General features: G+C 32.0%; 8 protein-coding genes across 16 annotated transcripts; 3 read left to right on the top strand and 5 right to left on the bottom strand.

Moving 5' to 3' along the window:
• Positions 1-4,522: 4,522 nt before the first annotated feature.
• On the top strand, positions 4,523-12,255 carry LOC123221279 (serine/threonine-protein phosphatase PP1 isozyme 3-like). Its single transcript, XM_044644078.1, has 4 exons — positions 4,523-4,986; positions 6,718-7,277; positions 7,677-7,943; positions 11,905-12,255. Exons 1-4 carry the CDS (start codon positions 4,812-4,814, stop codon positions 11,926-11,928), a joined length of 1,026 nt encoding a protein of 341 aa, XP_044500013.1. The 5' UTR covers positions 4,523-4,811; the 3' UTR covers positions 11,929-12,255.
• A 6,736-nt stretch (positions 12,256-18,991) lies between these two features.
• LOC123220409 (phosphoenolpyruvate carboxylase kinase 1-like) lies at positions 18,992-20,599 on the bottom strand. Its single transcript, XM_044642629.1, has 2 exons — positions 19,773-20,599; positions 18,992-19,532 (listed from the first exon to the last, which is right to left on the bottom strand). The coding sequence occupies exons 1-2, from the start codon at positions 20,548-20,550 to the stop codon at positions 19,486-19,488; spliced, it is 825 nt and encodes a 274-aa protein (XP_044498564.1). The 5' UTR covers positions 20,551-20,599; the 3' UTR covers positions 18,992-19,485.
• A 10,932-nt stretch (positions 20,600-31,531) lies between these two features.
• Positions 31,532-37,319, top strand: LOC123220871 (cell division cycle 5-like protein). The gene is made up of 4 exons (XM_044643459.1): positions 31,532-31,984; positions 32,317-34,038; positions 35,637-35,918; positions 36,233-37,319. Exons 1-4 carry the CDS (start codon positions 31,808-31,810, stop codon positions 36,974-36,976), a joined length of 2,925 nt encoding a protein of 974 aa, XP_044499394.1. The 5' UTR covers positions 31,532-31,807; the 3' UTR covers positions 36,977-37,319.
• Positions 37,320-37,953: 634 nt separating this feature from the next.
• LOC123221517 (probable leucine-rich repeat receptor-like protein kinase At1g35710) lies at positions 37,954-38,489 on the bottom strand. Its single transcript, XM_044644352.1, has 2 exons — positions 38,318-38,489; positions 37,954-38,228 (listed from the first exon to the last, which is right to left on the bottom strand). The coding sequence occupies exons 1-2, from the start codon at positions 38,487-38,489 to the stop codon at positions 37,954-37,956; spliced, it is 447 nt and encodes a 148-aa protein (XP_044500287.1).
• A 581-nt stretch (positions 38,490-39,070) lies between these two features.
• On the bottom strand, positions 39,071-41,444 carry LOC123221516 (probable leucine-rich repeat receptor-like protein kinase At1g35710). The gene is made up of 2 exons (XM_044644351.1): positions 41,048-41,444; positions 39,071-39,513 (listed from the first exon to the last, which is right to left on the bottom strand). The coding sequence occupies exons 1-2, from the start codon at positions 41,442-41,444 to the stop codon at positions 39,071-39,073; spliced, it is 840 nt and encodes a 279-aa protein (XP_044500286.1).
• A 908-nt stretch (positions 41,445-42,352) lies between these two features.
• LOC123220579 (polygalacturonase-like) lies at positions 42,353-44,047 on the bottom strand. Its single transcript, XM_044642842.1, has 4 exons — positions 43,523-44,047; positions 43,156-43,445; positions 42,845-43,073; positions 42,353-42,766 (listed from the first exon to the last, which is right to left on the bottom strand). Exons 1-4 carry the CDS (start codon positions 43,964-43,966, stop codon positions 42,542-42,544), a joined length of 1,188 nt encoding a protein of 395 aa, XP_044498777.1. The 5' UTR covers positions 43,967-44,047; the 3' UTR covers positions 42,353-42,541.
• Positions 44,048-49,384: 5,337 nt separating this feature from the next.
• Positions 49,385-54,921, top strand: LOC123220380 (probable low-specificity L-threonine aldolase 1). Of its 8 annotated transcripts, none has more exons than XM_044642585.1 (11): positions 49,385-49,598; positions 50,886-50,968; positions 51,501-51,954; positions 52,252-52,363; positions 53,129-53,179; positions 53,311-53,382; positions 53,478-53,610; positions 53,758-53,816; positions 54,109-54,209; positions 54,608-54,674; positions 54,764-54,921. In XM_044642585.1, exons 3-11 carry the CDS (start codon positions 51,512-51,514, stop codon positions 54,800-54,802), a joined length of 1,077 nt encoding a protein of 358 aa, XP_044498520.1. In that variant the 5' UTR covers positions 49,385-49,598; positions 50,886-50,968; positions 51,501-51,511; the 3' UTR covers positions 54,803-54,921. The 8 variants fall into 8 exon arrangements, with proteins under 8 accessions (XP_044498520.1, XP_044498521.1, XP_044498525.1 ...); XM_044642586.1 differs by having other exon boundaries at positions 50,886-51,022; XM_044642588.1 differs by lacking the exon at positions 49,385-49,598 and adding an exon at positions 50,422-50,555.
• An 8,364-nt stretch (positions 54,922-63,285) lies between these two features.
• On the bottom strand, positions 63,286-64,678 carry LOC123220473 (protein LIGHT-DEPENDENT SHORT HYPOCOTYLS 1-like). Of its 2 annotated transcripts, none has more exons than XM_044642700.1 (2): positions 64,512-64,678; positions 63,286-64,355 (listed from the first exon to the last, which is right to left on the bottom strand). In XM_044642700.1, the coding sequence occupies exon 2, from the start codon at positions 64,060-64,062 to the stop codon at positions 63,466-63,468; it is 597 nt and encodes a 198-aa protein (XP_044498635.1). In that variant the 5' UTR covers positions 64,063-64,355; positions 64,512-64,678; the 3' UTR covers positions 63,286-63,465. The 2 variants fall into 2 exon arrangements, with proteins under 2 accessions (XP_044498635.1, XP_044498636.1); XM_044642701.1 differs by having other exon boundaries at positions 64,530-64,678.
• Positions 64,679-71,214: the final 6,536 nt, after the last annotated feature.

The raw sequence follows: 71,214 nt of genomic DNA, 5'->3' as shown, positions 1-71,214 counted from the left end.
CATATTCTATTATAGAATCCTGACAACTATATAAATTATTCATATCTATTGTGTGATTTATAAAGTATTTCAAACAATAAACAATAACAACAAACTTTAGGTCATCACTCATAAAGACTTAAATGCTCCTTAACTAACCTAACCCATGGTCTAAATTTTGCTCCATTTCAACTGCTTCTTTAATGCGAGAGGAGACTTGGCCTGTTCTCTTATTTTCTCCTACAGCAAGACAATCCACAGTACCATCTCTATTTTCTTTGCTCTGGGCCTCATCTATTTCATCTTCAATAGATAAATTTTCTTCAATCTGGGTCTTGGAATAATTGGCTGCAAACTTTTGGGCTTTCACTGATCCCCAACAATTTTTGCCTTCATGTCATTTCCCTTCCCATCAAAATATTCCCCCGTCTTCAAGGTTCAGTCCATTATACAGACGACGAAATGCCTTAATAGTTCTCCCAAGCTTAGTCTTCTGGTTGACTATCCATCGATTGCACCAAAATCTGTTTCACCGGTCGACCATGCTTTAAAACGATTCATGAAGCTAGAGTTACAAGAGGGTGTAACATAGGTATGTTGTCAAGGCTGCTATGGGTATCCATATTTTCCTATCACCGTATCACTCTTTGTAGGCGGTTCCTCATCATCGGTTCCCAGGAGAAGCATAAACTTACACATTTGTGATTCTCATTGCAATTGTAGCATAAACCCTTTCAAGCTAGCGTTTGATTGGAAGAGGAAGCTTAGCCACTGGAGCTTTGGATCTTTGACACGCCAGGGGCAAATGCAACTTTCCATTAGAAGGACCACCCCCAATTTGTGGCTGATAATCACCCAAGGGAGCAATTGCTTTATGTAAATTCCAAGTCGAAAACGCCCTAATATCTTCATAACGCTCCTCATAAACCTCGCCTTACCGATAGCATACGCCAACCCAGTCGGTGGCACAATGAGTAACTCGCATCGAATTTTCGGTTTAAGTCCCCCAAACGAAAAAACTCAAGAGAAGTGGCTATGGAACCCTTGTAATTTAGTTCATTAATCTTTCAAATGTGACCTGGTAGTGTGCTACAGAGCTATGTCGTGTCAACTTGGCAATGAGGCCAACTGGATCATCCCACAAGGAACCAACAAATTAGATACGCAACTCTTCTTTAAAATGTTTCCAACCGTGCAACAAACTATTATGATCCATCTATTGGAACCATTCTGCAGCTTCACTATCCATATGGAAGGCAAACAGTCTGGTGTAGAATGGAAATTAAAGAACTTCTTAACACAATATATCCAATTACCTGGATTCGAGCCATCAAACCGAGGAACTTCCAAGCGTAGAAACTTCAAAACTGCGGTTGGATCCATGACCAGTAGGAAGTAGTTGTGTACTTAAATAAACAGAGGGTAAAATAGAAAATAATCTTATAGGTAGCAGGGAGTTAAACTGTTAAAGTTGTCTTTATTGCTAATTTATGATTGAATTCGAATCAAATTAAATTTGAATTTAACTAATTTGAGAAGAGTCAAACTCAAGTTCAAGTTCAGCTCAATACTAAAATAATATCATTTTAATACATAATGATCAAAATGACGTAATTTTTATCAATTTGTATTGATTTTTGTTAAATTCATAAGTTTTATAAGTCGAACACTCTTAATGTTCGAACTCAAAAATATTGAATTTTCATATTTGAGCTTGAGCTTATTTAAATAAAATTTATTTTAAACTCGTTTGAACTAAATTCAAATAAATTCAATTTGAATAAAACTTTATTAATTATATCTTGCTTGTAATTTCATCAACCAAAAACTTGACGGCATTTTATTCATTTAAATGATTTTATAATATTAAACAGATCATTACAGAAAAAGAAATTAAATTAATTTCTAGAAATGTCTAAACAAGTTAGTCAAATGCAGTGGATTCAAAAATGTTGAAATGAATAAAAGGGGGGCAAGGGAGGCTGAAGAAATGAATGTTTAAAATGGGCAATAAGTTGAAGATAAGGATACAAATATTGCATTGACAAATTGTACTTGACGCTCTTTTTACGAAAATTCTAGAAGGATATGGAGTACAGTAAAAGCAGCCGTGGCCCCGTGGCCACTTGAAGCTTTGATGGTCCACTACTTTTAATTTCAATTTCAATTTCAATTTTATTTAAAAGAGTAAATTAAATTTGCCCACCCAAGATTTGGTCTTAAGACCTTTTTTACCCTTAGTTTACATAAATAATTTTTTTCAGTAATTTTAATATCTATTAATTTTAAAATATAAAACAAAAAATTTATAATAGATTCAAATATTTTAAATATAATAATTTAATCTTTAAAAAATATTATTGTATTTTTTTGATTCTTTAGGGGTGTAATACTTTTTTATACTACTAAAGGGCAAAATGATATTTTAAAATTTTTAAAAAACTCCAAACTCTTTTAAAATTTTCAATAACCCTTAAAAAATTTCATAAAAACATATGACATTTTAAAAAATTATAATTTATCTCCTAATATACAATTATACAACAAAGACACTCATATTTATAAAAAAAATAAAAAATAATATATTAAAAGAAAAAATGATTTCTTATATAATTTAAATTTTTAAAACGTTAATTTTAATTTTTGTTAATTTGAAATTATATGATAATTTAAAAAAATAAAATAGTTAAAATAAAATAATAATTTCACTTTTTAATACTATTAATTTATTAACAGAATTTAGTTTTGGATTGAACGTTATTATTTATGCTTATTATCAGATAAAAATGTTATTTATATTAAGTAAGGGTGGAAAAGTGTTCTGAAACTAAACCTTTGATGGGAACATGTGATTTACTCATTTAAAAATTAAAAAATCTGGTTTGCCCACCAACCCGACTCAAAATCAAATCAAATCAAATCAAATCTTATCTTTCATTCAAAATGTGTTAGAGGGCTTTTTCATTTTACATTCTTGTTTCAAATGCTTTCACATGGGAACAACCATCAACATTATCATCATCATCATCACCAACTTTCTTAACATATTTTTATTGTATTTTTTTTCCTGCCATTTGACTTTTTTAATTGAACAAATCTTCACAAGTTTATGAAAAAAAATATATATTAAATATATTTATTCTATATGTTTTTTACTTAAACTTTTGGGTTTAATATTCATTCATCTGTTGATTTTCTTAAATATAATTTCTATTAAAAATTCTCATTATTTGATTAAAATTTGTTTAAGAAGTATTAAAAATTTTGAATTATACAAAAATGAACATTTTTTATTCAATATTAAGGTTTTGCATAATTTGGTTCGAACCATATAATCAGACCGAACTGTTTGAAAATTGTGATGTGGTTTAGTTTGATTTGTAAAATTGATTGGTTTGGTTTAAAAAAAATTTTAACCCTTTTTTTTTTCAGTTTGAGTTACTGGTTTTTAAACTAAACTAAACCCTAAACCATATTTTTTAATACATATATATAACTATATTTAATAAAATTTTTTAATAAATAATTAAGTTTATAACTTTTTTTTTTATATTTATTTGGTGATATTTATCTATATATTTCATAATTTTATTTTATATATTTATATTATCTTCTAGAAGCATATGATTTAATTAATTTTATTAAATAATATATATTTAGAAGTGGATGACTTTAATTGGTTCAAACCATAATTCAAATTATATTTTTTAAAATTGGTTTGTAAAATAATTTAATTTTGTTTGAAAATTGTTTATATCATTTTTTTAGTTTAGATTATAATTTAAGTGGTTTTCAAACCAAACTAAATTGTAAATCGTATTTTTAATATATATATATATTTGACGAAAACCTTTATTAAGCAATTAGGCTTATAACCTTTTTTTTAATATATTTATTTTGTCTTTTTTTCGCATATATATTTTGTGTGTGTGTATATATATATATATATATATATATATATTATAAAGTGAATAATTTTAATTTATTCAAACCATAATCTAAACCAGATCAAATCGTATTTTTTCAGTTTGGTTTAGTTTGAAAACCAATTTGGTTTATAAATTTTTCAAATTATTTTTTTAGTTTAGTTTGAAAAAACTCTCAAATTACATCAAATTAGACCATGCACACTCCTATTTAATACATTTTTTAACAAAAACTCAAATTAATAAAACTATTTACATAAATAATGTGTATAATTTTATACACAAATAATAATATATCATAATATGGTTATATATTTATTTTATTTTTAATTTAAAAATATTCATTCACATAATAATATATCATTATTTATGTATAAAATTATTATATTATTTATACAAAATAAAATAATATTATATATTTAAATAAATTATATAAATTTGTTCATACAATTTAAAAGTGATAGATCTGTTTGGGTGAGAAAAAATAAATAATCTCATCCTTTTTTAAATTCAAATAAAGGCTTAAATTGATTCTTCTATGGTGGTTATCGCATATATTCCATCCTTTTCAAATAAAAAAAGAATTTCCTCTTTTATAAAAAGATTCCAGGAAAATTTTTCATCAGTCTCTTTCATCCGTTGTTTGTTTATAGGTTACTCTGCAACCCCAATATTCTTCTTAGAATTTTCTGCTTTTTTCTCTTTACAACTCTCTAAACGGCACCCTTCTTTTCATAAAACGACACCCCTCCACTCCCTTCTCCTCCTTCTCAATCCATGTTATTAGCATTCTCTCTCACTTTAACTCCTCCGCGTCCTTCATCTTCTTCTGTTTATCGACCTTTCAGTTGTACCCGTTGACTTTATTATTGTTTGGTCTGTTTTTGTAAAAGCTAAAGAAAGAAAATGGAACAAGGAGTTATTGATGATATAATCAATCGGTTATTAGAGGTTCGGGGCCGACCCGGAAAGCAGGTCCAGTTATCGGAGTCCGAGATCCGCCAACTTTGTGTTCTGTCTAGAGATATTTTTCTGAAACAGCCTAATTTGTTAGAACTTGAAGCTCCCATCAAGATTTGTGGTACATTTAATTCTTTGCTTGATTTTTTTTTCAGTAGTTTGTGTATTTGCTTTGGCTGTATTTTCAGACGCATTTGATGTTTTTCAGTAATTTATAATTTTTTTCCTGCAAAACCCTATTTTAATGTTGTTTCGTTGCTTTGAATTAGTGTTTCTAGTGACCCCAGCTCCTTTGCTGTCTTCATTTTTTCAATTTTGTGTCTATTGTTATAGTGTCAGTTGAGATATTTTCCGTGATTAATACGATAATCTCCAGATATGTGGTGTTAGTGGCATCTTTGTGATTGATAATTTACATATTGGATGACCGCTGCGCAGTTATAGTTGCTTTTTGTTTTGAGATTAATTTGGGGTTTGGTTGCGGTTGTACTTCTTTGAGTACTATAAGCCATGGCTGTGTGTACTTTTGATGAACTCACCTGAATTTGTTTTGTGCTTATGGTAGAAATTTTTAAATTTCTTTGTTGGGGGTTGGGTGTGGGGAATCAGAGTGGTTATTTGTTAATTTTGAATTATCTTAACACAACCACAAAAATGCAAGTTTTTACTGGATGAACCAGTGAATATTGTAGTGATTTTTTGTGATGGATTTTGTGCTTTGCTTAACTACTATAGTTTTATTGTTTCTTATCTAGCTACACTTTTCCTCTGCGTTTATTTGCCATGGAGGGTTGAGTTTCCATCTTGTTTTCCCATCTGAAGTGTTCATTTATGAACCCTTTGTATATTGAATAAAGTTGTGATGAGTGTAGGTGTAATATTGTAGTAAAGGTTGTGTTTGCTTTAGGATCCATTTTTTGTTTATGAGTGAACTGTCTCATGTGGCTGTCATAGATTGGCTTCTCTTGCAATACGTTATGATAATTTCTTTTGTCATTATGATATAGTTTTATTCGAATTATTCCTTCGTTTTTTCATTTTCACTTTTTGGTGATGTCTTGTCTTGCATTTGCTAGTTTTGATGAATTTATGACATGGGTTCTAGTTTGTTTAATTCTGTCGCATAGTTGATTTTTGTGTTACGGCATCGGGTGCTGTGTTTACATCACATTTTGTTTTTGATGGATTTCTTAGACTTAAGGATTGAAATGCTTAATTTGGTTGGGTCTTGGTCTAAGTTGGGACTTGAGAGTTGAGTAGTTGTTGATAGTGACACCATTCATTCTTTGAATAGGTTGGAACAATTTGCTTTAAATGTTTCATTCCTTATCCCTCCTTTGTCCTCCTCCAAGACCAGCTTTTTCCTCTCTTTAGTCGTTTTCTTGTGTGTTCATGTGTGTGCATGCTTGTGTTGTTTCAAGGGATCTCATTTGTGGAATAAACATTCATTTCTAGTTTCTATTTTATTTCAAAGTTTTTAGTAATGAGAAATTTGGTTGTGTGGCTTGACCTAGTAACTTCTATGTGATTCTGGATAATAGTTTGATTTTCATAATTTTAATGATTGTATCATAAATGCATTTGACTATTACTTTTATGAGTTAATGGGTTCCATTGATTGGACTTTTCTTTAGTCTGTTATATTTTTATTTCTGGCAGATGATATGTAGTCTTATAGTTTGTGACTTAGATGAATGTTTTGACCATTGATGTGCTTCTGTTCCTGGTTAAGGGATACGTGTTCTCATGCTGAGCTGATAAGTAATGGCATTTACAAGACGCCCATTTGAGAACCTGTTAAAGAAAATTGTATCCATCTGTTCTGATGATGAATTCTGTTTATGAAATGCAGGTGACATCCATGGTCAATATTCTGATCTCTTAAGGCTTTTTGAGTATGGTGGTTTGCCGCCACGAGCCAATTACTTATTTTTGGGCGATTATGTGGACCGTGGCAAGCAAAGTCTGGAGACAATATGTCTTCTTCTTGCATATAAAATAAAATATCCTGAAAATTTTTTCCTGTTGAGAGGGAACCATGAATGTGCGTCTATAAACCGCATCTATGGTTTTTATGATGAGTGTAAGAGAAGATTCAATGTTAGGTTATGGAAGACATTTACAGACTGTTTCAACTGTCTACCAGTGGCTGCTTTAATTGATGAGAAGATTCTCTGCATGCATGGGGGCCTTTCTCCAGACCTACATAATTTGTATCAAATTAGAAGTATAGCACGTCCAACTGATGTACCGGATACAGGTTTGCTTTGCGATCTTCTCTGGTCAGATCCCAGCAAAGATATTCAAGGTTGGGGAATGAATGATAGAGGAGTTTCATATACTTTTGGTCCTGACAAAGTGACGGAGTTTCTTCAGAAGCATGATCTTGATCTCATTTGTCGTGCTCACCAGGTTTTGCCTTTCATAGCTGTTCCATTTATTTGAGACAATTTTCAAGTTTGGTTTCTTGAGCATTACTCGTTAAGGGCTGTAGAAATGTAACATCAGGAGCCATGAGCATTTTATATTGGAATATTTACTTATTTCTTGAGCAGTATTGTAATTTTATTGCAATAGGTCATTGTTTTTATTTTTGTCTACAATAAGCATTGTATCACGGGCATTCACTCCTTAACAATTCCCAACCTGATAAGCTCGTGTACTGTATAACAGTGTTTGGATCTGGCTGATTTTGATTCGTGTTGATTTTTTTGTACAGTGCTTTGGTTTAACTTTAGCAGATGCACTTCGTTTTTTGTTTTTGTGTATTCTTGATTGTATTTATTATCTTTTTAATTATATTATTTGCAGGTCGTGGAGGATGGATATGAGTTCTTTGCCAGTCGACAACTTGTAACCATATTTTCAGCTCCTAATTATTGTGGAGAGTTTGACAATGCTGGTGCCATGATGAGTGTTGATGATACATTGATGTGCTCTTTCCAAATACTAAAACCTTCAGATAAAAGGTCAAAGTTTGGTTTTGGAAGCACTACAGCAAAGCTTGGAAACCCTTCAGCAGGTGGTTTTGGGAGCACAACTACTACTAAGCCGGGAAATACACCAGCAGGAGTCAAGGTAAAGACAATTTTATTTTCAAGACATGAATTAATGGTGAAGGATGGAAGTTTAGTAGAACACATCACTGATAATTTTTAGTTTGCATGTGGATCTTGTGTTTCAGCATCCATGATTGTTTTTAGCTTGCTAGATGTGTTATATGTTGCATCTTTGTCTTGATAATAAAAGTGCATCATGTGACAATAATTTGATTTAGGTAGAAAGGATGAAGGGAAAAAATTACAGAATGTCTTTATTTTCCATGTTTGTAAATGTGAAGCAGATTTTAGCTTTTCTAGGGTTTCAACCCAATCGTTACACCCCCCCCCCCCCCCCCCCCCCCACCCTCTTCGAAGTGCGCTTATAGATCATCGTATTTTCTAAGGGTTTGCAAATACGTGTAAAATTATCTCCATGTCTGGAAGGCTTTAGATTGGAAATGTTGAAGTTGTAGTTAAAGGGTCAAGCTTTAGAATGGGTGTGTGGAAGTTGTTGTTCAATGGTTAGGCTGCTTGTATTGTATGGAAATTTCCCTTGAATATATGATTAGGATGTGGTAATTCGTATACTGTTTTGCACTTAGAAAAGATAATATGGTTATCCCTAACCTTTGAAGTCAAAGGTTCCCTAATCCGTTCTTTTTTCTTTTTTTATTCTTGGTTGGTGGGATTAGTAAGTTTATGTATATCAATAAATTTCCTTACACCCATTTAGTAGTTTGGAAATGGTAATGCAATATTGATGTTGAAGAAAGCATATATGAACGGGAATAGAATTTTGCATCTGCAAAGGTGAGGATTTGTCTATTGGTTGAGCCATTATGTTGGTGTAGAGTATGGAGTAATTGTTGGTTAATGTATGTATGGATTTGAAAAGGCACTTTGAAGTTGTTGTTATAGATTGGCTAGTCTTGTTTGTATTGATGGAACATGTCCAACGTCCTGTTGATTGTGGCAATGTCTAGGGGCCTAGTGTCATTGGTTGTGGCCTAATTTTATTCAGATCCCTTTTTATGTAGCAACTTTTGCCATGGACAAAAGTCCCTAATTGTAGAAATTTTTAGTGGTGGGCAATCAAGCTTGTATTAGATATCTGAACCTAATTGATAACATGAACAATGTGACGATTTGACACTCTGCGGTTTTGGTTGAGTGTCAACGTTGTTTCCCTCATTTGTCTGTCATAAGTGTTGTTAACGTTAAAGTATCTTTTAAGAAAATTCAGATCATTCTTAATTGTTTATATTCTAATAATTTGTTGAATATGTATATAGTACAAAACCTGGTTTCACATCAACTTAGTTTTAAAGAATATTATAATTTTCCAGCTTCTATCCTCCTTGCTTTTTCCTCTACTTTTATGTTCCACGACCACCCTTAATTCTTCTCCAGGTATGACACTTGTTCTCTCCCATCTTTGTGATACTGCCGTATGTGAAATTGCCATCTATTGTGGTCCTGTCTCTTGTAAAATGGTGGGTGTTGATTGGTGGGTTGGTGTACTTTTAGTCTAAAGCCTTGCAAGTTTTCAAGATAGTATAGATCAATTCTCTAGCACATCTAATTTTCTTCCTGAAGACTAGGTCTTGAAAAACACAATGAGTGGTAACAAAAAGTTATTTAGCAATAGAGTTCTTTGGAAATTTTTGGAATGGAAATTAGATTAGTGGACAATTTTTGAATATGTATGACATTCATAATAGAAATTGAGGGGGTTAAGACAGACTTCCCTGGTTGACAATATCAACAGGAGATCAATATGCCACTTTAAAATTTTTGTTACCGAGAATGGGCTTATTAGTGTCAAGAATATCGACATTATATGTCATTTGTTCAGTTGCAGCTAAATCAACTACCCATGAACTCAAATGAGAATTACTTGAAGCTTTAGAAGATTCAGTTAAGCAATACATACTGATTTGGGTGAGAGAACAAGAACCTGAAGGTTTTTCAACTTATTCCAGCAAACTCAGTTTTTCCGTCTGTTTGTTGAATTTTTGACTTCTTCCTTATTTTAAGTGGATGGATTTGAATCTGCCTCCTTTTTGTTGGTTAAATTAGCTTTTCCTTGTGTGTAGCCCTTAAAGCTCCTGGTTCTAGCCAAAACTTAAGCCTTACCATGCAGCGGAAACAGTTTTCCCGGGTTGTCTTGTTTATTGCAGTAAGTACTATATAGTCCATCTTTGTTTGATTGCTTTTTCAAGTTATTACCTAGTTGACTCCCTTGTTCCCACTGTCTCCAGCCTTCTGAGACACCATTGCAGCAGCCTGAGATATGTGTGGTTCTAAATTAATACCTCATCGAATTTCTTCAGCACGTACTGTTGGGACTGGGTCCTTACTGAGAATCTGCATTTTGATCTGCTCGTATCTTGCATATAGTCCTACCAATAATTTGAATAATCTGTCATGCCTCATGACCTCCTAGTGGTTCTGAATGTCCTCACTGTATTTCATCTTCAGGTCTTGGTTGTGGCCAATTTCGAGCCATAGGCCTGCCATCCAATTGTAGTAATCAGTGATAGTCATGCTTCCTGGTTTGGTTAAGGCCACTTGAACTTTGAAGCTATAGACTAGAGCAGTATCCTTCTTGGAATAGGTTTGTTGCAGTGTCTCTAATATGTCTTTTGTGGTTGAGAGAAACATCAAATTCCAGCTAACTTCTGGTTTCGTGGAATTCCATAGCCATGACATGATCATGGAATCTTTTTCATCCCATTTATCCAATTTCTTGAATCTCTGGTCTTTGATGCTTGTGCAATTCCAATTAGGTGGACGATCTTTCCCAGTCCCTTGAGAAGGCTTTAGACAATTTGACCCCATTGTAGTAGTTTGTTCCATCGAGACAATTAGCCAACTTTATGCTTTGAATTTTGCAAACCAACCCGGTAATAGACTGGTTATTCTTATTAGGGTGTGTTTGGTTTAGGGAATATTTATTATCAAAAAGGAAATATTATCACAAAGATAATTACTTAGAAAATTATTGGGTATAAATTATTACTATGTTTGATAAGAATTAATAAGTATAAATAATTACTGTATTCAATTAGATATAATAAAAAAATATTAAGATATTATTTTACTTAAATATAATTTAGTATAATTATTCTAAAACATTTTCATGTTACTTTATTAATTGAAAATAGGGTATTTTTCTCCTAAAAAATTAATAAAATTAATGAGTAATAATATAATTGTAATAAAGATTACTTTAATAATTTTTTGATACCTAAGGTAAATGCGATAATCAGATTACCTCTTATATTATTTGTCATATCATCATTGGTAATAGAAAATTATTAGAACATTTTATTATTTGACAAACTAAACAAGGTAATATAAATAATAAAAAATAAATGACTGGAATAATCTTTAAATTCGTAAACCAAATAATCGCATAAAGTAATTCTATGTATGCTTATAATGAATGTCAATTTAGATACTAATGATAGTGGTATACACAGAAGGTTCAAGGCTGAGGGTACAAAAGAGGATTAAATGAGGGCAAAAAGGAGTTTATGGGGCGATTAGGGCCGATTATTTAAAAAAGAGGAAGAAAGCCTAAAGTCTCTCATACCATATAGAACTTCTAGATAAAGTCCTTCATATTCATTGAGAATATGCTTATCTGACATATATTAGAAGAGATTGCCTCATCTAAATATAGGCATTACTTGTATTTTAAGAAATTTACAATATAAGGAAAAACAAATAAAAAATATAATAACGGGAAAATAAAATAAGATCAAGCCATAATTTCCTCCTAATTCCTAGTTTTTCAAGTTTAGAATAGAAGTTCTAGGAATAATTTCAGGAATCTTGACACTTGATATTCTAATTAATCAGCATTTAACTGTGTGGATGATTCATCTTTCTTGATTTGTACACAAGACATTTTAGTACTGCAATGCTGCATTTTACATGTGCATTTGCATGCTTTATGCCTGTTTCTAACTCTTTTATTTGGGGTCCTGCAGGCCTTCCTTGGTACCAAGGTATGACAGATTGGTTCGCTGGATAATTCGATCAGATAAAGGACATGCCAGGACCACCATTAAAGTAATATTCAGGCCTTTTTTAGTTAACTATAGTGTTCTGAATTGTAAAAGTTTCGGGTGGGGGAAAAAGTAATTAGTAACTAATGCAAAAAAATTATCTCTTCATATAAAGTTGGGTTTGAAGGTAGAAGGTTATCAATTCCTTGTCTTCGCCATGTACACTAAAGTGTGTTCAACCTAATATTCCTCAGGTCTCAACTCCCGGGCAACAAAATGGATATGGTTAAACTTTTAATGCTTCATTCATAAAAACCCTTGTCTATTTTGAGTTGTGTACTTGAATTGGATGATATAGGCTCTGCCCCAGGTGCATTTGGAAATGGAAAAAACTCTTGAAGCACTTCTTGCAGAAGCTCATGACGGATACTTATTTAAAAAGTGCTTCATGGTATTCAGTAAAATGCTTTTGCTTGAAAGTTATAATGTCAAAATATGATGGAACGTGAGACTTCCATCCTTAGAGATATTGTTTTAAAGAATCTATCTCAATAACCATCCAAATTCTCTGCGAAATCCTTGAGATTTTGGGTTTTCGCAATATTGATTGGTATGAAGAGCATTACAGGAGGCCTTGATGGAAAATTTATTGGTACTAAATTGTGTTAGCCATCTTCCCGGTGTGGTTGGATTCATTCAATCTAAAATCCATTAGTACATTTACTATTAATTTTTGGAGTAGTTGATTGATGATATTGATGGGTTGTTAGGATTTTGTGTTTTGCTTTCCATTAATAAAATATCAGGGTTCAAAATTTGAACTTCAGCATCAAATCAAATCAGATAATTGCACAATAACTCTTATATGTCTAAGAATGGACTGATGGGAAGGCGGCATGCTCGCTATGTATTGTTGAGCCTTCAACCCAACTCGGATGGAATTGTTGGTTATTTTTTGTCAAAGCCTGGATGGGTATAAAATCACCTGTTAAAAACCAAAAGTTTGACTTCCAGTATGTTGGGCGCCTTGAGCATTGAGTGGCTTGTTTGTTAATGACAATATTTGATGCTTTCCACTATTATAAAAAATTTTAATTGATACATCATTATGTAGTATATTTATTATATTGTATTAATTTAATTTATAATATGTATGGTTTTTTATTTGTTATATATATATATATATATATATATATATATATCGTAAAATATTGATAACTATAATTATAGTATCTTGAAATTGTTTTATAAAAGGCAGGAGAGGAGTGGAGTGGGTTCGGTCAGATGGAAGTGAAAGATTATTGGAGTAAAGTCAAGGTCCATAATGTATTTTCCTTTTAACATTTTGTTCCAAATCAATTTCTGGCTTATATTAAGAAGTTATCATAACTTCATAAGGGCAGGCAAGGCATGGACCGTGTCTACATTCCTTAAATTATTATTCACATTCAAATGATTTGTCTCTTCCATTCATTTGATTCTGAGGCGTATTGACTGGTTTTACCTTTACACTCACTAATCTCTGCTAAGAAATTAAATTTAGTTGGAATGGTGGGTTGTGGAAAGGGGACTGTTTTTCTTACTTGTATTAGTTGGTCAAAGGTCTTTATTTCACCCCATACATTGGGTTAGAAGATGATTTCAAAAATGACTTTCAAATATTTGAGACTTGGTCTACCTCTATTCTAATTTGACCCTCACTAGAATCCTCAAAAGAATACTCAAGCAAGCAACATAAATTTCAACAAACCCTTATTAATGGTAGGCTTAATTGATGATATAATAAAACTATATTTATCTATTTTGATTATATAAATAAATATATATTTAATATGTATCATTATATAATTGAATGATTTTGAATTAAAGATAAAATAACACTCAACTACGTGATGATATAATACTTATTTATGTACTCAAAATAGGTGACTATAGTATAACTCTTGATAATATATGTTATTAGAGTAACACTACATGTATATACTTTGAATAATCAAAATAGATATACAGATGATATGTGATCATATGATTAAGTGTTATTTTATTTTTAATTTAAAATCGCTTATTTATATGATGATACATTATCTGTGTATATATTTTATTAATAAAATTACATGTACCCATTTTTTATATATAATTTGTATAGAAAGATAATGTGTCATGATTGATTGATTTTGAATTAAAGATAAAGTAACATTCAATTATATAATGACATATTATCTATATATATGAATTATGTACTAAAAATAAATACATATAATATTATTCTTATTTTATATACATAAAATATAAACATATAATTTTATTAATGTCATCGATCTTTCGTAATTTTAGTTGATATTAATACATGCTTTACCCATTTAAAGGGAATTCCCACCAAATATAACTTGCCTATAAAGAAAATGTATCTTGGTATAATATCAATTTTCTAATCATATCAATCTGTCTTTATTTAACCAAAACAAAATGCTAAATATAAATGGCCAAACGACTATTTCCCACCCAAGGTATGCTGTAATGACAAGTTTCCCCCATTTAACTATGGAAATACCAAACACCCACCCATGGCCAGTTAAATTTAACAGAACCCTAACGCCTGAAAATTTTATCTCCTTTTGCCCCCCTAAAGTTTGAAAAAAAAAATTTCCCCCCAGCCTAAGTTTAAGAAAATGGCAGTTTCACCCTAGGGTTTGGTTTTGAAATCTCCGGCGACCTCTCCGGCTCCGTTGCCGACGGCTTCTCCCTCCCGAAGAATCCTCTCCTTCCGGTGATCGGTTTCCTCCCATTTGGAGGTCCGATCGTCGCCGGAAAAGCGGTGGGAGACGAAGAACTTCGTCTTCCCTGGGAAGCCGATCGTCTTCCCAGACGAAGACGACGGCTTCGTCTTCGTCTGGGAAGACGAAGAACTTCGTCTTCCCCGACGAAGTTCTTCGTCTCCCACCGCTTTTCCGGCGACGATCGGACCTCCAAATGGGAGGAAACCGATCACCGGAAGGAGAGGATTCTTCGGGAGGGAGAAGCCGTCGGCAACGGAGCCGGAGAGGTCGCCGGAGATTTCAAAACCAAACCCTAGGGTGAAACTGCCATTTTCTTAAACTTAGGCTGGGGGAAAATTTTTGTTTTCAAACTTTAGGGGGGCAAAAGGAAATTATATTTTAGTTTATTTTTTAATATTATAGAGAAAATGACAATTTTACCCTTAACCCCGTTAAATTTAACTGGCCATGGGTGGGTGTTTGGTATTTCCATAGTTAAAGGGGGGAAACTTGTCATTACAGCATACCTTGGGTGGGAAATAGTCGTTTGGCCAATATAAATCTATAATTCTTTTCAATCAAAAGAGACTTTTGATAAAAAAATTAATAATGCGTAACAGATAGGTTAAGCTCTTCACGGACAATGTCACATGATGGTGAGAATTATTTACAAATAAAATGTCATTGGATTTGAGCCTACTTTTATCAATCAATCAGATTCCTAAGGCTTATAAAATATTAAATAATGTGAAGATAAGGTATCAAAATCATGAACCAAACTGTATTTTTCAATATTAGTCTCTTGATATGCTGTCCTGCAGATGGCTGCTTTGTGAACCATTGTTCATATCCCTGTCACATAAGCATTTGTGGAATTTTGAAGAATTATTGAGTTCCAAAATATAAAAAGACAAAGTTGTTGGCCTACCATTATTCAATTAGGTTATACTTCTGGCTGTCTAGGAGAAGCATGCGTCCTTTTTTTTTTGTTTTTCTTATGGGCCAATCACATCATATGGACAATTGAGAATGGTATCCCCTTGATTTTTAAGATTAGGCTAAAGGACTATGTCCCATCAATGGTATAATGAAATCTCAAATTTTTATCTTTTAAATTTTAAAAATCCAAATATTCATCTACAACTAAATTTTTGTTAAAAATTTTAGTTAAGGTTAGAGGTAAAATCGTTATTTATTAAAAAATTAAAGTTTTATCATATTTTCCTCCCTTATATTTAAAAACATATATTTTTCCCCAACCTAAAATTTGAAAAGTGACAAAACCCTCTAGGATCTATTTTTCTTCCTCCGACGTGGATTGTTCCTTTCCCGGGTCTCGACTGTCCTCTCTTCCTCTCTTATCTCTCCTTCAGTCTCTCTCCCTTGTCTCTCCGACTATCTTCGATGGGAGACAAAGACAGACGAATGGCTTTTGTCACTTGCTACCAATAATATATAGTGTGTCTAATTATAATGCATAATTATTCAATAAAATATAAGAGCCTATTCAGTCATTATATCCCTGTTGTACATGAAAAAAAGTAAGGATAGTTGAAAAATCCAAAGAAAATTTACAGTGGGGTTGGGGAAGAAAATTATTTATTCCAAAATCTAAATGAAAGTTAGGTTGAATTCAAATTGAATTAAGTTTAAGCTCAAGTTGACTTTAGTGAAGTATAACTCAAACTCGAGTTTGCTTCAAAGATGTTTGAGCTCAGCTCATTTGAGAGGATTCGAGCTGGAGTTAGAGCTTTGAGTTTGGTTTGATATTAAACAATGTTGTTTTTAATGTGTATTGATCTAAATGATATATTTTTAGTTGATTTATATCGAATTTTATAAGCTCACAAGTTTTATGAGTCAAATGCAACTAAAACTCGAGCTAAAAAATATTGAACTTTCAAACTCAAGCTTAAGCTTGTTTGATCTTAACTCATTTCAGACTTGTTTGAACTAAGTTCGAACAAATTGGATTGAAATCCAACCGTAATGAAAGTGAAAATCTACAAAACAAATCCAAAGATTTTTACAATAGAAGGCCTAGGTTGGATCCTCTAGTCTCATTCCCAAAATGGTATTTCAACATTGTCTATTTTCTAATTTATAACTTAACTAAAAATTATATACACATATTTTTTAATATATAATAGAACAGATTAATAATATATTATCATATAACTGAGTGATAATAAAATAACAATCAATTAAATAATGATATATAATTTATATATTTAATTATATATTAAAAAATACATATATATTACTCTAATCTAATACTTATAATCAAAACTAAAAACAAAATAATTTATCTACGCAAATCATTAATCTTTTTACACAATATTAAATCTTGACTATAACCCAAAGTTCAAGTTCCAAGTTTTATTCTAGAAAGTTGCACCTTGTTATGGTTGGCATTACCACTCAATAAAAGCTCCAGAAGCAACCCTTTTTTTTTTAATTTTCTTTGTTACTTTCTCTTCAAGTTTTCATACCAAATAATTAAATAATGAGACAATGACTCACATACCATCAGTTTGCTTGTATATTTACACCAAACAGCCTTAGATTCTCTGCAAAAAGACCTTTAAACTTAAAAAGAAACAAAGAGTTCCCTGTGGGCAGGGATGGTTTCAAAATGAAAACAGTGTTCTAGAATGATCATATTTACAATAAACAATTGTGCAAGAACATGCAAATGCAAAGACTAAGAAGAAAAAATTATTTACAACTTTCAGGTGGTTAATGAAACTAAATTTAAAAAGAAACAAAGAGTTCCCTGTGGGCAGAGATGGATTCAAAATGAAAACAGTGTTCTAGAATGATCATATTTACAATAAACAATTGTGCAAGAACATGCAAATGCAGAGACTAAGAAGAAAAAATTATTTACAACTTTCAGGTGGTTAATGAAACTGGTACATTAGATAAATGATATGGGTTCATGGTTACAAAACCCTAAAAATATTATTTACCAAAAAAAAAATCCCCATTGAGCATATACTTTGTTGGCAAGTAAGCACTCCAAATTTAATGTTTGTCCATGGAAAATATGAGAAAATTGTGGAGCCCGTGGGTAGGACCTAATTTTGCAGTTGGCAAATGACGAGATTAATCAGTTCAACAACCAAGAAACTTTTTTCAACAAACCCACGTGTTTGATCAGACTTAAACAACTTCAACGTCAAACTTAATCAAGACTTGATTAGTTTGCTTCGGCAGCGTGAAGTGGGTTGGAGAGACTCTGGGAACTTGACCAGACTTCTTCATGAAAGATTCTTTCAAACTGAGATAACTTATCAAGATGATGACTTGTAGATCTGGTGTTTCACTGATCCAAGCTTTATGTCTGAAAAATCTGAACCTATTTAGCCACGTTACCTCTCCTAGATTTATGTTCACAGCTCCCAATAAATATAAAATAACAAGTATGGGTGAACGTGAAACCCAAGTTTCGTAGTACAGTCATTCCGTCAGAAATTGACTCGAAATAGTGAAACAGAGTAGTTATGAAAACCATCCACCCATGTTTGTGGTCCATTTTGTTTCTAAATGGGATTTTAGGTAGGGATAGCAACAGGTTCATGCAAGGCCGAATATCTTAATTTTTGTTTCTGTTTTTATAAAAAAATATTTTTTAATCCACATCCCATTAGTGAAAATTCTCTATTCCCTTTTTATTAAAAAATTGTTCATATTTTTTTTTATTTCTATAAAAAAAATTAATAAAATATTTATTAAATTTTAAAATAAATTTATAATAATTCAAAATTTTAAAAGTATTTTAATATGTAAAAGTTTATGAAATATATAAAAAGAGAAGAGGAACCAAAAAGGATATAGATCGGGATATATATATTTATCCTAATCCTTATTCACAAAATTTTTGTTATCTTATCCTTCCATCTTTGAAAAATACTCTCTTCCTATGGATAGAGATGGCGAAACACCAGATTTCAGGGCCAAATTACCGTCCGTAATTTCGGGAACTCATGAAGTCATAAATGTTAAAGTCATATGACGCATAAGACTCTTTGGTTGATTGAGCATTGGAACGTGAATCAGAACGAGAATCATCACCATTTTCTTCGGTCTTGAAACAGAACAAAACGCCTGGTTTCAGGCTGTAAAGTCAAATTTTCTTGGTTTAAACGAAAGCATATTCCATAAATTCCCCCGCTGAAAGATTGACAAATAAGATTTGACACCTCGAAACAAGGCAACAGCTACATAGCTTATACCAAACAAAAGCATATTCTACATACCAGATTCCCAACGGGAAAAGCAAATTCAAACATGGTTTAAAGCAAAAGATGTGCCATAAACATTCGTATTCCATTACTATTATTACTCATAAACTCCATACAAGAAGCAGTACTGGTATTAAAACTACAAAATTCTTCAGCTTTCTCCCTTCCTTTTAACTCTCATGTCAAAAACAGGCAAAGAAGGGGAAGAGTGAATTTCTCTCGGCCTCTTATTTATACCTATCTACAAGCCCTCGGATTCTCTTCCCAACATTAAAAAGAAACAAAATAAACAAAGCAAACTACTTTTGTCTTTAGAGGCAGAGGCCTATGTAGCCGTCTTCCTTTAACCATCCATCAGATTTTGTCCCGTAGAGAAGAAAATGGAATCACTTCCTGAGCCTGACAGTTTACATAGGCAGAACTAGAGGTAATATGTACAGTGGCCTTAGTGTTAAGCTATGCTGTAAATAAAAGTTACTTCTTCTTTTCCTCCTTTGATTTTGACCTATTTATTTTCTTCGTTTAGAGTAAAAGTCTTTTGGGTCAAATCAGAAATCATATCAGTCCACTGACGCTGTTTCTCCTCCGCTTAGGATCCAAGGGTGTCCTGGATTCAACATTGAACAAGAATCAGAATTAAATCTTAATTTCACTTGGAATCTCAAAATTGAACTCCAAATTTAAACAAACAGAAGCAAAATTGTTAAAGTTTGTATCTTTCAATATTTTCCAAGAAATCTCAAGTCAAATCATAATCCCCGTTTGGCAAATTTCACATTTAAGTATTCAACATTACAAAAACCCAATAAAAATGATAACTTTCAAACAATCAGAACAAAATACTTACTGAGAGCTTCTTCAGCGGAGAACCTCCTAGACACGTCTCTACAAATCATCTTCCTCAACAAATCCTTAGCCGCCGGCGAGACTGATTTGAAAATCCTGGTGGGAAACCTCAAATTCGCTCTAGCAACAGCCTCAAAAATTTCTGCAGCTGTCTCTCCATAAAACGGCGGGATCCCAGCCAACATCGTGTACAAAACGACACCAGCACTCCACACATCCACCTTCTCATTATACTCCATACCCATCACCACCTCCGGTGCCACGTAATACGGCGTCCCCACAAGCCCACTCGTGGTTCCCACCTCTCCAAGCCAATCCGCCGACCCGAGATCCCCCAGCTTTATCTTGTTCCTTGAATCAAAAAAAATATTTTCTGGCTTAATGTCACGATGAACAACACCGAATCGGTGACAATGCGCCAGCGCCGAAAGTAACTGTTTCATGTACACCGCTGCACGTGCTTCTGACACGGGACTTCGCAATATCTCGTCATATAAAGTAACCGGTTCGCAAAGTTCCATAACAATGGAAAGGAACTCATCGGTTTCGTAAACGTCGTAGATTTGAACAATATTTTGATGCGGAGACAAAAGGGTCATAAATTTTGGTTCGTTTTGTAAACACTCACGATCCAGAGGGTCTGTTAAGAGGGTCTTGTCGATGACTTTGCAGGCGAAGAAGGACTTTGAAGAGGGCGAAAAACAGCGAGAGATTGTACCGAATTTGCCCCTGCCGATCACTTCACAGAGCTCGTAGTTGTTCTTTAAGGTCTCACACATTGTGTTTGTCTGTCTGAGTCTGAGTTTCAGGGGTTTTGGGAATTATAACACGACATTTTATAGAGAGATGTTTTGGAATATTCGGTTTTGCGGTTAAGATTGACAACGATGGTGAAATCAACGGCTGCGATCTGTCTTTGAAGCGGTAAATATCAAATATGTATAGAACATACAGAAAATGTGCGTATCGTCTACGTCAGCGTCTGCGTAATGTGGAGGAGAGGAGATATTTAAATATGCAAGAAGGATAAGATATAAATCAAATCGAATCTGAATACCCTTGATTTGAGTTTAGTTTGAATAAAAACAGACCAGTTTAAATTCATTGAGTCAATATTACGGGTAGTTAGAATAAAAATAATTCGATTCAAATTCAATTAGAATTTATGATTCAAATTTATAGTTCAGATATATAGATTAAATTTGTGGTTTAAATTCGTAGCTCATTAATAAAATAATGTCGTTTTATAATTATTTAATATAATTTAAATGAAATCATGAATTAAGTTCAAATCGAATCAAATTATCTTTCTAGTTCATAAGTCAAACAAAATCATACTCTTTATAATTAGAATTCGACTCAATTTTAAAATAAATTCAACTTTTTAACTTAAATTTGATTCATATTCAAAATAAATAAATTCAAACTGAATCAAATTAAACTGAATATGTTTGATTCGGTCCAGCCCTATGTATCAATATATATAAACTGAATTTGTGAAAGAAGATTGGGGAATTTCCATTTGGTTTTTTGTTTAAATTTTGGTATTCAATTTTTAACTTGTGGTAAAATATTTAAATTATTAAGGCCAAATGACTTATTCTCAACCAAAGATTACTGTTGTCAGTTTTAATATTTTAATTTAAAAAAACTTTTTTATTCGTCTATAAACTATTAAAATTAAATAAATTTATTAGGTTTAAAATTTTATCTTTTTTTAAAATTCTAAAAAATAATAATTTTTCTTTAAGCGAAGTTTAAAAAAGTAATATTTTTTTCCCTAAAGTTTACTCTTTAATCTTTGATGATCTCTCCCTAGGCGATTTCCCCTCTAGGCAAACATAATTTGAATGATGTGAATCTAATCGTAATTTCAACTAAAATCAATGTAGACAATGAGAGTTTAAGATTTTTTATAAGTCTAAATGATCGTTCTTAAGTTGGTAAGCAAGGTAATTTGTTGTACGTTAAAGGGTTAATGATGTTAATTTCATCATATTTATATAATTTATGAATGCATAAAAATACTATTAAATCTATAAAACTAATATTTAAAGTTTAACAAAAATTAGAAAACATCATTTTTTAAGTTAATTTTTAAAATGGGCAGTAATGATTGTCCATCCTAGTTAATTTTTAACACAATTTTTTTATTTATTAATTAAAATAATAAATTAAACTTTTTGCTTTTGTGTTTCTTATCATGATTCCACAAAGATTTTTTTAACTCTATATGCTTCATTCTTATCTTTGAGAGGATTGTTTTGTGGATAAACTTTGTAGAGGTATTTATCTTTTATATTTTTTTTGTATACAATCTATTTGGATGAAATCACATAAAATTACTATAGGACAAAATCATATTTAACTATTGTTGGATAAAATCTCAAATTAACTAATAACCGTTGTAAATAGGGTATTTTTTTTACAAGTGGAATTTCAAGTCAATTGTTTAAAAAAGTGGACGTAAGAGATTTTGGTCAAAAAAAACTTCAAATATTTATAAATTTTAAGGATCTCTATCACTCTTTCATATGTTATGATTACATTTACTTAACTTGTTTTTTATTATTCGTTCTTGTGTTAGATTTTAAATTATGCTTTCAATTTTCAATAATCTTATCTACTTTCCTCCAGGATTATATTAGTAATTAGAGTGTTTTTCAGTTATAATTTTCTTCAACATATACATTTATTCTATCTTGATAAACATTATCTCCAAGATTTTCCCTAAAGAGTGGGCATTAGCTTGCTTGTGATGAGAAAATATTTGATCCCTCAAATATAAGTGGTGACTATCTATCTTTTTTTAACATGAAAATTTTAAATCAAAAAACAGTTTCCAAAGCCAACCTCTTGAAGGCATCTCACAACGCGTCTTTATTCCTGAAAGTATCCATTAGTCTTAAACCATACACGTCACTTGCCAAAACATTAGTAATAGGTAGTGTTGGCCTCTAAGGGAACAAGATGCCTAATGGGTTGAATAAGAAAATGTTTGATCCTACATCGTACCCATGTGTGGTTGATGAGTCATAGTTTCAGGTGCCATGTGAATGGTAATCAGACTTGGACATTGAAAACTTTCCATGCCTTCCAGACACTAGGTAATAACAAATGGTTATCACCTTATTACTTTCTAAATCTTAGTTTACCCCATAAATTCTTACACAAACCCTCCTTATCTTTAAAATCATACAATTACCCGGCTGAATAAGCAAAACTTAAAAAATTCCCAAGATTTCAAACTATTTACACCCCAATTCCTAAACATTAAAAAATAAATATGGTTGAGTAATTTTGAATTAAAAATAAAATAACATTTAATCACATAATAATATATCACATGTATACCTAATTATATATTTGAATATATAAACACATAATATTACTTATAATAATATCCTTGTGTGATGAATAAGGTACTTTACGCCTACCATTTTCTACCTATAGTCCAAACAGAAGGTGTCATTTGATAATATATATTGTTCATAGCTATTCTTCATCCCTGGCATCTTAAATCTATCCATGTTGTTTGAAAGTCCATTGTGGCACACTTTTTAGCCTCTAAAATGACTACAACACGACTATTTTTTAAAGTCATCGATGACGCTTTCAGTAAAATTAATGTCAATCAATAATTTACGACGATTCTTCTATCTATACTCTTGGAAGTCTATTGTAAAATGGCTATTTTTTACATACTGAAATCACAGATTAACCATTAAAATCTCATATAACTTAGCATATGAATAAGCTAATTTTATGGGATTAACTAAATAATTAAGTAATAAGACAAACTGAAATCAAGATAATTGTATGGGAAGAAACGGAATGAAAGAATTCTTGATCTCCATTATTGAATGGCCAAAGCACTATTTCCCCCAAGTTTTAGTACATTCTCAAAGTCTCATGTGTGAGGTTTGAAAAACTAAAAATTTTATCTATGAAATAACTTCTGTTAAAAAGATAAAGGTAAAATCGTTATTTTATTAATAATAATAAAAAAATATATAATTTATTATGTTTTCCTCCTATAGTTTTAAAAACTAACAAATGCACCTCTATTTAAAGTTTTTTAACTTTTAAAAGTAACATTTTCCCCCTCAAAACCTAGAGTTTATTTTTCAGAGGTTGTTCGACCACCATCTTGTAACATCCCTTCCTAGAAGTACTCTCCACCGAAGGAGAAATGTTACGAATTAATATTCAGAGCGTCTATTTTTTTTTCTTTTTAAAAATACTTTAAAATAAACGCATCATTAAAAGTGTTTAGAAAGTATTCCAAGAAAACTGAAAATCTGGAAGCGAACAAAAGATGTATATACTCATATGAAAACTCATTTGAAAGCATCTAAAAACATGGAGTAATCATATGCAACTGTACCATAATCTCAAAAAGTCAAAAGTCGATAAGAACATGTCACTGTATGCATGTAATATAAACCAGAGATAACCTGCTCCAACCAGATCTACCTACGCTGACCTGACCCTGCCTCGCAGCTACCTCGATCACCTGTACCTACAATCAGGAAAGAAAAGGGAGTGAGTGATAAGAACATTCAGTAAGGGGAAAGAATCAAGTAAATTATCTCTTTTCCTGTCCTAACTCACTTTCGGGACTCAACCTCACATCTTAACCTCTATAAGAGATTAAGGGGGGTAATCTAGTTCATTCTTTACTATTTGGGTCATACTTTGCCCCATATGGTGTCTATTTGATACTTTCTGGAAGCTAACTATATGGATTTGACACTTTTCTAAGCTCGAGCTCTCTTTCTTTCACTATACTATTTCTGAATCTAAAGTAAGCTCTACTGCGAGCATGCTTTACTGCGAGCATGCTCTACTGCGAGCAGACCCTACTAGGGGTCTATGTCCTATTACGGATGTATCCTACTGCGGACGTGCCCTACTACGGGCGGTGTAGTGTAAAGTGCCCCCTCATAGTTTATAGTATGCATGCGGGTCTTATATCTTACTAATTTTGCTTCCATTTAAATTTATTCATAACTCACCAGACATTACTCTTGGGACGACCTCTAAATCTTGAGCCCCAAATTCCTTTTCTTACTTTTCTTTCTTATCCTTTTCTTCTTTTTTTTTTTCTTTCTTTCTCCTTTCTTTCCCTTCCTTTCCTTTCCTTTCCTTTCTTTCCTGCCCAAAACTACGAAATACTGTTCACAGAACAGTCATTTAGTAGGACAGTCTTTTTTTTCATACAATTTAATAGCCCAAACGGTTTCTAATTCATACAAGTTATATATCGTTGAAAAGAGGATTCAAAGATATTTCCAACAAGCTATAATAACACTCATAATTCAATAGATAAGGCAGTCAAAACGTGATATAAAGTCAGTAGCAAAAACTGTCTCCCCCGTTTATTTGGTAAAGCAGTCCTTATGGTTCATGTAATATTTAACAATCCAAATGATCCCCAATTCATACAAACTATATATAATTGGAAAGAGGATTCAAAGAGCTTTCTAACAAGATATAATATCACTCATAACTCCTTAGATAAGACAGTCAAAACGTGAGATGAAATCAGTGGCAAAACTGCCTCATCTGTTTATTTGGTAAAACAGTCCTTTTGGTTCATACAATATTTAACAATCCAAATGATCTCTAATTCATACAAGCTATATATTACTGAAAAGAGGGTTCAAAGAGCTTTCCAACAAGATATAATAGCACTTATAATTCATCAGATAAGACAGCCAAAACATGGGACGAACTCAGTGGCAAAAACTGTAAATATTATGCAACTTTCTGCCATGCACAAAATCACACACATAGACATCCCAAATGGCAAAACAACATTTCTCAACTTCAAAATAATCATTTATAACATAGATCCAATGAACCAAAAGCCTAAAACATGCAACATATCAAAGAGAATACCCCTTACCTTATTTCAAGTCAATCTTTGCTAAATTGGTTCTCTTCTCTTTGTTTTGCTTCCTTTATCACCAAAACCACTTTAAATCAATACCAAAACACACTAACATATTCATATAACATGCATATAAACATAGATAAAGGGAAAGGAAGGAGATCTTTGATTACCAAAGCTTTCAAAGTGTTTCTTTTTTTTTTCTTTTTATTTTATCTTCCAACATCTTTTCAATTTCTTTCTTTGGCTTCACAAAACAAAAGAAAAGAACATGAAGGAGGCTGGCTGCTGGAGCTTTACGGGAGAAGAAGATGATAGAAAAACTTGAAGCTTCCTTTTGTCTTTTCTCTTTTTTATAAACATTTTTATCTCGTTTTTCTTTTTCTTTTTTCTTTTTCTTTTTTTTTATTTCTTTATGTTTATATAGTTAACATATATATATATATATATATATATATATATATATATATATATATATATATATATATATATATATATGAATATATATCTATACTTAAAATAGAAAATATCTCAAAACATGGTCAAAAGACATAATTGCCTCTGGAACATACCTGAAGGTATTAGACATCTCTTGCCACCAGAGAAAATACTTCAACCCATCATCTCGTTGACCACCCTTCATCAACCTGAAGTTTTCAGATGATACAACAAAGATGCATCTTCATCGATTCTAGAAGAATCAGAAAGACGAATCTTCGTTGACTCCATCCATTCAACGAAAGTTCGTCTATGAATAATTATTATTTTTTAAAATTATAAGAGAAAAACAAAATAAAATTTATATATTTTTAATATTATTAATAAAATAATAACTTTATCCTTATTTCTTTTAATAAAAGTTAATCTATGAGTAAAACTTTTGATTTTTCAAACTTTGCTGATATGATTTTAAGAATGTAGAATTTTGGGGGCTGGGCATTGGCCTTTTTGAGTCCTCCCAGGAGAATAGATCAGAACAAAATGTAATCATTTTGTTCATATAATTTGCGCCTTATCCTTACGTCTCATCATCACTTTATGTCAGGAGCAATAACGATTATCCTTTTATTAAGATTTCAATGTAAGACTTATTTTTTGATACACCAAATAAAATCATATAATTTTAGATTTTTAATATCTATATATAAATTATAAAATAATAAATTAAATTTAAAGATTACAAAAATATTTTTAATATTATATAATTTGAATTCAAAGAAATTTTGAGATTTATTTAAAATTAAAGGTATATTATAATTGATCTTTTTTCTCTAAAATCATTTTTATGACACTTTCAATGAAAAAATTATAATAATTAAGTTTAAGAACAAATATTTAAGTTATTTTATATAAGAGATTAGTTAGACATTTTAAAGATTTAATAATTCAAAGACTCACATTAAACCTTTTATTTATATTATAATTTTTAAGTGTGTTGAATTTATTTTTATTAATTATTTAAATTTATTTATAAATTAAAATTAAACTATTTAATTATTTAATTTTATTAAACAAAAAATATAATTAATATTAACTCACGTAAACAAATTTCTAATATTCAAATTATACCATAAATCATTTGATTTTTATATGGTTGAACTTATCAATTACAATAAACTTTTTCTTTTAATTATAAGCTTCACTTAGAATAACTTTATTGAAACAATCTGTAATTCTTCCAATGGTGCTGGAGCATTTCAATAAGTTAAAATTGAGAACTTATGTCGACGTCTACATCATGCTCCTCTTGTCTTCATTCTCCACAAATGTGGAGGCTGCCGTGGTCTAATCAAAATCATTGTTTGCTACCCAAATTAATTCATATTTAATGCTCTTCTTGAACAATAAACAAAATGACAATGTCCAGCCTGCCAATGCTTCTCTGGCTTCATAATTTTTTTGGATAAATAACATTAATTAAATAGAAGAATCCTTTTATAAAAATAAAAATAATAAAAATCTTCTTTATCAATGAAATTTTAATACTAAAATAAACGACAAAGATAATTATAAAAATATTTATTAACCGGCCATAATATAAGTTCTAACGATATATTAGTAACTCAAGAAAGATAGGAAAATTTATATTATTTTCGAATTTGAGGGGGAAGTTGTAATGTTGTTAAACCTCAGGGGTTGAAGAAACCCCAAGTTTTTATAGGCTCCGGGCTCTTATCTTCAAAATGAGGTCAGGGATGACACTATCCAGTGAAGAGTGGGGCACTTGACAAGCCTATATGTCTCCACTAGGATAATTAAATGAAAGCTTCCTTGAATTTTTTATGACATAATTAAAGTTAGATTAATAGTATGATATTATTACATATATAGCTGCATTGTATCATTTCACTGTGGAGCCAAACTTTTGGGATATGATACGAAATAAACCTGATTACGAAAGTTAGAAACATTTAACAAATGGGTTAATGCACAAATCAAAGGACTAATAAAGGACATGTGGCCTACTGGGTTTTGACACTAAACATATAAGATAAGCTATTAGAAAGATGATCAATAATTTCTTTTTCAATATCAGACGTTAGTAAAATTGACAAGGTGTATGAAGAAAGACTTGGGTTCAATTTTTTTTTTTTAACTATTGTTTCTACCTAACTTTTGACTTTAACTTATAGTATTTCAATATTGTAGCCAATGTTATATGAAACTCAAAATTGGGTTTATGTCGTTATCATATAAAGAATTCTATGCAAGTGTTTCCTTCTTTAATGTCAAAACTTGTTTTCTGAAATGCTTCATGAGTCGACATGAAACTCTAGTTAATTAGTGCAAGATCTTAAGCAGATCCTGCAACAAAAAATAATCGTTTGATTTATTAGTATAGAATCCAGAGATTATTGTTTTGCAAGCCGGCTCCAGCAGTTTTGAGACTATGTAAGGGGAGATTCGAATACAAGTGGTTAATTAATATAAGATATAACACTTCTTAATTAAGGGGCAGTTCAATGTAGCAAACCTTAAACTTTACAAACTTGTCTGATTAGTCTATTCTAATCAAATGCAGAACTCGTTAAAGTATTACAAAAACAATAGCCAACAGAAAGGCTCCAAATTTGCCAGCCAGCCAGCCCAGACCTCAGATAATAAAGATGCTCTAAAATAATGCAACGTGTCAGTTGATTTGTTTGCTTCCCTTCCGTGGATATGTTGATGTAACTTTCAGCAGTCCATCTCTGAAATTTGAGAAGAGAGTTGACATGAGAAGATATCTGTCATCTGCATGGAGGCTTTTCTTGATAATTACTACAAATCAGTCTCTATGCCCATCTCTGAAGTGCCATGAAACAAGGGGAAAGCGTGCAGTCTTTAACTAAAGTATATAGATAGTATAAATACGTGCTACTTGTGGAAGCTTCCATTGCAGATTGAAGTGTTAATTCAACCCTAAAACGAGTCATGCCATTAATTTTCTGCAAATTAACTACGTCATTCAATGACTTATTTCCATCCCCTAGTTATAAAACATGCATGCATCTTGTTGATTATTAACCGTGCTTAATGTCAGAATCTTATATAATTAACACCATGAATCATTCTAGCTAACTAGGATGGGCGTGGAAATCCACCATTGTATCATGAAGTTCAACATGATGTATGCCTTCTAAGGAGAAGATTTGGGTTCAGACCTTGGTTATGACTTATGAAACCTCTGATCATTGTTTCTTCAAATTTTTTAACATATGTTGTTATTGTTCTCTTAAGTTTTAATAGTGGTAGTTGTATTATCAAAAATTTAAGAGAGACCTGATTGTAATTATTAAGATAGAAAGGTTAAGCTTATGATTTGACATTGAACATAAATTTTTATCTATTTATTTGAAAAAAAAAAAAAAACCCTTATTTGCTAACATTATATGGCGGCATGACACATGATAGACTTAATGAATTCATCAAATCAAGATTATATTAAAAAAAAAAAGCTAAAGGATGAATGGCGGGGTTCTCAATCAATTTCAACTTCAAAGTTCAACCCAAATCCGGATCTAAAAGCAAACTGGCCCATAAATTCGCCATCCCTGCAAAACTTGGAAACCTTTGTAAATGGATCCACTACAAAATTCTGAGCCCTGCAAGTTAACCTTGCAATGGAAATGCCACAAATAATGAAAATGCTGAGCGTCAGAATTTTATTTCGAAATCTTTTGATTAAATAAACTACGACATCATCAATGATTAACTTCGAAATTTTTAGAAATTTATGTTCATTAAATATTCTAATTGTAATTTTATATTTTTTAATTTTTGTTGGGTTATTTACAATTTCAGCATTAGAGAATATTCTAAGTTAACAAGAATTTGTTTGGAGCCTTGCAAAATTATACACGTATAATAATCTAAATTCAGGTTCAGCTTTTGCCTGAAAGATGCATATATATGAGGACACACTAAAAAATATATGGTTGTCCATTGAATGAATTAAGAAACAAAAAGCTAAAAGATCACAAAATCGCCCGCAACACGCCTAATCTTTTACTGGAACGTGTTGTATGCTATTTCAAGAGGGTGGTTTGGATGGCAAAGGAGTATGATTTTAATGTGAAGAGATTGAGTTCAATCCTTCCGATAACATACCAAGATTATACTCAGAAGAATTTCTTTTTCTTCATCTCGTATCCCATCATATAGTGACCAACGTTCATCCACTCCCTGTTGGAAAAAAGGCACCAAATTTAGACAATATAAAGCCAATAATATTGCTCACTGCGAGCTCGTACTCATCACCATCAAAACTAGAGACTGAAAGAGAGAAAAGCGATGGATATAAGATCAAGTTTTGAAAACCCTTATCGATAATTTGGAGGAGATACATGAGGGCTCCACGTTGTGAGAAGATGGGACTGAAGAAGGGGCCGTGGACGGCTGAAGAAGATCAAATACTGGTTTCTTGAGAAACGGCCGGCCATGCAAATTGGCGGGTACTTCCTAAACAAGCTGGTAATTTAATGTAATTAATTAACAACTCCATGGCAGTAATTAACCTTTAATTACTCTGTCTAAGGATTTGTGTATCAAATTTAATTTGTGTAGGATTGCTGAGATGTGGAAAGAGTTGCAGACTTGGGTGGACAAGCTACTTGAGGCCAGCAATTAAACGAGGTGCCAGCAAAGAGGAAGGAGAAAATATTATTAAGCTACATCAAATTCTTGCAAATTGGTAAATTGTTAAGCCTATTTAGTGATATTTAAATGTTTGATCATGTTTGTGTATACATATAAATAAAATAAAATTATATAAACTTATTTATATACCAATTTCTCTTTATTTAAATATGAATATAAATAATAAAAATACATAAATAATTTTATATAATTTAAAAATAAATAAAAAATATAAATTAGAGAGTTAATTTATAATTTTTGAGATATTAATTCAGTTCTATTAATTTGAAAATAAATATAAATAATAATATTTAATTATATAAAAATATTAATTTATTATTAAAATTAACAAATTGACCTATTAAAAGATCATGAATCTCCATGTTAAGGATCTGATATAACACGACCATACCATGAGCTTTCATTAGTTGATGGGTCAACCCAATCCGTTGACACGTATATGTAAATGTAATTTTATTTCATAGTTTGAATGCAAGATAATATTTATTTATTAAATCAATAAAATTATTAATTATGTGTAAATAAAAAATTAAATAATCTAGGGTGTGTTTTTAATATTAATAAAAATATATCTATTTTTATATATAAAATAAATACATAGATAATATATTATTATATAATTAAATATTATTTTATTTTTAATTCAAAATAATTAATTATACAAAATCTGTACAAGTGTCATCGTTTTTTTTAATATATACAAGATTTTTATCTAATTTATTTGATCATAGCGCAACTCATAACCCAAACCCGGATTTTGAAATCCGGAAAACCAAACCCGTTAAACATGGATCCACATATCGAACGTCGATCAACAAATACGTACACTCTTTCTTTTTTCTAATTGCCGGTTCCAGTGTATAAACAAACCGCCAGTGACATCACCACCATCCTCAACACAGATTCAGAAACAGAACAAACAAACCCTAGCTAGGGTTTAATCTAATCCAATAGAATACTATACAGGAGCTGGGCGCTGAATCAATTAAAAGAGAGGCAAGATGAGGATTATGATTAAGGGAGGCGTGTGGAAGAACACGGAGGATGAGATCCTTAAAGCCGCCGTTATGAAATATGGTAAAAACCAGTGGGCACGTATCTCCTCGCTTTTGGTTCGTAAATCCGCTAAGCAGTGTAAGGCTCGTTGGTACGAATGGCTGGATCCCTCCATCAAAAAAGTACGTTCATTTCTTCTTGCTTGCTTTCTCTTGTCGTGTTGGAAATGTGGTTTGTCTTTTCGTTTCTAACAAGAATTTCCTAGATTAGGCGGATAACTTGAGTGAGCGTTTTAGTGTTTTCGTTCATTACGTTGAATTTGAATCAGTTTAAGTTAAGGAGGAATTTGGGGCTACTAAAGGTTTTGGGAAATTCCTCATTGAATTTTTTTTGGGTTAATGTTTTGTCGTGGATAAGATCGCTGTTTAGTTGATGTAATTTGTATTTTTGTACCTAATCATGCTTGATGATGTCGTGGTTTCTTTTTGTAAATTGTTTATTGTGGTATCTATAGACTGAATGGACAAGAGAAGAGGATGAGAAGTTGCTTCATCTTGCTAAGCTTATGCCCACACAATGGAGAACAATTGCTCCAATTGTTGGCAGAACTCCATCTCAGTGTCTTGAGAGATATGAGAAACTCCTTGATGCAGCTTGTGCCAAGGATGAGAACTATGAACCTGGTGATGATCCACGGAAATTGCGTCCTGGAGAAATTGACCCAAACCCGGAATCTAAGCCTGCTCGTCCAGATCCAGTTGATATGGATGAAGATGAGAAGGAAATGCTTTCTGAAGCACGAGCTCGTTTAGCTAACACTAGGGGTAAAAAGGCAAAAAGAAAGGCTAGAGAGAAACAGCTTGAAGAGGCTAGGAGGCTTGCTTCTTTGCAAAAAAGGAGAGAACTTAAAGCTGCTGGGATTGATACTAGGAAAAGGAAAAGGAAAAGGAAGGGAATTGATTATAATGCTGAAATTCCCTTTGAGAAAAAGCCTCCTCCAGGTTTTTTTGATGTTACTGATGAAGATAGGCCTATAGAACAAGTTAAATTTCCAACTACCATTGAAGAACTGGAAGGGAAGAGGAGGATTGATGTAGAAGCTCAGTTAAGAAGACAAGATATTGCAAAGAACAAAATTGCACAAAGACAGGATGCTCCTTCGGCCATACTACAGGCAAACAAGATGAATGATCCAGAAACAGTTAGGAAGAGGTCAAAACTGATGCTTCCTGCACCTCAGATTACAGACCATGAATTGGAGGAAATTGCCAAAATGGGTTATGCTAGTGATCTTCTTTCTGGGAACGAGGAACTGACAGAAGGCAGTGGTGCAACGCGTGCTCTTCTTGCAAATTATGCACAGACACCGCAGCAGGTAATGACACCATTACGAACCTCACAAAGAACGCCAGCTGGTAAAGGTGATGCTATTATGATGGAGGCTGAAAATCTGGCCAGGTTGAGAGAATCACAGACACCATTATTAGGAGGAGAGAATCCAGAGTTGCACCCTTCAGATTTTTCTGGGGTCACTCCTAAGAAAAGGGAGATACAAACACCTAACCCCATGCTGACTCCTTCTGCAACTCCTGGTGGTGTGGGACTTACTCCTAGAATTGGCATGACTCCTTCGACGGATGGCTATTCTTTTGGTGTGACCCCTAAAGGAACTCCCATCAGGGATGAGCTCCACATAAATGAAGACATGGATATACATGATAGTGCAAAGCTTGAACAAAGAAGACAAGCTGATCTGAGAAGAAACTTGCGCTCTGGTCTGAGTAATCTTCCACAGCCCAAGAATGAGTACCAAATAGTTATCCAGCCACCTGCGGAAGATAATGAAGAACCAGAAGAGAAGATTGAAGAAGACATGTCTGATAGGTTAGCCCGAGAAAGAGCTGAAGAAGAAGCAAGGCAACAGGCATTACTTCGTAAGAGATCAAAAGTGCTGCAGAGGGAGCTTCCTCGACCCCCAGTTGCTTCATTGGAACTTATTAGAAATTCTTTGCTGGGAGCTGATGGAGACAAGAGTTCCTTTGTTTCCCCTACTTCTACTGAACAGGCTGATGAATTGATCAGAAAGGAACTTTTAACACTACTAGAGCATGATAATGCTAAATATCCCTTTGAGAAAAATGCAGAGAAGAAAAAGAAGAGCTCCAAGCGTTCTGCTAATGGATCTGCTGTTCCTATTCCTGTGATTGAAGATTTTGAAGAAGAAGAGCTGATGGAGGTTTGTTTTCAGTCATGTCTTTTACCAGCATACTTTCTACAATTTTTTCTTTTCCTTGTGTATATATAGTTATGGCTAGATAGATTGATTTTAATGCAGTAGTAAATTTGTAAGTGACCATAAACTATCTCCCCTCTTTTCTTCAGCATCATCTTCTGATTGTTTGAGGTTAAGCAACATTCTTCTTGTTATACGATAGGCTATAAGAGCAAAGTGCAGTTGGACGAGGGAATTTATGAGATATGAGAAGGCTACCCGCCGATGATACTTTTATAGATCAAAACAAAATAAAAACATTTTTAAGGTTAACTAGATTCAGCAATTTTAGTAAAAGGGTAGGACTGAACTGCTTCCTTTATGTTTTTCTAAAAATAAATTATTTTCTTTCATATGAACTTTGAAATGAATTCAGAAACTAGTGGTACCTTAACTAATAATATATGTTGTCCTTAATGTTTGGTGTTGTTGTCTGTGTGAGATAAGGTAAGCGAGGAAGATGTCTTATGAATGTGGGGTAAAATAAGAATTTGGGCTTTTGTTTTGAGAAACTTCGATTGCCTAGCTGGTAAAGATTTTTGTGTAATTTTTGAGTAGGGATCTTTTATGTTTTGGAATGGCAGGTGCTTTATACATCTTGTGTAGTTTTTGGAGCCTTTGGGTTCTGGGACAGCTTGTATGTTTTCTTGGACAACTTATCTATTCTTGTTTTTTCTTTCCAATATGGTAACTTTTTTTCCTAGCAATTAAAGAAAAAGGCTTGGTTATAAAATGATAGCAGTTTACTCTAACCAGGAGTTTGCTCTTGCTCAAAAATCCTTGTTTTCTCAAATTTTCATTTCCTCGCTATTTTGTTTTTAAAATTTCAGTTAGAAATCTCTTGACCTTCCCACCATGTTCATGAGGTTCAAAACTGAGTTACATCCAGACTTTGCAAAATATGGAGCAAATTAGCTTGTGGAATGGTCCTGGAGTGTCAACCTCAATGTTGTGAAAATTATTGGTGTTTGCTGCTTATTATTCTATCTGTTGGACAATTCTTTTTAATGTTGGAGCTATTTGAGTTACTGGGTTAGGAACCTATTTGAATCTGTATGTGAAAGGACCCATTTCTCAGGACTCAATCTTGGTTATTCACTCACCACATGGCCCTTTCTCATCAAAGGCAGTGAGCAACGTTTGAATCTTGAAGATGTGCTTTTGCTAAGGAGAATGTCCACCTTCGTATAGTTTCTCTAGTTGGTGGTTCTAATAGATTTGATTCTATGACTTCTTGGGTCAAAGCATGGGCTTTACCACTAAGACCAAGCTTTAGTTTAAAATTCAACTGTAATTTGTTTTGAATCTTTATGTCTGGAAGTATTCAAATTATAGGATGATAGGCAAGGTCTTATTTTAAAACTTTCAGTGAAGTTCTGTCGCATCTTTTGTGTCATATATATCATAATTCAGCTTTAGTTGATTTTTTTTCTTTACTTTTTATATCTTGTTATAATCAATAGCCACACCCTTATTGAACAAAGCGCATTAGATTTTAAATGATGCCTTATTTCCATGAGTCCACCCTGATGCATTTGGCTTTATTTATGCTCTTTTTACAGGCTGATAAAATGATTAAGGAAGAAACTCAGTATCTTCGTGTATCAATGGGGCATGAAAATGAATCCCTTGATGAATTTGTGGAAGCACACAATACCTGTTTAAACGATCTCATGTACTTCCCCACCCGAAATGCTTATGGTCTCTCAAGCGTAGCTGTAAATGTGGAGAAACTTGCAGCCTTTCAGAGTGAATTTGAGATTGTGAAGAAGAAGATGGATGATGATAAGGAGAAGGCTTTACATCTTGAGAAAAAAGTCAAACTTCTTACACAAGGTTATGAGGTATGCTTGCTGATCATTTCTCTCTGTTGTTATATCTTACAGTGTTGTTGAAATTTTTTGCTTCTATTTTGTCAAAGGTTAACTATTTTCTTTGAGAGTTTAGGTTGTGTTTGAATGGTTCACCAAACATGATTTATTACATTTCTTGCAAGTGGACAATATGAAATGAGGTTATCGTCCATTGGACTATAACTGAATGATACAGAGCATTATTGTTGAATCAGTTTGAATCTTTATGTTTGGAATTACTAATAATGAAGAGCATTAAAATCAGAGTTTTAGAGTTCTAAATTGTTGACATTATGAATGATCAGAAACGGGCTGAAAATCTTCGAAACCAAGTACAGTCGACTGTCAAACAGATGGAGACCACTGGAACAGAACTTGAGTGTTTCCAAGCACTGCAGAAGCGAGAGCTACTGGGAGCATCAAACAGAATAAATGGTCTGTGGGAAGAAGTTCAGAAGCAAAAGGAGCTTGAGCAAACATTACAGAAGCGCTATGGAGATCAGCTGGCTGAACTGGAAAGAGTAAGTCAATGCATAAATGAATACAGAATACAGGCACAAAAACAAGAAGAAATTGCTGCAGCGAAGTGTGCACTTGAGGCAGCTGCAGCAAATAAAGTCATTGAGCAAAATTCAGAAGCCTCCAAATCTTTACCTTCAGAGGAACTTGGAAGGTCAGAGCCAGTTGAGCCATCTCATGGTGAAAATCCAGGCCCACAAGTGGGTGCTGCTCACATAGATGATGATTCAGGGAAATATCATATAATGCCTACCACAGATGTGAGTGAAAATGTCGTGGAAGCCAATCCAGATGCTGCTGTCCTGGAAACTGTAAAAGATAGCGGCTCTGCTGATGAGCATGTCATAGAAGTTCCCAGTGCTGAAGGTTACAATGCATCCTTGACTTCCAAAGAGTCAGAGGCCAAGGAAAATTTGCCTATCATGAATGGAGTTTCTTTGGACAAACAAACCGGAGATGATAGTGCTATTTCAGAACTGATCGACACAGAATTGGATGGGAAAACAGAGAATGTGGCGATAGGTGATTAAAAATCTCCCTGATTTTTACAGTAACCTTTTGGGAACTAAAAAATTGAGAAATGAGATTGGGATGTAATGCTTGGGTGTTCCAGTGTGATTTGGTGGGGACATTGGTGATTGTGATTGGAAGTAGAACTTGAATCATGGATGCCTTTTGAAATGCTGAAATAGGGACCAGAAAAAAGAGTTTTATCAGGTCCAGTGTACTGTGTAACTGTTACTGAACCGAAACTTTAATAGTACTTACCCTCGGGATAATTTACTAAATAACTTTTAGATTTATTTTTCCCTCAAGCTGTTGTGTAAATGTAAACATAATTTCAGCCATTAAATTTCTTTCTTGATCCTCTTATGTTGATTCTTATTCTTGCATTTTCGCAACATCATCGCCCTTCTTTATATTAGGAGGCATATTTACTTAATTTGTACTTGGTAAATATTTGTTAGATGGAAGACTTGCATAAAATCTCCAACTCATGTCATTTCTGCAACAGCATGTGATTAGTTCATATGGTAACAAGGCATTTCCAAATTATATACAAACTTTGAACTGGGACAAATTCTAGTTTATTGTATTCTTAATACAATTAAATTCTTCATGTTCTTGTTTCAGTTTTACCCAACCCTAGCCCTTCACCCATACTCACCTCCTCAACTTCCTCGGACCAGAATCATGGCCCTTTTTGGCTTCCTATTATCAATACACCATCCATCTTACAGAATTAATTGAGAAATCGGGAAATTCGCATTTTCTTGACAAATTATTCGGAAGCAGAGTATTTAACACAGGACTAAATAATTTCCTCGTCTTTAAAATTATGATTTCAACGACACATAATATAATACGCACGGTATTTCCTACAGCATAAAGTAACAAGAGAGCTCCTATGAATGGAATTTGAACTATCTGACAGAACAGCAAACTGATTGTTAATGGGGGGCAACACTCACAGGTTCAACTAAATGCCCGGTGAAGAGCGAGAAGCTTAGTTGCATAACCGTTGACAAACAATCTGCATGGTGGGTCTGGATTTTGGGTTAGCATCCAAGCAAGAAAAGGCAACCTCAATGATAGATATGAGTTTGTCCTGGACATCACGTGAGGGAGTTGCAAGTCGTGGATCCAACATATCAGTGAGAGTTGAAGATGGAAATGAGGCTACAAAATCTCTTGGATGATCCCCTTTGATTATTTCTAATATCAACACTCCAAAACTATAAACATCACATTTTTCAGTAATATGCATAGTGTAAGCAAGCTCTGCAAATGGAAGATAAGTTTAATTATGCAGCATCCATATTGTGTAAAGTGGCTTATAATAGAAGATTAAAATGAAAAAAATTACACACCCGGTGCAACATATCCATAAGTCCTTGCTAGTTTTGACCAATTCGAAGAATCCTCCTTGAGAAATTTTGCAATTCCAAAGTCTGAGACATGGGCTTCATATTTGAAATCCAACAACACATTTTTGCTCGATATGTCCCAATGAACGATTGGTGTGGAACAATCATGGTGCATGTAAGATGAGGCATGACCTACACCTTCTATAATTTTCAGTCTCTTCGCCCAATCTAAAACTTTTGCATCTGCTTAGTTGCTTAGTATGGTGGCCAAGCTGCCTCTTTCCAAGCATTCATATATTAAAAATGAGTGTCGAGGATGTGAACAAAAATCATAAAATTTCGCTATATTTTCATGTCGTATTTCTGTCAATGCCCTAATTTCATTTTTGAACTCCTTTTGTTCTCCCATCTCTCCAAGATATAGTGAGTGAAATATTTTGACAGTCTAAATATCCTCTGATGGTAGTTCTACTCTATAAACATTTCCGTATCCACTACTGCCAATACAAAATCTAGAATTACAATCATTTGTAGCTCTTATGATTTCTTCGTATACAAGTTTTCCTTCAAAATTTAGTATTGAAAGTAGTCTTTGAGCGCTTACTATGCTTTGCTGCTCTTCTAAGTCCCTCTTCCATCTTTTCTTAATGAAGCACATCCCAATTAAGAAAATTCAAAGAATGATTCCTCCTACAATAGCAACACAATAGCCCAAGTTTTTCCTAATGCATGCTTGTCTGACTTGGCAGCTTGATCTCAAGATGGTAATCCTATAGCATCATCACACAAACCTTGATTCCCTTGCAATGCTTCAATGGGACCATTTTTAAATGCTTTGCTGTTTGGAATTGAATCTCGCAACTCATTGTAAGATATGTCAATGCTTGACAAACCATTCATCTTTTCAAAACAACTTGGAATTAAACCAGAAAATCTATTGTGGGAAAGATTAAGCTTTTCCAAGCTTTTCAAACTGCATATTTCAGACAGTATCTCTCTTTGGAGCAAGTTTTGACTCAAATCTAGCTCTAACAATTGACCTAACTTCCCCAATTCAACTGGAATTTCTTCGCTAATTTGATTGTTACCTAGATTCAAGTAGTACAATTTCAACAAGTCGCCAAGATTTTTTGGGATTGTCTTGCTCAATCTGTTTGCAGACAAATCAAGGTAGCCACGTTCAGTGAGTAAACCAAATTCTTCAGGTATACCACCAGAAAGTTGATTGTTAACTTGATAAGAGCAGTCAAATTGCTAACTTCCACTGGAATCTCCCCTGTTAATTGATTTGAAGAAAGATCAAGTTCCTGTAACTGAGTTGAATTTCCAATTTCAGAGGGTATGCTTTCGGTTATATTATTCCCACTAATGTTAAAAAATGCTAATCGTGGAAACTTTTCATAGTTCAATGACAGTGCCCCATAAAAGTTATTGTGACTGATTTCCAAGTCAGGTGGGGATGAAAGGAAAATTTTCTGAAAATTTTCCGGAGAGTTGGTTTCTTTCCAGGCCGACCCTGACGAGACTTCTGTAGTTTCTCAAGCTTCGGGAATTTGACCAACAAAATTATTGGTGTGTATACTGAATATCTTAAGTTGCCAACTTTGGCAAATAGTTTGGGGCAAATACCATATGATTTGGTTTGAGCCCATGGAAAGTTGGGTCAACTGTGTTAAATTTGCAATTTCTTAAGGAAAAACCAATGTTTTTAAAATCGGACTAGTGATTGATTGGTTGTTTCACTGGTTCATAGTTCGATCGGTTTAACCGATTCAATTAGAGAATAATAAAAAAATAAAAAATAATTAAATTATTCAAAAATAATTAAAATTTAAAAAAATTCAAAGGTATTTCCAATCAAATCTAATTTTTGATCAGTTCATTTGGTCAAACTGAGTTTTTGACTGTATTTGATTGAGTTAATAGCAAAACTGAGTTTTTTATATTAACTAAACTGGACTTAGTGCCGATTCCTGATTCAATAGGTTAAACCGATTAGTCCAGTCTAATTTTTAAATTATTGAAAATAACACAGAAAAACTCATTATCATAAAGGAACAACTCAATCAAGTCTCTCAAATTTCCAAGCGAAGGAGGAACAAGGCCACTAAGTTTATTTTGATTTAATCCTAAAAGGGCAAGAAATTTCAAATTGTCTATTTCTTCAAGAATGAACCGAAAAAGGGAATTACAATGTATGTACAAAGTTTGTACATTGCTTAGATTACCAAAAAAAAGAGGAATAGAATCATACAATTGATTTGTACTTAATTGTAGATCGATAACATAATTTAAGTTATCTATCTCTTTAATAATGAAACTAGAAAGATCGTTTTTATATAAGTGTAGAGTTTGTACATTGATCAAATTCCCTATGCAGACAGGAACAGAGCCAATGAATTTGTTTTCCCTCATTCTAAAATATAAACAAATTTCAAGTTGCCTATCCCTTCAGGAATGGAGCCAGGAAGACGATTTCCATATAATTCTAAGTTTTGTAAGTTACTGAGATTACCAATGGAAGGAGGAACAATACCTTGAAGTTGATTATCACCAAAGGATAGAGAAACAAGATTTTTCAAGTCACCCTTCTCCTGGGGGATCAAACCAGCAAGCTCGTTCGTATGAGTCAACAAACTTTTTAACTTAGATTGCCAAAAGATGGACGAATTGAACCGTCAAGATGGTTTTGGCGTAAGGCAAGCTCATTAAGTGAACTTAAATGGCCTATACCTTCCGGGATTGATCCACTTAACTGATTCTCAGAGAAGTAAAGGAAATTTAGATTGGTCAGGAGGCTAATTTCTGATGGTATTTTGCGGGAAAACTGATTACTCGACAAATCAAGGTACTTGAGCTTTGAGAGGTTACCTATATGAGGTGGGATGGTGCCAAAAAGCTCATTGTTTGAGAGAATAAGACAAGCAAGGTGGGGAAACTGTGAGAAGGAGAAATTCTGAAGTGTACCTTTCAAACTTACACCTGTGATGTTAATACTATTGACACTTCCAGCATGGTTACAATGAACTCCGTACCAAGAACAAGGGCTTTTGTCAGTGGAAATGTTGGTGGCATTAACAGAATAAAGAGTCCATGAAGAAAGGTTATGATTTTGAAGGCTTGTTTCCATTCGAGGAGAGCAACTGCTTCTTCACTAGAATTCAGTGCAGCAGAAAGCGGTAATTTTAGCACAACAAAGAAGAGCATCAAGGACAAAAGTGGGAAAGCAATATTTAATTTGAAGGTTGACGACTCCATGGTTTGTGTAATAATTCAAGATCCTGCTGCAAATATATAATCAGGATCTTCCAAGTTATTGAAGGCTTACATGGTATCTCTATCTATAGGTCTATGTCCTTTTCCTTCCAGTGCAAGAAATGTCAAGTACTAGAAACAAATTATAACTTCTTATTATATGTAAATTAGGTGGACATATTTTAACTTTTTTTCTTACACTATACTTAGTAAGATATTTTAGATGATATTTTGTCACATATATACCTTAAATTACTCTTCAAGTCTCATAATTCTTCCTGATATGTTTTTTTTTTATCTTTAGACTTACACAATTTTTCTAAGTTTACTTAAAGATTAGGTTATTCTAGAGTGATTTTTACCCACCATGGTAAAACAACTTGTTAATGCGAGGAATCTTAAATGTAGAGTTCAAAAATACAAGTTTGATTTTATATTTTTACAAATAAACCTAAGTGTATACACTAACCATTTTAATATGTTTGTATTAAAATGAAAGATTTCATAATAGGTTGATATTCTTCTATCATTTCAAGTTTACACTTCTTAATCTATCTGAACGTAAGACCAAACTTCTAGAATGTATCAATTTGAATATAATAGTCGGATGCCTCGTTGGATTGGTTATATACATTCAATGTTTCTACATTGTTAAATCTTAGATCCACCTGCATGGAAAATGATGGGTAATTGGATTTGTTGAAAATCTGATTCCATACCAAACAGTATTATAGAATTATGCTTGAAATTTCCAAATGATAAATCATGTTAAAATTGAATATAACTTTAACCCCTATCAATTACCCAATTTATTTCATTCATCATATTTTAACACAAGGACAGCCGACAATGAGAAATGTGGCCTACTCATGACACTATTGCAAGGCCAGGCGTCAATAGGCAAACGCCACAGGCTCAAGCAAAATATATCTACTAAACTGTAAATTGTGACGTAACAATTGCATGGTTTTTTCACTTAAGCAAGCAACTATCAGGCTGAACAAAGCCAGAAGCTGATCCGTCGGCATTGCTACATGATGCTTCAGCTGGTTGATTATTGTATGTGAGCTTCACATCCTCCAAGTTTATACCAGAGCACGGATTTGTTGGACTGCAGTCAAATTTTACGGCCACTTCGGTCGCAGAGGTTCCATGAATACCTTGGTATGTCACATCACTAATTTTAACTCCTGAATCCTGCAAATAATAACGGAAAGCTTAAATTTATATTTGTACAACAAATAATATATACACACACAATTTGTAATATCGTACCTGACCAGGGCAATCATCGTCTCCAGGGCAGTAATTTTGATCAATGACGATAGGATTTTGGGCATTGTTCATGATGACATCTTGAAAAAGAATGTTCCTAGCGAAGCCATTGCTAGGTCTCCCCCAAGACTTGATTCTTACCCCGTTTTGAGTACCTGTAAACGTTGCAGTTTTTACTGTCACATTTTGCACTCCATCCTCTTCTTGATCCTTGCCAAGACTGCCAATACTGTAAAAAATAACAACTTTACTATTTAAGCTCTGAGTATAAATAAAATAAAATAAAATTTATAATCTTAACAAAAATTTACCTGATGCCGTGGCCAGGGCCACAAACAACATTTTCAATCCATAAATTGTTAGCACCGGGGCCCATTGATACACAATCATCTCCAGTCCCAATCCTCGAGTTCATGATTGTGACATCGCTAGACGATGAAACATGAATTCCATCGGTGTTAGGGCTGCTGCCCGGGGCAGAAACAGTTACCCGTTGTGCTTTCACATTGTTGCAGCCATTGATAACAATATGAAACTTCTGGCTATTTAAAGATGTTAATCCATTTATGGCAATATTGTTCGAGTTGCTAAACTCCAGTGTCTGCATATAAACACAAGAAAAATTAACAAAGCGTTCGTAAAATATAAAATTTTCAACAAGTGATTGATTATAGCTACCGTGGCGCCAGTGGGGCAACTATTCCCTGTCTTCTTGCAAGTCCACAAGCTGGCACCTTGGCCGTCAAGAGTGCCGCCATTAATAGAAACTCCATCAACATGTTCAAAGATAAGCCAATTTCCAGCATCTCCAATCACATTATAATCTGATGGTGCCACAAGGGTGCCATCAATGTTTAATGTAATATCACTGTTCTTGCATTGGCCTTTAAACTCAACTTTGCCGAGCAAGAACCTCCCTGGTGGTACATAAATGGTGGCGGCCTCAGCTGAGTCACATACTTTACTCCATGCATCAAGAAAGGCGTTTGATGAGTCAGTTTGGCCATCGGATTTGGCTCCTAAGCTGAGCACATTGTAAGTCACTGGAATTGAAAAAGATGAATCAAAGAAAAGGACCAAGAAAAGCACTGAAAGAACAAAAGAACTCATTGGTTTTCCCATTTCTTCTCTCGGAGACAAAAAGGAGAATGATGTGATTGAGAATATGAAAGTACAGAATTTTGGGTAGAAATGGCTGAATTTAAGAGCTATTTATATGGGTTTTTGAATGAAAGTGAAGAGATGAATATGACACCAATTTAAAGCAATCAGCGCCGGGATTTTGCTAAACTATCTAAGAAACGTGAATCATATTTGGTTTCGTGATTTGTGAGAATAATTTCAAAGGTGGTTAATAAATCAAGCCGCCGTGACATCAGGATTTTCTTATTATCTCTGCACTGTTTTGTTCGCTTTGCTTCAAACTTTCAAAGTAATAAAGTCCATTCCTCCATCAACCCATCTTTTTACTTCCAACGATATTGTCCTAAACTTCTTGTTTTATTGACTTTTCAAGCACCATTTTTTCCTAAGAATCCCAAAGCAAATAAACAGTAGAATATACAAATACTCAACCAAAAAAAAAAAAATGAATAGTTTTGTCACTTGTATTTTGCTGCACACTCTCTCTCTCTCTCTCTCCATACACTTTAATATATATTTTTTTTATATAAACTTCACTTGTAGCAGATGCTTTTTCTATTGCTCACACTTAATTTTCCTAAGTTTTCACAAGCGTGGCAAAAGATCAAACTTAATACTTCTATTTAAAAGTTTGCATGTTATTGTTATTCTACCTATTATTTTTACTTAAGTGTAATGAATAGTTTATCCACTTATTCATGTGGTTCCTTAAAAAATTACATCTCTAATATGCACTTACTGAATCCAGATATCCCTATTTTAGAATTCGAATCCCCATCATACAACATTTATTATATCAAGTTGTATTGCAATCAACTTAATCTATACATGTCAATACTTATTCCAGAATTACATAATCTGTAAACCACATAAATTTTCTTAGTATTCTTGTAGTTATGCAACCTTCTAATTTTATGTATATTAATTGTAAATTTAAACGCAGGCGATCAATTCATGTTTTAACACTCAAGAGTAGAGCAATTAATGCTTCAATATATAAATAAACATATAAAAAAAAATGATTAAGTGATCATAATAAATTAAAATTGGGTTTCCATTTCTTATTGAGGCTTGCTTCAGGGCATGAATTGGGGTGCTTCTCGGGCATCATTTTGCTCTCTCATAATTTAATTTCATGTGCATCTTGCCTACAATAATCACGTTGACTAAGTAATAAGATTTTATCTAAATTACAAATCTGTCAATGGCAGACATATATGCTTAAATTGCTGCGAGATTATTCCTCTAAAAGTCGAAGATAACTTAAAAAATTTTTGGTAAAAGTATACACTAATGTGATTATAACATAAATATGAAAAACTTGGCAGTTGATAAGAACAGAATCTAAGGGTGGCTCTCACTGTAGAGTTAGTTGAATACGGTTAACGTTATGCGGAAATTTGTTCAACAGAAGAGGCAACTGGCTGAATAATTCGTGTTTTAAATATAATTATCTCTTGAATCCCAGGTTTTTCTTTTTGTTTCTTTCGTGCAGAATTTCGCATAATTGTACATTATTCTGGCGAAATATTGGAAAAGGTTTGACCTAATGTGGATTAATTGTTTTTGGAATTTTTCTGGCGCTTTCAAGAGCCCTGTGTAGAGGTTGAAAATTAATTATTTATTATCCTGAAGTCTTGTCCCCGGTGGTCGAACTTTGAATATTGTTGAGCGCAAATAGCCTAACTTATGACCTATAAGCAATAAAAGGTCAACAAAAATCACATGCGATAAATTTTTTAAATCGCCTGAAACAGGGAAGGCCTGAAACAAGGCAAACTGCATTTATAGTAAAATTAGGGAGATTTCGTGCCGACCAAACAGAAGCCAGCTGAAATTTGGTTAGAATTCAGAATTGTAATATCTTTGATTCAATAGTATGACAGATTTTACGTTTAAAAAAATTAATATCATAACAATAAATCAGATAATTTTTTATATATAAAAAGAGAAATGATAAAACTAACAAAAAAAAATTTAAGTACAATTGTATTGGTATTAAAATTTTTTATGAAATATACAATTAAATTAATTAATTAGTAAAATTTTAGCAGGATAATCAATGCATTGTCACATGGTGTTGGATTTATATATGATTAGCAGGAATTAAAAATCCAATTAATTTAATTATAACATTCTTCACATGATTAAGCTAATGTTTTTTTCATGCAAACCCTTCCATGCATTTTCCTCTATAATATAGTTTACAAATAATAATTAAAATCATGTATTATCAAACTGAGGCACGCCACGATGATTTTATCATTATTTTGACAGTGAGAACAAAATATTTTCCTACATAATCACGCTTGGATTCTTGATTTGATGAACATGATTATCACGATAATCTTTTTGATTAATTATGGTATGGATAACATGGGGATTAGCACTTGAGAGAGGCACATGGCTCACTATCATTGAATAATTTTGGAATTAATTGACCAATAGTATTCTGCCAAGTGGATTCTGAGAATCCCCCTGTATCATGCATGCCGTAAGTAACGGAAGAAAGCTTGGCCTACAAAATTACTCCAATAATAACCCATAAATAAATTACAAACAATTGGTGTTAAATTATTATATATACATTTTTTTTTACATAATTTAAATATATAAATAATATATTATTATACGATTAAATATTATTTTATATTTAATATAAAATCATCTAATCATAAAATAATATATTATTTATATATTTAAATTACATAAAAAAATGTATGAATAAAATTTTATTAATCTTCTGAATAAAAAAAACTTATATTTACATATTTGGTCAACCTATGGGTGAATGGTAGGGAGCTACTACATACGCTTTCATACAATTAACAATTATATAATGATAGATCACTGTCGTGATATCATTTTTATGAATTTGATTGTGAAACATGTTATTTATAATATAAAATTTAACATATGATATAAAAAATAAAATAATAAATTAAATATTGTTATAAACAGCCCAACAGATATTGTTCGTTTTGGGCTTCAGGCCCTCACGGCTTTAAAACATGTCTATTGAGTTAAGAGTTTCTGACTCCTACTTATATACAAGCTCAGTAGACAGAACGGGAGCGATGTGGGACTTCAGATCACAACATACCCCCTTCCCCCCTCCCATCGCTATCGTGCTGATAACGTATTATAAACAGTCCAATAGATATTGTCCGCTTTGGGTTTCAGACTCTCACGGTTTTAAAAAGTGTCTATTGAGTTAAGGGTTTCTAGTCTCTGCCTATATACAAGCTCAATAGACAGAATATGAGCGATGTGAAAATTCAGGTCATAACAAATATAATATTATATAACATTTATTTATTTATACGAAGAATGGGTGATGGTTGAAAAAGTGAGGTCAAATTTTAGTAACTACAAGTAGCCTATTCCTGCACCCTGTTCTACTCCACATGTCACGTTTGCCCATGTTACAACAAATGTCACATCTTCAAAAAAAAAACATTGTTTGATATTATTTCTTCCATATATTCACGATACGACGTAATGGGTGTAACATCGAGCCATACATGTGAATTAGTTTTTATTTTTTTATTATAAAGTTGATAAAATTTTATATTATAAATCTCTTACTCTATAAATAATATTGTAATTGATTTTAAATATTTATATAGAGACTCGCAATATCAAGAAATAAAAAAGGAGCTTTCTTCAGAATGTTTAAAGGAAAATATGGCAAGACATTAGAGAAAAGGAGAGACTTAGACAAGATGCAGGGGCGTTGAAAGTTTGGAAAAAGCGAAGAGGGAGGCTAAAATTTTGACTGAATAACATTAAGGATTCATATTTGCGTAATGCCATGTTAAGAGTCAAGCCTTTTGCTTTCTTTGTGGATTTTTTTTATTGTCAAAAAAGACTTATTCCCATCAAAAATTTAAATTATCATTTATGGGTTATTAAAATTAATAAAATCAGTTAGTTTTATGAGTAAAATCATCATTTAATCAATAATATATTAAATATGATAAAATTTCATCTCATTCCTCTATTTAGTTTAGGAATTTAATAATTTTTTTCTAAAATTAAATTTAAAAATGTTATGTTTTCTCCCTTGCTAAGTTTTCATTTCTCCAACGCTCTCTCCCTCTGGTGATCAGAATCCCTTCTCCGCCTTCGACAACATCAACATTTGTGACAACATTTCATCAGATGAAGACAAATCATCGGTGGTAGAGAAAGAGAGTTCATGATCAAATTCTAATTGTCAGAGAATGATGATTGAAAATGAAATCCTAGGGTGGGAAATATAACTTTTGAAAACTTAAACCTTAGAAAAATTATTATTTTTATAAACTAATAAGGAAAATAAGATAAAATTTTATTATTTTTAATATATTATTAATTAAATAATAATTTTACCTTTAAAATTAACTGAGTCTAATAATTTTAACAATTTACGAGTCAGGGTTTATGTTTTTAATATTTAATGGATACCAGTTTAAAAAACTTTGGGTGGAAATAAGTGTTTTGGCCCTTCTGGTTTGGTTCAGCCCACTAGTTGCTTGTAGCGGTCAAAAGCAATTCAAATAAGTATAATTTCTAATGACTATGCGCTTGTAAACAAGATAATTGGTACACGCTTAATGCTTGAGCCCATGGTTGTGCCCGCCCTTTGGGATCACATGGAGCCCGGCCTTGTAATCAGAATTTGTACAAACCCCTTTGTACAGGGTGGTAGTAATTCCATGGCAATATTATAGATGTATATTTTAAATACATAAATAAAAAATATATATATATATATATATTTATGTATATTATTATATAATTAAATATTATTTTATTTTTAATTTAAAATAATCAATCATATGATAATACATATCAAACTATTAACATAATTTTTTATGTAAATAATAATATATTATCATATACTTAAAAATTATTTTATTTTTAATTTAAAATCATTTAATTTTATAATCATACATCTTTAATAGTGCAGAAAGTTGTTTGTATAATTTCTACGTATAACTTTATTGTAAACTAAAAGACTTAAACATAGAATTAAAATGAACCACTGACTCGTAAGTATAATATTATTTCATTCCAGAAACCTCCGATTCTAGCCCTATAATTCTTTAACCAAACCGGAAGTTGCCTTTTACTCTTTTAAACCTTCCTTTGTTGATTCGTTTTCCTGGACATATATGAAACTCAACATTTTGATCTTCCACTTAACGGGACAAGATAACAACGTTAATGTCTTCATGCTTCAATTACTTGTACTTAACTGGAACTGCCGTCACACCTGTTTTGATCACTCTTTCTCGTTTACTTAGCTTCTCTTTCTATCTTCCCAATAACCAAGCAATAAATTGGACTGCTTTCCTTAATTTCTTTCGAATGGCTCTAATCAAATATAATAATACTATAAAGAGCAGCCTTGAGTTTCCACGAAGCACACACAGCAAAAGGACGAGCCAGTGAAATCCAAGTGTTATCTTCCCAACTAAGCACAAGCCAAAAGCAATCTTCTTTCTCCCTGATAAACTTGAGTTGCCATTGAAGCACTTTAAATAATATAGAATTCTTCTCACTACTTCTGATGTCTGTCTCCTGTTGCATAAACTTTAATTAAGCACTAACTGCACGCATACAGGTACGGATGTGAGGGTTTAAATTAGTTTTGCTGCTTATATAGTAATATTTGTAAAACACTACAACAAATTTTTTAAAAACTGAAGAAAACTTTCATCTTAAAAAAAATTAAAAATTTATTTTTAAAATTTAAATATTGATGAGAAGTTGATAATTATGTTATTGTTACTTGAACAATATGTTAATGATATCTCTCATTTTGAGGATTAAACAAAAATCTTCAAGATGATTAATCTTCTTGTCATCATATTCCTTAACAAGTTTTTTAATTTTTTTTTCCTCTATTATTTTCTTTGAAATTAATAAAAGAAAAGAAATTAAAAGCTCTTACTGTTGTTGGTTTGATGGTTATATTTATTTTTTTGTATAAATGGTAAATTTTTGTAATATTCTTATTAGTAGGATGAAGAAGATTAACTATAAGAATCCAAAGATAATTAGTTCCAATTGCTTTCAACTGCCGTTTCATGGAAATTTCTACGTTGCCCTACCCAGTAATCATAGTTTTCACCCATCATCACTGGTCTGTTTTTCCCATACACCGGGAAGCCAAAAACTATTTCTTTTATGGAAAATGACTACTCAAAGAAAATCTCATCTTCTATGCGATTAATCATAGTTTTATTTATTAATCGTACTTTTTTTTTAATATATATATATACTTTTGGCAAAGTTTTAATACCTGAAAAGCCTTTTCTTTTAAAGAAAAAGAACCCTAAAAATAAATGTAATTTTTGAAAGAAATAAATGTGTTGTCATTGTCTTTGCTGGAAGCCACTATGTTTCAGTGCGACGTTTCATCACCTTTAGCTTCAACTACTTTGAGCTTTTGCATGACAAACAAATGCATACAAATCCAAAGACAAAGCAGCTGACGCTAGATTATTAGGTTGTGTCTCTCCCACATACACACAACACTTTAATACATGCAGCCTTCCATGTATACCCATTACAAGTGGTGGGTTCATTTGAGTTCTTGGATTTTTTGTCAAAGTAGTTTTCAAGTCTAGATTGAAAAGAAATAAACCCTTTTTTTTTTTAATCTACTTTGGAAATGTCATGCGTGAGAGCTTTTTGGCAATATTTTGGTGTTCACTTTAAAGATTCGAAGGATCCATTTGTTGTGTTGTAATACAAAGATTCCTTGAGTTGCTTTCAGTGATAAATCTTCTTCTTTTTTTTTTTTTTGGGTGTAGTATATTCTTGATCCTTCTTTGCCCTTTTTGATATTACAGATTAAATCTTGTGATTCTGTTAAAAGGGTTTCTTAATTGTTGCATGCCTGCAGAATATAGGCAACTGGGGTGCCATTAAAGTTGAAAATTTTTTCTCAAATCAAGTTGAATTTGGCTGGAAACAGAGAATAGTTGGGTAAATTTTAATTAGTTCCATCTGAGTTTAAAGTTCCAGAAAAAAAAAAATAAGGTATGAACTTGTTTCTCTCTCACTCAGTACTCTCTTTGGTTTCTTGAATTTCCTTGAGAATAGTTCAAATTGATTTGGCTTAAATGGACTTCTTGTGGTTCTCACTCACCCAACTCTTCCAGGATTTGGTTTTGACCAGACCACAACTCCACGAAATTTTTGGCGAGGACAACTGTCACACTTGAATTGAAATCCAAAATAATCTGAAATAATGCTCTGTTTAATCAAACATCGCTAGAATGGTTGAAATTGCTTGTCAAAAACTCTATTGTTAATCTTCTTTGCCAGTTTAACTACAGAAATTTCAGTTCATTGAATTTCTTAATTGTTAGTATTTGATCTTTTTTGTCCATTTTATTCAACAATGGTGGCTGAAAGAAGATTTTGTAAGCATCAATTTAATGAAAACTTCATCCTTTTCCCTTTGATGTATTTAAGAATGCAGAGGTAATGATTTTTTTTCTTCTTTTTGGAATAGTTTCAACGAAAATGGTAACTAAAACTGTGGATCTCCGGTCGGATACAGTCACCAAACCAACAGAATCCATGAGGACTGCTATGGCCAACGCTGAAGTTGATGATGATGTGTTGACCTATGATCCAACCGCCTTCCGCCTGGAAAGTGAAATGGCAAAAGTTATGGGCAAGGAAGCTGCTCTATTCGTTCCATCGGGCACAATGGGTAACCTCATTAGTGTGCTTGTTCATTGTGAGATAAGGGGAAGTGAAGTCATTCTTGGAGACAATTCTCATATACATATTTATGAGAATGGAGGCATTTCAACAATTGGGGGTGTGCATCCAAGGACGGTAAAGAACAACAAAGATGGAACGATGGATATTAATTTGATTGAAGCTGCCATCAGAGATCCAAAAGAGGAGCTGGTGTACCCAACTACTAGGCTGATCTGTTTGGAGAATACACAAGCAAAGTAAGTTTATCTGTTTTGGGGGTAATCTTTCTATTGTTCTGGTTTCTTTTTTTTTTTTTTTTTAATTTTCAGATTAAAAATTAAAGCTGATTTAGAATTAGTCTGATTAGGAAGTACTACTCAGCCAAAAACGAGAGAAAGGAACAAAAGAAAATGCTCTGTAATTGCTGGATATTTGTAGACCAGTATCACCTACATAGTTGCATTGTTACTCTTTTATCTTTGCAATTCAATGTATTTGATAGTTCTTTGGTCCATTTTGGTTCATAATTCCTATATCTGGCATTTTAACTGCAGTTGTGGCGGCAAGTGCCTTTCTGTAGAATACACTGACAGAGTTGGGGAGTTAGCAAAACAGCATGGTCTAAAGCTTCACATTGATGGAGCTCGAATTTTCAATGCTGCAGTTGTGAGCTAGTTTTTTATTTCTTCAAGTTTTCATGTCTTTATGACTCTATACCAGTAATTTATTATTTTTTTTTTTTGGGGATAATATACTGTTTTTAGCAGTGATGCCATGAGAAAAAGATGATTGAAATGGTAAGCTATTTAGAAGTGTGAATGCCTGGAAGTTATACAAGCTATAATAGTATGGACTGATAGGTAGTTGAGATGCATATCATAAGTAGCTGTTTTTCATTTCAGAAAATTTCCCGTTCGTTGGGTTAATACGGAACTACTCATAAAAGGTTATGCAAGGAAACTTGATTATTTCGTTGCACAGAATGCATCCAGTAAAAGCTTACAAAGAAATTAGTCCTTAATGATAATTATTGAGAATATTACAAAGAAACTTGGATAAAATCATTGCATATGAATACCTCAGCGAGAATACTGTGAGAATGTTGTTTTTGCAGACATTCTTCTATCCTTGCAATCTTCTGAAGGGACAGTGCCTTCAGAGAAATAACTAGAAATTGATAGCCATCATATTTATTACTCTAATAAGATCATTTCTTTTGATTTTTCTAGGAATTGGATCAGTTCTGTTTTCAATTGCCAATTGTTTGAATAGCAGCTTTAAATCTGGCTTTTTCTCATCATGTAGTGATTGTGTCTGGATATTTTCAGCTCTTTTTCTTGTCATTGGATCCTTGAGTGGAAACTTTCATGTCATTTTTTGTTAAAACTTCCCCTTTCTAGTTGTATCTAATCCACAATATTGTTCTGCCAGGCACTACGTGTACCTGTTCATAGGCTTGTGCAAGCTGCTGATTCAGTTTCGGTATGATTACTAGTTTTAATGTTAATCATTGATTTCATTCATTCAAAATTTGATAGTTCTTGTTACATTTGGTAAGTTCATATTATTGATGTATCTGCACTTTCTGAACTAACCTCAATTTTTTGAACCAGGTATGCCTATCAAAAGGTCTGGGCGCTCCAGTTGGTTCTGTTATTGTTGGTTCCAAAAGCTTCATTGATAAGGTAATGGTGAAAACTTTGCAGGCAGGATAAGACTCTTATCTTCTTCCAAGTTCGGACAAAAACTTGTTAAACATTTTTCTCTTTGCTCCTTATAGGCTAGAAGGCTGAGGAAAACCTTGGGTGGCGGGATGAGACAGATTGGCATCCTTTGTGCTGCGGCCTTGGTTGCTTTACAAGAGAATGTTGGAAAGCTTGAGTCTGATCACAAGAAAGCCAAAATATTAGCAGGTTAATAGTTCTTTGTTGTAGATGTATTCATCTGGCTACATTTTTGGTTGGTGAAACAAATATTTTCCCTCTCATACTTCACATTATTAAAAATTATTCTTTAAATTTTCAAATTATTGGATCTCTTCTGGCTACTCTTATTTGCAGAGGGATTGAATCAAATCAAGGGTTTAGGGGTAGATGTTGATTCAGTGGAGACAAATATTGTAAGTATTTCAGAAACTGAAGTTTAAATCTTGGCAATTTTTTTTTCAGTTATTTACTCAAGATTGGAAATTGACTGATAGTTGTTTTTTTTAACCGATCTTTAAATAAGAAATAAAGCTACAATATGTTAGTAGCCAAAGTCAGCTTTTTCTTGTAAAGTCTGAAACCAGAGATGAAGAATATTTTACAGGCTCATATCTCCTCTTTATTGGTTTGTTAGAATTTCAGCTTCATTCAGAGTGTTTGCAAAGATTACCATCTTGATACACCTCTTTTTATTCGCATCACCAGTTTTATTTTGACATAGAGAACAGCTCAAAAATCAAAGGAGACCATCTATGCAAGAACTTGGAAGAACATGGTGTACTCATAATGCCAGAGAGCTCATCGAGGTATGCACACTCCAATATTCTTTCCATTTGTCCATTTCTGAATGTTCAGGGTCAGCAGTTAAATTTATCCATTTGTAGCTTGAAACAAGCATTAAGCCGATCCAAACTCGAGAAGTATTTTGCTGGGTTGGATTTTTTTTCAACAACCACCCAAAAATAGATCATAATTATCCAATTTTTGCTTATATAAAGTAGAAGTTAAACTTTTGTAACAGGGGATTGTGTTGCTTTCCCTTCTTATTTATCTTATTTGTAGAACTATACCAATCATTTTCTGGGTCTAATTCCAAAATCTACTGCAAAACCAGATCAGAACCATGGTTCCTTCAAAACAAAATTGGCTCAATATGCTGTGTTAGTTTCCTGCTGATCCTGTTATATTATTTTTTTGATTTCAGAATCCGAATTGTTCTCCACCATCAGATTTCTGCTAGTGACTTGCAGTACACCTTGTCATGCTTTCAGGTGACTAAGAGCAAGCTATTATGCATCTGTTGTTAATTTCTTCATTCCAAATTGAAAGTTATAACGTAAATTTCTGTTGCATTTTGCAGAAGGTTTTGAGTGGAGCACAGGAAGAAAATGGGAATTAATGGGAGAAAATTGCAATGTTTCACTCCTAAAAATGTGGTTCATCCGTTTTAAGAGCTTCGTTAAAATGTTTGTTCTGATATATTAAATTCAATAAAACTATGTATACATATTTTTAATATATAATTTGGATATACAGATAATGTGTCATCATATAACTAATTGATTTTGAATTAAAGATAAAACAATATCTAATCATATAATAACACATCATTTGTGTACTTAAATTATGTATAAAAAATATATACATATAACATTGCTCTATTAAATTATGAAGCATGTATCTTGTTAATCTTTGTTAGAGTGAATTACAATTTTTAACTCAAGTCTAAAAACACTTTTTTCACCCTGAAAAAAAACATTTTTATTAATTTATATTCCATTTTCATTAAAAACTTAAGTCACCAAAACAATAAAAATTTCATCAAAACCAATTTTCAAAAATCTTAATCTCTAATCATTTTCATAAACCTTAAAACCTTCAAAAGATGTAATGTGAATGGTAAAGTATGGCAAAAAGTACTTTCAAATACATGAAGAATCTTTGAGTATAAAAACCTCAATCAAACTATCTAAATTTTAGCCAAAACTTGTATATATAGAGATAATGTATAAAAATCCCAAATGATTATTTGTATGGACCTCTTAATTTTTCATTACTTTTAGGTGAGATACTATTTTTTATCCGAAGTTTGATGAAATAATAAATTTTTATCCGTTAATTTTCAGAAAACAAAATTTTCATTTATTATATATTTTTATAAGTGAATTTATTTTCTTATAAATAACTATTTAATCCTTTTTATTAAAATAATAAAACTGTGATTAACACTTTATATAAAATATTAATATCTATCTGTTATTGGCAGAGGTATTTTAAAATTTTAATATTCTCCCCTCTTATTTAAACAAGGGCAAGTACCTAAATCTATATTCATGCAATCTCAAGAGCACGAAGCCCACAAACCATGCAACTACAAAGCTTGCTAGGTGAAAAATGGGCAACATCTCTAGTCATGATAAAATCATGTCGCGCTCCTTTTTTTAATATAATTCAACTGCCACGATAATGTGAAGTGATCTTTCGAATGTTTCAAAGAATGAAGGATGATTGAAAATAGTTTACTCATTGGGCGAGTGTAAATATGTTAATTGGATTGGGTCAAATAAAGGTCTAACCTAAAATAAAAATAAAAAAATCTGATATAAAAAGACCCGATTTGACACTGTAACATGTCGAGCCAGACTTATGGGTCTATCGAGCTAGGCTTGGAATTTTAATATTAAACCTATGGACTAGTCTAACCCGGCTCGGCATTGTGTAAAAAATAATTTTTTTTTTTTTTGTCTTGTCTTCAATAGCTTCTGCCAAGTTGCTTAATTTTTTTAATTTTTTAATTTATTTTTTTATATAAATCCATTCAATTTTTCTTTATTTTCTCTTTCATTTACAAATCTCTCAATTTCAATTATTTTATTATATTTTCAATCTTATTTTCTCTCATTAACTCTCTTTCGAAAAATATCTGAATTCGTAAATAATAATTCTTTGTGTTTATAATTTCATTTTTATTTTTATTTTATCATTACAAAATATTACAAATTGATCTAATATCAAATAAATTCAATTCATTTGAATATTATCATTACAAAATATTAAATGTTATATAGTAAATATATTTTATTTATGTTTTGTAATTTATACAATATGTAAATTAATTTATTTGTACTATGTTATCAATTTATACTAATTTATACAAAATATTACAAATTGATCTAATATCAAATGAATTCAATCCATTTGAATATTATCATTACAAAATATTAAATGTTATATAGTAAATATATTTTATTTATATTTTGTAATTTATACAGTATGTAAATTAATTTATTTTTACTATGTTATCAATTTATAATATTTTTCATTATATAATCACAGTATTTCTCTAACACAAGTGAGGGGTTATAAATAAAATATTCGGGATACTCTCCTCGGTTTTAATAATTAAAAAATAATTTATGTTTAAAAATTTTAATTAAAAATATTGATTAGGCCTGATTAAAGCCCGACCGACCCAATTAAGACACATTACTATATGGGTCGAGCCTTTATATATCAGTGAGTTACTCGATCCGAAGGTTTATTACTATTTGAGCCATGGGCCCGACCTAGCCCATTGACACCTCTGGCCAAGTGTCAACTTTTAGAAAATAAAAAAAAGGGCTGAAAAGAAAATTTGATTAGAAAAAGGAATTGAAGTAGAGAGAAGAAAGATAATATAGAGAGAAAACAAGATTTTTATGTATTTTTCTTATGTGTTAAATAAGATTAAAAAAAAGTAACTTTGTATAACAACTAAAAATGATAACTTTAAACAAAATTAGATAAAACTTACAAATTATATTTACTCTTTATCTCTAATAGAATAAATTTTTTTAGTCTAACGCAATCATTGAGCCACATGAGCGGTTTTCTAATTTACTTTGAGTCTTTCTTGGTCTATAGTTGAATCTTATCATGGATCTCAGTTTTGGGCTGCTCCTCGTTGTCCAGTTTTTGTTGCTCTTCCACAAGCCTTCATCTTCTAAATTCTGTTGCTTCCCATCAACCAGCTCTAGGTGTACGAGCTTGGTTACATCATAATGGGAATAGTTGCTAGTGGTGCAGCCAGGTTTGAAGTTGCAGCAAATAGGTGTAAGTTAATTAATGAGGGTCTTTGTCAGAAGAGTGTGTATGGTGATCCAAGGAGTTACTCATCAGAGTTGATTTCTACTTGTTGCCACTAAAAGGATATGACGACAGAGATCTTGAAGCTCGATGGTTGAACACATTGGGTCCAATTTTATAGTACTTATCCAAGCTATGCATGGCAATCACAGCGATAACAAAATGGAGTTGCAAGGTTTAAAAGCACCGGAACACAAGATTGTAGATGACAGTGCAATTCAACGAGAAGTTAAAAAAAAAAAAAAAAAAGCAAAGTGGATTTGCTGCAAATTTATTCTCTAGACATGTGCAACCAACATGACGCTATGTCTCCTAGAATTCCTTAAGGTGCTACTGAAGAATTTAATCAGTTGATGCAGGCCTACAAAGATATGTTTCAAGCACCCCAAGGTCTTCCTCCCCAACGATCTCATGATCACCACATTTCGCTTAAAGAAGGTAGTGCACTGGTTTCAACCCAACCATATCGCTAAACACACTATCAGAGAATAAAGATTGAGAAAATGGTCGATGAGCTTCTAAAGTCAGGTGATATCCAGTCAAGCAACAGCCCTTATTTGTCACCAACTCTGCTAGTCAAGAAGCAAAATCAGTCATGGACCCTGTCTGATGATTACAAGGCCTTAACTACTAAATCGTGAAGGACAAATTTCCAATACCCATAATTGATGATATGTAGGATGAATTGATTGGTGTAATCTTTTCTACGATTCTCGAATTGAGGCTTGGATATCATTAGATTCGAATGAATCCTAGTGATATTGAGAAATTAAATGGATTATGGACACTATGAATTTCTGACAATGTCTTTTGGTTTGATAAGTGCCTCTTCAACTTTTCAAACTTTGATGAATTCATTTTCCTTAAGTTACCTATATAGGTTCATGTTAGAATTCTTCAGCGACATTATGGCGTATAGTAAAAATTTGAATGAATTCTTGAAACATATTGACATTATATTTTCCATTTTAAGGACACAAAAATTATATGTTAAAAAAAAGTGCAATTTCTCTTCAGAGGAGACGAAGTGTTTGGGGCATATGTCATATGCATCAAGGCTGTAGCAGTGGACTGGTCGGCTACACTCAGCGGCCGAAACCCAAGACAATCAAGGCTTTAAGAGGCTTTTACTATTGATCTACAATAAAATGCCACCAAAATCCAAAACCAAGGTAGATCTCTCCACACCAACGAAACTATAGGGAGAGTCAAAAACAAAACAAAATTTTTTAAAACAAAATTAGAAATAGAACAAAAGACGTAAAAAGTAGGAAGAAAGTAAATGGGTAAGAATAATTCTTCATTTACTAACCTTTTTTTGCCAATTTATTTATACAAATTTACCTGTTTTAATATAATTGAATAATTTTAAATTAAAATAAAATAAACAATTAACACTTGATATATGAATATAGATCAATCTGAATGGATAAATTAGTAAGAATAGTTAATAAGTGTATAGTATTATTCAACGAGTTAAAAGTAAAAAAATGCAAATTCAACTGCCCCTTTAAGGCTTTGCATGGTCACCTCGCTCCAATCTTGGATTCCTCGTCTTTCTTTTTCTTCTCCTGGGGATTTTTTTCTTGAGCCATAGGTAGAAAGTGAGAAAATTCTTGTGTTGGCACCCAACTATGGAATGCTCTCATAGACACTTTATTCTAAAGTTTTAAAATTATTTTTTAAAGGTCATTAGTTAAAAAATCCCACTTTTGTACCCATATGATATTATATTCGGGTTTTATGTAAATGTCTCCAATGTAAAATAAAATTTATACATTCGATTAATGTACAATTTCATGTATTGAACTGAGTTGACGTACCCAAGGGTTGGGGAGACTAAGTGTAAGAATTTTAGGCTTAAAAGGAGATTATCACAATTTTCTAGTTATCGTAATCTTACACAAATAGTGTATAATCTGAGGCTTGGAGCTGAGTTGGAGTATATGAGGATAAGTGTAAACCTTTTACGCTAAGAGGAATAAAGGGGTTAAGTGTAAGAATTATACACCAAGGCGGCATTTAAGTTACCATTTCATAACTTTAAAATAATTTGTTTCACGATCGAAGCAACTCCCATTTGGCACTTTTTTTGTCAACAATGAACACAATTTTACATGGATGTAAGCTATGACTGAAGAGATGGAATCTTTATACAAGAATCAGACTTGGGAGTTAGTTGAACTTCCAAATGACAAAAACCATTTGGATGCAAGTGAGTCTTATAGAAGAAGTTCAAAAAAGGAAGGTCATAGGTTTAAAGCAACACTTGTTGCTAAATGATTTTCATAAAGAAAGGGGATTGATTACAATTAGATTTTCTTTTTTGTGGTAAAACATACAACCAGCAGTGTGTTATTATTAGCCTTGACAGCTCAGTTAGACTTGAAGTAAGCGTCGTCAGATGTCAAAATTGCTTTTCTACATGGTGAGTTGGAGTAGCAAATTTACATGGAGCAATAAGGGATTTAACGAACTTGGGAAGGAATACCTAATTTACAAACTAAAGAAATTTGCATATGGATTGAAGCAGTCTCCTAAACAATGTTTGAGTGATGTTTGTCACCTTATTTCTTTGTTGAGCAAAGAATTTGATACAGCAGATTCAGGAGCTGCTAAAAAAATTTTTTATATAAAAATTAACAGGGATAAAATGAATAAGTGGGTGTAGCTCTCACAAAAGAAATATGTTAAGGAGGAGTATTTGAGAGATTTGCTATGCACAAAGCTAAGTTAATCAATATTGTACTGGTTAATCATTTTTAGATTGCCAAGTTATCAATGTGCAAATTCAGATCATGAAATACAATTTATGTCAAACGTTCCTGATGCCTCCGTAATTGGTTGTTTGATGTAAACAATGGTTTGCACTAAACCAAATTTCGCAAACACTGTGTTTTTAGCAAGTTTATAAATAATCCAAGCAAGGAACATTGACAAACAGTTTAAATGTGTTCTCAGATGTTTTAAAGGTGCAAGTATATTATGGGATTTTCTTTGGCATAGTTATATTGATTCAAACTATGCTAAAAATATGAATGATAAGTATACACTACAAGCTATGTATTTATAGTTGCAATCAGTCCAATTAGTTAATGGTCAACTTTACATAATGTAATAGCATTATCTACCACTAATACAAAATGCATGGTAAAGAAGCATTGTGATTAAAAGGGGGTTAACGTCAGCTATTGGTTTTAAGCAACAAGTCCTTAGTTTACACTGACAGTCCAAATGTCATTAAGCTATCAAGGAATCATGCGTTTCATGCAAAAACCAAGTACATTGATGTGCGGTATCATAAGGTTAGGTAATCAATTTCATCATGTGTGAATCTATCAAGGACGGTGCACACCAAATTGACAAATATGCTACTATTAGGTAAGTTCAAACATTGTTTGGATTTCCTTAAAGTTACTACTAGCCAAGTAGTATGGGTTGTCATTGCAAGCTAAAATTGACCGTTCCAGGCATCCTAAGAATATTAGAACAAATCATTCCGCAAATTTTTTCTTGTGTATACCAAAAGTCTTTTAGTCATTTCAAGGAAGAACATGTCATTCCAGTAGACATTCCAAAGCATGTGGATTTGCAAAACACAAAACCAAAAAAGAACAAGGTCATTCCAAGTAGAATGTCATTCATGAAGAAAAATTTTTATCATGACATTATAGTATTTTTACATTTATTAGGTTACCAACATAAAAGAGAAATCCAAGTATTTACAGCGTTTTGATAGATTTTCTTCAGCGTCATGATAAGAACCATGGCAGAAAATGCGTAAACACATTGTCAAACCACATAAATTTGTATGTCTCATGACATTACTATTTTTTTGCTGTTATTTTTCTATTTGATTATTGTGTGACTCTAATTCAATATCTTACGAAAATCAAACTTAAATTACAATTGGAAAATGGAGAGGAAAACCACTAGAGAAAAAAGGAAAAAGCATATTCACTTCAACCACTAGAGAAATAGAAATACAACTCTAAAGTATGCTATGCATCACAGAGACATTTTAGGGCGGTATGTTTTGACTCTGTAAAGGTCACACTTAATTAAGTTCTCCAGTAAGGTTCACTTAGAACAAAAAAAAGAAGAATATTCACATCTAGAAACAAGCACACATGAAGAGTATCGTCATGTGTGTGTGTGTGTGTGTGTGTTTTTCTTTATATCCATTTTGGTTCAGAAAACTACAGTGCCTCCATCTATGACATATAATTGTTTGGGATTATTGAGACAAAAATGATGACCTCAATTACATATATGTATAAGTCAAATGCCTCTATAATTAGATCATATATATGAGAATCAGGAATACGTCTCAAAATAATCACTTCAAAATCAAATCTCAATGAACCAAAATAAATAGGATAAAATGATGAATAATATATGTTCAAGGAATCTTTCAGAGTTCAATGCTCATATGATTCACTAATTGCATATATAGCTAAGAAGGCAATCGCAAATTGACAGATTTTAAAAAGGAAACTTCACTCTGAATAATTAGGATTAATATCAATGTTTGCTAATTATGATTAAGCACAATTGTTTCTTAAAGTAAAAGAATATATCATACCCTTTATATAATATCCTGGAAGCAAAGAGAAACAGGCCAATACCAACAAGTAAATTACATAACTAGAATATTTCAACACATCCAAAAGACATAAAAATCGTCTTAAACTAAAAAGTTAGATATCTAAGCTAATTAATTATACAGCAGTTCTGCAGAGCATCTTTTCTTATATCATCATCAAACTCCACATACATATATACTCATCGTATCAACATTTATTCATTTTGTTAGTTTTCCCCTTGAAGCTTTTGAATATTTTAATGGTGAATCATTCAAGAGTGACACCAAATCAGATGGTCCCAAAAGAACAATCCAACTTACACCAACTAATAAAAAAATTAATATCATTAATTAATTAATTAATTAATCATGTCAAATAAAGGCTTGTCCCCCAAGTGGATTAGGAAATATAGCCTCTCAATCTCCTGATAATATTCCAATCTATATATACACACCACCCTCCTATGTAATTATTTACTTTTCAACATGTGTTAAATTTAGCTGGCATCAATATTAGAAAAGATGAATCTAGGGTTTGTCTTTTTGCCTAATAATAAATCTTTTGAGATTATCTTTAAATTACAGGCCAATCGACTTCACCTTTCAAAGGCTCGTGAGTGAGCACCTTTCCTAACCTTTTGTCCCTCGTTAGATACATATTTTACTAGAATAAATTCTAAAGAATTATATAATCAGAGAGCTAGCTAGCTGTGTTGCAGTTTCCATGTTCGTGAAACATACTCACAATGTCTGCTTGCCCCTGGCAATTGCTTTGTTTCAAATAAAAGTGAAAAGGGTTATAATTATAAAGCTTTTCTCAATCATAATTGAGCCTACAGCGAGCTCTATGGCTTTTGATAATGTGGAAGACAAAATCTACATGCATATCTTTCTTGTATTCCGATCAGATATGTATATTTGTGTGAACAGAAACAAGAGGGAATTTTATAAATTTAAGAACATAAACAGAAAGGTAAATTAGACGAAAGAGTACGGAGGAAAGAAATAACATTTTTAAGAAAATCTGGTATATACACAAGAGATAGTATATACGGCAAGTAAATATTAATGACCAGATAAATTTTATACGTTTTAATATCATTTCACTCGGTGCAGTCATTGATTTCTGCTACTTCAAGACTCAAGTTCCCCTTGAAAGAGCAATTTTAAGGTACCCAAAAAGCAAAACATTATTCATAATATATAGGAAATCAAAGTACATTCAGGACACCTAAAATGAAACTTGCGAAAACATCACAAAATAAGTAAAAAGAAAGAAACCACCCCTATAGATATATATATATATTACCTGGAAAGCAAAGTAGTGTTAACGTTATTCATTTTATTATTTTTCACCCAATTGGACCAGAATCGGGTGGTGGTGGTGTAACTGTTACCTTATGTTTCGGCCTCTTTCGCTTCTTCTCATAGCTAACACCTCTCGCTTTGGCCTGAAAATCACGAACCTCCCTCAGAAAAATCCTCACAGCTCTTGCACCAAATGGGTTCGCCTCAGGTCTCCCTCCGTGCTCCTCAAAGGCTGCTCTGAGCCGCCCAATCAGTGCATCGAGGCTCCCCCACGCCTGGCGGAGGGGGCATGGACACGGGGCAGGCGGGTTCGGGAGTCCAAAGAAGGGACAAGTCTGGTTGTGGACTTTGGTCTTCCCAAATTGGTCCAAGTAGCGAAGGAATTCAAGGACATGGGCACCACTACACATGGGCAGAGAAAGAGGGGGCCTGTGGTTGCGGAGATACTGGCAGAAAGTGTTCCAGTCTCGGCGTTTTTGGTTCTCATAGCGGCTTGGAGTTGTAGGAGTTGTGGAATTTGATGGCGATGGAGAGCTTCCGCTATTTGGAGTGTTTGATGCGATGGTGGTGTTGGCGACTGGGCTTGCATGAGTAGGGCTTGAGTAGCCCGCAGCGTGTGGTAGTAGTGAAACTAAATCCATGGAAAATGTACTTCTCTTGTTCAGATCTTGAATAAGTTGAGACTTGTTGATAATATTACAAAGTTAGGGTTCCTCCTGGCCCTCTTTCAGGGTTTTTTTTCCTCTAATGTTTGGCTTCTCGTGATGGTATAAAGAACCATAGAGAGTTGACAATGGAGGTGTACGGAGAAATTAGTGGAAGGTGTTATGCTACTAATTAATTAGTGAGCTTGAAGCTGATGTTGATGAAATAATGAGCACTAGTTTAAATCCTCATGTATTGAAGAAAAGGGAGAAATTTTGAGAGGTAGATTCTGCACGAAACCCATAATATATCAACAGGGTAAGAGGAAGAAGAAGAAGAAGAAGAAGAAATGAAATTGAAAAGAGAAGTATAATTGGAGCTTTTAATTAGTTTGAGCAAAGAAAAGCAAACAGAGGTGCAAGAAATGTGGAAAGACTGCACTTACAAATGGGGGGATGCTTACAGTAATATACTAGCTTGCGGTAGGAAAAAGATGATGACAAGAAATCAGAGCCATCAGATTCTCTTTACAGGAACTCAAGTTTAACTACTGGTAGATAAAGTGCAAGAAAAAGAGAGAGAGAGAGAGAGAGAGAGAGAGAGTGAAAGAGAGAGAGAGAGGGAAGGAGAAATCCAATGGATGAAGAGAAGGGTCTTGAGTATCAGGTAATAAGTAAAGTTGAAAAGCAACTGTTTATGCTGAAAATAGGACAAGATTTAGCTGGGAGTAAAGTTGATGGTGACCCAAGGTTGTCATTTATTCACTTTATTTTTGTATAAGGCGCGTGCCAACACGACAAGACAGAACACTCTATTGTCTAAAAGTTGGAAGGTCGAGCTGATTGATGCCAATCTTACACTTGTATTTCAAGTAATAGGAAGGAACCTTCATAGCAATTACACATTTCCTCCCTCCCTCTCTCTCTCTCTGTCTCTCTCTCTCGCATTAGTGTAAAAATTAAGACTTACATATATTACTCACCACAGATTTTCATATTAACATTATAAGCTAGATAGCTTTATGATTTCATGGTGCATGTCGTTTTTAGTCGTTTTTATATCAATGGGATTTAATGGAGGGTAATATTAATATTGAAATAGGATTTAGGGTTAGAGGTTTATAATTTAGGATTTAATTCAACAATTCTCCCCTAACATGTTATATTAAAGTTTAGAAGTTTGCTTTTGTTGTAAATGTAAGTTGGTGTCTCACTAGGATTAAAGTAAACCAGACATTTATAATTATGATTTAAGTTATGTCTCAATTTGGTAATGTTTATGCTAGAGAATTTGTTTCCTCCTTTCTTGAGGTTGAACTTAGGTTGTATTGCCTATAGGTTACTGTCTTTCGTAATCAATAAAATTATATGTATAATTTTATGTATAAACAATGATATATTATTATGTGATTAAATATTGATTTATCTTTAATATTTAACTATCTAATTATATGATGATACGTTGTTGTTTATGTATATAGCATTACTCAATACATAAAAAATGATATTATTGATAAGATACTATTAGAGTTTGTTGTTAAGGGATTATTTACCAACAAATGTTAAAGTACTCTACCAATAATGTTTCCAAACTATTAGCATATTTCAAGCACTTTGAAGGGGTCAAGCTAAATGATTTTAAAAAATATCAAATATAATGATGAAAAATCAAAATTCATACTTAAATGTAGGTAAAAGTTAAGGGAAAAAAATATTGGATATTGTTTTCTCAAATAGGACATAAAGCAAATTTTTTTCCTGTATATAAGTTGTGCTAAACTTCATAACAATTTCATTTTCAATATATATTGGTGGATTACAATTCAAGAAATTATCTTACATTTTGTTCCAAAGTTTCATTTTAATTACTCTTACAATGAAAAATTACCCTTATTGTTGTTATAAAAAGACTAAGAACAAACTTGGTTAATCCATTGATTAACAGATAAATTGCCAACTTTCTTATTTTCACAAATCCTTGACATAATTCATGAATGTTAGATGTCTATTTCACTTTAGGGTGATCTGGAATATCAAGCTCAAATAATTGAAGTTTATCCTCATACGCACTAGCTCATATTTTGTAAAATAATTATAATAGAATTTTCTTTTTCAAGTTTGCATAAATGATCAATGTTAAATGTGAATCCATCTCTAGGATCTAAAATAGTGCTAAGAACAAGTAATTCAACAGTGTACTCATTAAATTTGTTATTCAATTCTCATAGTTGATTATCAATTGTTGCAATGAAGACATCAATTCGACCATAATGCTCTACAGTAATCTCATCATTCTTATTTTGAGATCGCCCACGCTTCAACATATGTAGCACCCATATCCAGAATATCAATCTGATGTTGCTGGCTAATAGATTTCACCTTTCCAAAGAAATAATCCCAATTATAATCCCTAAATTTTGTTTACAAGTAATTTTGTACCCACAACATGGTGCATAGCATTCAAAATATGTTGAGATTGGCGTTGCAAAGAAATACAAAGAGAACAAGTGATTTTCAGAACTTTTATGAGATGCTAAAAAGAAACAAAGTAAAAAAACAATAACTTATTCCAAGCAGATTTTGCATCGCCATGGTGAGAGTTTGAAGCTCCTTTCAATAAGTGTAAAAGTCAAGTCAAGAAAAATTTCAAGGGAGCGTTTGATTCACGGAATATAAAGATTATTCAGATAATCTATCTTTTGTGATTAATATTATTTTATTTAGTTTTTTGGTAATAAAAAATTTCGATAGAGTAATATTATGCATACTTATTTTACGTACATAAATGTATATATATTTATATTTATCATCACATGATTATGTATTATCTTATCTTTAATTTAAAATCATTCAATTATATGATAACACATGTAAGTATATAATATTTGTATATATAAAATGGATACACATAATTTTATTGTTAAAATAATTATACCCAAAGTCATTTTAATAAAATAATATCTTAATATTTTTTTATTACTTTTAATTATCTATAATAATTTTTTATACTAACTAATTTTTATTAAATATAATAATAATTTATACCGAATAATTTTATAAATAATTTATATCTTTCATTTTTAGTAATAAAAAATTAACTAAATCATACCTACCCCATGGAAAACCACTCTATATAACTATATTACCTGATTTTTTAATAAAATACTTTAAAAAAAAAAAATCAAGAGACCTTAACTAAAAGTGAATAGATGCGGATATCTTACAAAATTTATAGAAATTGAAATTAGAATTGAAACTTATAACTTATAAGGTCGGTTTCTACTAAGAACCGACCCTACAAGTTTTAGATAAATTCCTATTTTTACCTAAAACTTGTCTAAGTTTTAAGTTTTTTTTCTTTTTAACTAATTATCAAAACATATCTTTTTTCTCATTATTAAAACAATGTAAAAAGATAAAAATTGACTACTTATGAATAGTTCAAATAAATATTAATCAAGCGCAGCAAAAACCTTAGCTGTCGATATTTTAATTCAAATATAATGATATCCTAGTCACAATCAGTTAACAAACTTTACACTTCTTTTATTTTATTCATTTAGCTCTCCAATTAATCACATTCTGCAACACAAACCGAAGAGAAGCAGAGAGGAAGCAGGATGAGGCAGCGGCTGGAAAGGGAAAGAAAAGAAAATAGGGAAGCAGAAAAGGGCTTGAGAAAGAAAAAGAAATTAAGAAATTAAGTTAACTTATTTTTTTTTCTTTTTAAATAATAGGGTTAGGTACCCGATCCATCAGGTCGGTTTTAGTTTCCGAGAGCAAGGAACCGGAACTAGATCCTACAAATTCCTTTAGGGGGCGTTTGGTTTGGGTAATGTTTGATTACTAAAATAGAAAGATTACCTTGAAGATAGATTACTTAGAAGATTATTGGGTATAAATGATTACTATGTTTGATAAAATTTGATAAGTATAAATAATTATTGTGTTTGGTTAAAGGTAATAAAAAATTACTAGTAAATTATTTTATTTAAATGCCCTTAAATATAATTATTTTTAAATATTTTTTATATTATTTGTCATATTAATTAAAAATAAATTTATTTTTATCTCAAAAAATTAATAAATAATAATTTTTTTATAATAAACTCAAGATTACCCTAGTAATCTTTAAATACCTAAGGTGAAGGTGGTAATCAGATTACCACCTATATTACCTGTCACGTCAGCATTGGTAATAAAAAATTATTATAATCTTTTATTATTGACAAACCAAACAATGGAGTAAAAGATAGATTACCAAAGTAATCTATCTTACCGTCAACCAAACACACCCTTAATTTAATACACAAAACATATCATATTTTCTTCGGTTTTGGGTAGAAACCAAAACGAATATTGGGTACCCAACGATTCTAATTCTGCATGGATAATTGACACAACCCTAATCTGGACTCGCTAGCCTCCCTCCCTGCAAATCCTACCTGTGGTATGAGTACTTTCGAACTTTAGAATTTTAAATTACAAGTAATGACACATACTTATTACTATACCATTAATTTAATACATTCATTACCAGTAATATCGTTGGGTCTCATTCCAAATTTACATTTTCTTCACATAAGTTTTAATATTTATATTAAGTTTGTACGTGTAGCAAAAAAATATGTGAGAGATTTGTCGTGAAAACATGTCACGATAAGATTTGATTCAATTATCGTTGTTTTTAATATTTTTTATAATGTCGTCTTCCCAAAAATCAGGATCTTGCATCAAATTTTGTCCATTGACCAAAATTTAAAGTTCACGACAGGAGAACTAGATGGGGCAATATTGTGATTGAAAACAGGTAGTTCATTCAGTTTAGTGATTAGGTGAAGAGCAATGTTTTTATGCATATATTTTTTTATATACAATTTGTATATATAAATTATATGTTATCATATAATTAGATGTTATTATATCTTTAATTTAAAATTATTTAATTACATAATGATATATTATCTATATACTTAAATCATATACTAAAAATATATAAACATGGTTTGATTGTTAGGTGAATGGTCATAGCAGTGGCTCCACTTTCTTAAACCATATGTGCACCTCGTATCACCAATATAATGACTTGACTCAAATTTCTTCTTATTTATGTTGCAATAAAATTATGTATTACAGTATTATTGATTTTAGAAGAAATCATTGAACCAAAATGCGAATTGCTTTTGAAATTCATCTCACTGTTTCTAAAGGCTATCGATCTCAATTATGTAATAACTATTAATACATTGAACTTATTTTGAAAATATATTATTACTTCCTCTTATGATTGGTAAAAATAACTGCTGATTCTTTAACTTTTACTTATTTTGTTATATATGGACAAAACAGAGGCAATTTTGCTACAAAATTTTACAATAACCACTCTTCTTGTAGGGAAAAAGAAAAATCTAACAAAATTCAGGTTGATGGGGTCGTCTAATTTAACTAAAATTGAGTTAAGATATTAATTAAAATATTATGCCCCTACTAAAATAATTTTTTTTTCATATTTATCTTGATATTTAAATAAAATAATATTGTAATATATAAACCAACACATTGTTATATTGTTGTTTCCCAATCATGGCATTTGGCTTTGAGTGCATGATTGTCTCTTAGTAGTTATTAATAATTATTTAATAATCCTTTTATAACTTTTATATTATTTATATAATTTATAAATTCTTTAAAGTTACATTAATTTTAGTGTATTAATAATTATTTAATAATTTGTTATATATATATATATAAATATATATATATATATATATTTTGTATGTATATACACGTGTGTGTTTTCTCATTTTGATTTTCTCTCCCGATAAGAAATATGACAATAAGAAAAAGCTTAATTATATAATAGTTCATATGTCTGCAGAGACATAGAAAAATTTCACTAGGATGGATTTTATTTTATTTTTTCTTTCAAAATATATATTATATTTGCTTTGTCGGCATAGCGTATCAACTAAAAAAGAAATCAAGATTTAATAAGAAATGTCATCATTTGCTAGGTCCATCACAGGCCAGACTGGATCACTTAATTAATTATGGAGTAATAATGTTGAGGTTACCACTGATTTTCTAAATATTTTGTGTGATTTCTTTGTTTTATAACTAGATGGATTAGAAAAAGTAACGAAGATTAGGGAAATAATTGATTGTAAATTGGTTGCCTTAAATATGGGAGTCACCATATTATATGAATGAAAATAAAAAATAAAAATTTATTTCTATTAATATTTAAGTGTATAAATAGTGAAGGTTAATGGGTACATATATCTATTAATTCAATTATTTATTTTACCTATAATTCAAAGTTATTAAATTATATATTAACATATTAATTTACTTATACCTGTTATTAGGTTTGTTCAAAAAACTGAAATACTCACAAATCACTTCAAAGCCTATAAAATCAAACAAAGAAAACTCGTTAATTAATTCATCGATTCCAATTTTGATTTACATTTTTCACTTTTTTATTTTGGTTTCGTTTTACTTTTTGAATGAAAATCATGAACTTCAATTTACCCTCCATTTATCGTTCATAAAAAAGGATATATACACAAGGGTTAGTTATAGCACTAATACAAGGGGCGTTGAATGGAGTTATTCTTTATATGAAGGTTAGCTTTGTGTGTTATCAGGTGTTATCCGATAATTGTTGCTTCATACCCTTGGCTTGATAGGGTGAATTACCTCTGTTATATTAAATAGACGATGAGCATGCTCATGATGCTAGTTGATAAGCACGATTTGCTTGGCAAGAAGCCTATTCCACTAGTCAAGAAGCATTAGCTACTACGGTATATTCCACCACCTTCTCTTGAGAGGTCTGACAGACATTCAGGTAATCTTGTAATAATAATCTTGTGGTTAGGCAGTCTAGATTGTTTATCCCACTAACTACCAAGGTATAATTACCCCTAATTCTGTAAGTCCTATAAACTTAATTGTTTGCCCTAAAGTGTCACCTTAGTAGAGGTGGATGTAGTGTCTGGTACTTTGGAATATTTTTAGTTTTCTTGTCAAGGGTTTCTTTGTTGGGAGTCAATAGGTTCATAGCATGAGATATAGTGATAAGGATATGAGATCATCTAGTTATTTAACTATTGTTGTCGTTATTAACAAGAGCAAGTAGACTTT

Source organism: Mangifera indica, chromosome 7 (assembly GCF_011075055.1).
Source record: "Mangifera indica cultivar Alphonso chromosome 7, CATAS_Mindica_2.1, whole genome shotgun sequence".
In the NCBI taxonomy this organism is placed as follows: domain Eukaryota; kingdom Viridiplantae; phylum Streptophyta; class Magnoliopsida; order Sapindales; family Anacardiaceae; genus Mangifera; species Mangifera indica.
This window is presented reverse-complemented; position numbering and strand designations above follow the sequence as displayed.

Coding starts and splice junctions, on each gene's coding strand:
- LOC123220409 (XM_044642629.1), bottom strand. CDS start 20,550: ATGTGTGAGACCTTAAAGAACAACTACGAGCTCTGTGAAGTGATCGGC. Junction 19,533..19,772: donor CTCCGCTGAAGAAGCTCTCA/GTAAGTATTTTG, acceptor TGTTGAATCCAG/GACACCCTTGGATCCTAAGC.
- LOC123221516 (XM_044644351.1), bottom strand. CDS start 41,444: ATGGAAACAAGCCTTCAAAATCATAACCTTTCTTCATGGACTCTTTAT. Junction 39,514..41,047: donor AAGTGGATCAATCCCGGAAG/GTATAGGCCATT, acceptor GTATACCTGAAG/AATTTGGTTTACTCACTGAA.
- LOC123220473 (XM_044642700.1), bottom strand. CDS start 64,062: ATGGATTTAGTTTCACTACTACCACACGCTGCGGGCTACTCAAGCCCT.
- LOC123221279 (XM_044644078.1), top strand. CDS start 4,812: ATGGAACAAGGAGTTATTGATGATATAATCAATCGGTTATTAGAGGTT. Junction 7,278..7,676: donor TCATTTGTCGTGCTCACCAG/GTTTTGCCTTTC, acceptor TATTATTTGCAG/GTCGTGGAGGATGGATATGA. Junction 7,944..11,904: donor ATACACCAGCAGGAGTCAAG/GTAAAGACAATT, acceptor GGGGTCCTGCAG/GCCTTCCTTGGTACCAAGGT.
- LOC123220380 (XM_044642582.1), top strand. CDS start 51,473: ATGATTTTTTTTCTTCTTTTTGGAATAGTTTCAACGAAAATGGTAACT. Junction 51,955..52,251: donor TTGGAGAATACACAAGCAAA/GTAAGTTTATCT, acceptor TTTTAACTGCAG/TTGTGGCGGCAAGTGCCTTT. Junction 52,364..53,128: donor GAATTTTCAATGCTGCAGTT/GTGAGCTAGTTT, acceptor TTGTTCTGCCAG/GCACTACGTGTACCTGTTCA.
- LOC123220579 (XM_044642842.1), bottom strand. CDS start 43,966: ATGGGAAAACCAATGAGTTCTTTTGTTCTTTCAGTGCTTTTCTTGGTC. Junction 43,074..43,155: donor GGCCCTGGCCACGGCATCAG/GTAAATTTTTGT, acceptor TATTTTTTACAG/TATTGGCAGTCTTGGCAAGG. Junction 42,767..42,844: donor ACGATGATTGCCCTGGTCAG/GTACGATATTAC, acceptor TATTATTTGCAG/GATTCAGGAGTTAAAATTAG.
- LOC123221517 (XM_044644352.1), bottom strand. CDS start 38,489: ATGCACCATGATTGTTCCACACCAATCGTTCATTGGGACATATCGAGC. Junction 38,229..38,317: donor TTATGGATATGTTGCACCGG/GTGTGTAATTTT, acceptor TTCCATTTGCAG/AGCTTGCTTACACTATGCAT.
- LOC123220871 (XM_044643459.1), top strand. CDS start 31,808: ATGAGGATTATGATTAAGGGAGGCGTGTGGAAGAACACGGAGGATGAG. Junction 31,985..32,316: donor TGGATCCCTCCATCAAAAAA/GTACGTTCATTT, acceptor TGGTATCTATAG/ACTGAATGGACAAGAGAAGA. Junction 34,039..35,636: donor AAGAAGAAGAGCTGATGGAG/GTTTGTTTTCAG, acceptor CTCTTTTTACAG/GCTGATAAAATGATTAAGGA.